This window comes from Poecile atricapillus, chromosome 3 (assembly GCF_030490865.1).
Source record: "Poecile atricapillus isolate bPoeAtr1 chromosome 3, bPoeAtr1.hap1, whole genome shotgun sequence".
Taxonomy (NCBI): Eukaryota; Metazoa; Chordata; class Aves; order Passeriformes; family Paridae; genus Poecile; species Poecile atricapillus.
This window is the reverse complement of record NC_081251.1, coordinates 103968767-104029801: the sequence shown is the minus strand read 5'-3', so window position 1 is coordinate 104029801 and position 61035 is coordinate 103968767. Positions and strand designations below refer to the sequence as shown.

Sequence of the window (61035 nt, the reverse complement as noted above, 5' to 3'; positions counted from 1 at the left end):
AACCCTTGGCCCGAGAGAGGAGCCGGCAACTGAAACAAAGCTGAAACTGTGTGAGGCTCGCTGTTTGTTTCTTCAAAAAGCGTCTCTGTGTTATTAGTGGAGTGTTACTCATAACCTCTTCCCTGGAAGTTCTATGTTCCCTGCTGAACACGACAGCGCGCTCCCAAGCAGCCGAACCCCTTGAGGGCAGAACTGCTTCCCTCATGCCATGCCATGCCCTCATGTCGTGCCATGCAGCACCGCATCTCACATTTAACAGGGACGCCCCGTCCATCGCCATTCCGACGCGGAACCTGCTGCACTCAGCCAAGAAGGGATCGCCGCCGCTCCGCCATGTTTGGTAGGGGCACGCCTCTCCCCTCCTTCTGAAAGGCGGCGTGCTGTGCCCTTAGCCAAGATGGCGGCGGCGGCGGCCCATCCGCCCCGCCCCCGCTGAGGCTCCGCCGCCATCTTGGCTGCGGGCAGCGCGGACCGCTGAGGTGGCCTTGCCGGGCGCGCGGGGCGTGCCGGGAGGGAGCGGCGCGAGCGGCGCGGGCAGGTGGGAGCGGCGGGATGGGAGTGGGAATGGGAATGGGAATCGGAATGCGGGTCAGTGTCGCCGGAGGGGAGGTGGTGTGAGGCGGTCAGTGACGGCCCCTGTGAGGGGGAAGGGGTCGGGGGAGGAGGGTCTGGGAGGTGCCCCTGAAGGGGTGTTGAGCGTGGTCAGTGGTGTCCCCTGATGCGGTGCTTTCCTGGGGGTCAGCAGTGCCCCACAGAGCGGCACGGGCTCGGCGGCGTTCGCTTTGGCCGGCTGGGGATCGGCAGTGTCGCCCAGGGCAGGGCTGGGGTCACTGTCCCCTGTGGAGGGTCAGCAGTGCCCCCTGCAGCAGTGCAGCGGGTCGGTGCTCTGCCCTGTGGCCGTGCTGGGGATCAGTGGTCTGGGGGGCAGAGGTGGCGCCTGTGGCTGCTCGGAGGATGGGGAGTGTCCCCTATAGCCGTGCCAAGCTCAGCAGCTGGGTGATGACACCTGTCCTCCCCCTGTCCTGACCCCAAAGTAGAGCTACAGCCCATGGCAAACCCAGCATGGCAATCGTGCAGTCGTGCCTCTGCCTGGGGCAGGGAAGTGGCGCTGGGCTGCAGCTGGGAGAAACATGGAATAAATTTGCCCTGTGGCTCTGCTGCATACTTGAGATGTCAAATGTTTGTATTGCTGTTCTGATGTGCAGGATCTTTTACAGGCAGACTCAGCTCTGACTTTCACCTTGATAGACCTATTTGTGGTGGGGATGTGTTGCAAACCCTTCTGTTTGTCCATCCAGTGCCGGGGGTGGAAACATGGGGCAATTCTCCCTAAGCTTGATTTACATCCTTAATAGCAAGGAAGAGGAGAATGTCAGTTACACCAACACTTCCCCTCCTCTGAAGGGAGGTGTTGCTTCTGATTTCTCATGTGTGTGGCCCTCCTGAATATCCCACCTGCACTGAGGACCAGGAGCAGGGTAATCTTAGGGCATCTGCAGCTGTAGGTGAATGTCTGAGTTTCCTTGTCTGAAGGAGGTTGTGGAGCTGCTGCTTTTAGGTCTGTGAGTTAATGCTAGTGCTGTGTGGTGTCTGTAGTCTGGATTTGACATGTAAGTGTTTTGGTAGACTTGTCCTTGCCTTTCTCGGAGAAATCAAAAGTAATGATGGCCTGGAAGCTCTTGTTTGTGTCTTATTTTGCAAAGTTTAGTAAGGAAACACAGAGAATGACTCCTCTGTTGTGATGGTGATATTCCTCCTTGATGTTTTCTGATGTCTTCTGGACTCTCAGTTCCTTCCTTACTGGCAGTGGAACAATGATGCTATGCAGAGTGGGTGTCCAAAAGACCTTTTTTGACATTTTGTCATGTACTCCTTTCCTGTTGTAAGCAGGTCAGACTGGCAGCTTGGTGATGTTTGTGATTGTTTTGGTCTCAGACTTGGCCTCCTTTTCTCACTGCAGTGTTTCAGCTGAAGGCTCCAGGATGTGTTGCAAATCTGGCCTCTTTTCCTTTACTGACCCAGTCAGGCAGGATTGCCTTGAGGCCCCCATGAGGCTGATTGGATTTTGAGATGTTAAATGTGAATCATAAGTAAAAAACAAACCTCTTGCATTCTGACTTTGATCGTCAGCTTCCCTAGTTTATTTGTTGGATTTGGTGGTGTTTTAATTGGCTGTAATATTGATGAGAGCACTGGAAAGAAGAGATTAATGGAGTCACATGGTTAATTTGATAATGGGATTAATTCGGTGTACTGTGTTGTCTTTGTCCTGCAGTCTGTTGTGCCCCCACCTGTAGTTGATCTGCTGAGCTCCTTTGTGGGTCTGTAGTCCAAATGGCTGCTGCCTGAACATGCCTTCTTCTGTCCTTCCAGAGCTTTTGCAGGGCCATGGCGACGTACCTGGAGTTCATCCAGCAGAATGAGGAGCGTGATGGAGTGCGCTTCAGCTGGAACGTGTGGCCCTCCAGCAGGCTGGAGGCCACAAGGATGGTTGTGCCCCTGGCCTGTCTCCTGACCCCGCTGAAGGAGCGTCTGGACCTGCCCCCTGTGCAGTACGAACCAGTGCTTTGCAGCAGGCCCACCTGCAAAGCTGTGCTCAACCCACTCTGGTAGGAATTGCTCGGCTGGGGATGATGGAAGAGGCTGGATAGTGCCTAATTTTCATCTAAACTTCACTACTTCCTTATTCCCCTTTTTCTCTGCCCAATGCCTGGCAGCCTGTTTCATTTAGATGTGGTGGGCTTGTTAAAATCCATACATCAACATGCCTGTTACTAGAGCTGGCAAGAGCAGAGGAGACAGGAGGGTCTTTGGGGAGGCTCTTAAGGCAGAGAGTCCTCTCACCATCCCAGAGAATTTTGTGGGAATGAGGAAACTCATAATAAACAAAGATGCCTATTATACTGATATTGTGCTCTGGACTGTGGTCACTTGTTTTCCTGCTTCCTACACACCCTGCTGCTTGTAGGTCAGTTCCAGTACAAGCATAATGAAATAGTTTTAGAGGAGTATCTCGGTCCCAAAATCACGTGATGATCATGCATACTCAGAGCATGGTGTTGGGCTGAGAAGAAGCAGGGAATGCCAGTAAGAGGAAGTGAAATGAGATCAAAGCCATGGAATGAGAACGTGGCGAGGCATCCTGCACTAGCAGGATGTAGTACTGGGCTGAGGAGAGTAAACTCTGTGGGACAGGGAATAACCTGTTCTGTGTTTGCACAAGATCTGGGTGGATGGTTCCTGCTGCTCTGAGACTGGAGCACTTCTGTGCTACAGCTGCACAAACAATAAGACAATGACAAGAGCCTAAGTGTAGTGAAAGAGTTATTAGGTCCAGGTCTGTCTCTGCCAGGGGCTGAGCTTCAGAGATTTGTCAGTGGTCCTTCTTGCTGACAAGCCTGGAAATGTCAGGGCTGGATTAGCTAATGAACTTCCTGGCAATAGAACAAGAGTCTGAGTTCCTAAAGCACTTACTGTTCAAGCTGGAGTGTCTGTTTCTTCCTCAGTGCTGTGAACCAGCATGGATTAATGAATTTATTGTGAAGCTGTGCTGTAAAATTGTTCCTGAAATCACACTAATGCCTCATTTTTCCCTTGCAGCCAAGTTGACTATCGGGCCAAGCTTTGGGCTTGTAACTTCTGTTTCCAGAGAAACCAGGTAAGTTGGGAAAAGTACTTCCACCTTTTCAGTGAACACTGAATGGCCTTCTCTGGACATTAGACATAAATTTTGCTTCTCTAGATCCCTTCCCTTGGCCCTCTTCTCTTGCTGAGCCCAGGCCAGAGTACAGTCTGCTTCACCTGACATCTTGTCAGTGATTTTACTGGCACGCAGAGCATAGTAAGGCGATAAAAATGCTGTTTTGTTCCATGTGTCCCAGTGTGGTTTTTTGCATTTGATATTTACTATTCCTGCAGAATTCATTTGAGTAGACTTTTGCCATCAGAAACTATGGCTGAAAGAATTTCAACTAATACATTGTGGTTGCTGTAACCTTACCTTTTATTTACACTGGACTGAGCAGCTGTCCATCCTCCTGGCCACTTGTCTGTGCTTAGGAAAGTCACTTTGGGTTTCTTGTCCTGAATTAATCAGGTTGATGCAGTGGCAGTAAAAAAAAGGTTGAATAACCACATCATCAGCAGGGCAGGCTGTGTGCTGCAGAGGAGAGCCCTACATTTTTGTCCTGCAACTTCCTTGTCCTAATTTTTTGTTCTCTTTTTCAGTTCCCCCCAGCATATGCGGGCATTTCTGAAGTCAATCAGCCAGCAGAACTTATGCCTCAGTTTTCAACAATTGAATATATAGTGCAGGTAAATAAACCACAGGCGAGTTTGAAGCTCTCAGAGTTGTCTTGGTTGTGACAAATGATATATATGTAAAATTTTCTTAGGATAATGCAAATAAATGCCATGTCTGCAAGGTGCTTAAGGAGGGGCTCATTTTATTCGTTGGCTGGAATCTTTATAAAATGTTGGTTCTTCCCACATCAGCGAGGTCCACAGACGCCGTTGATCTTCCTGTATGTTGTGGACACGTGTTTGGAAGAGGAGGATTTGCAGGCCCTGAAGGAGTCCCTGCAGATGTCCCTGAGCCTGCTGCCTCCTGATGCACTGGTGGGGCTCATCACTTTCGGCAGGATGGTCCAGGTTCATGAGCTGAGCTGTGAAGGGATTTCCAAGAGCTACGTGTTCCGGGGCACCAAGGACCTGGCAGCCAAGCAAATACAGGTGTGCTCTGCCATCCCTGGCTGTTCTGCCATCCCTCAGACCAGGGGCTTGTACCTCAGCTCTGTTGGACTCTCAAGCACTGGGCTCTCGGGGAGAAAGGAGAGCTTAGTGCTCTCAGCTGTGAGCCTTTTGCCCTCCCAGTATTTGTCCTGTCTTTTTGCCTTTGTAAATTTCTTGGAAGCTTGTTCAAGATTGAGTTTGTGTATTTCATATAATGGACCCATGATCCATTCCTAATGGCAGTGCAAAGATGAATAATTTTACAGATTTAAGTATATTTAATGCTGCAGTATTGCAGGCCTTAGGGTACATTAAATAATAATATAAACTATGTGTGTAGTGTTTGAATAGTACATCTCCTCTGCCTCCTCTTTACTGTTCTTAGGATATGCTTGGGCTTTCAAGACCAGCTGTCCCTATGCAACAGGGAAGACCTCTTCAAACTCCAGAGCAACCTGTTATTTCCAGCAGGTAAGCTTCACCATCACAGCACACAGCATGGCAGACATTTTATTCCCCTTTATGCCTGTAGGTCATGCTTCTAACCATGGGTTTCCTGAGCGGGGAAAGAAGATTTAAATGGTGTTGTCTTGTCATAGTTATTTACCTCCATTGAACACAGTTTTCTCTTTCTCAGCTTCTCAGGATGGATCAGTGGGAGCTCTCATGCCTTTCAGCAAACTCACCTTTGAACGTCTTTCCTGTTCTTTATGTGACTTTGCCTTCTTGTCAGTTATTGATGTCTTGCTTTGATCAAATTTTTTATTTTGCACAGGCTTGTTATCTTGGAAAGTTTGGATGTAAGACGACAACCTGCCGCGTGTCTCTTTACTTTTGATTACTGTTTCAGTGCAATTTATGTGTGCCAGGAACAAAGAGGCATGTTTTTCCTTCTCTGAACTTAGAAGCAGTAAAACACTGTATTTGAATTTTTGCAGGTTTCTACAGCCCGTGCATAAAATTGACATGAATTTAACAGATCTGCTTGGAGAGCTGCAAAGGGACCCATGGCCAGTGACCCAGGGAAAGAGACCCTTACGTTCTACTGGAGTGGCTCTTTCAATTGCAGTTGGCTTATTGGAGGTACTTCTAATGCTGTTGTTTGAGATGAGCAGGTCAAAGTGAGCACATGGCCATGCTTGCTGAGATGAGTGCAGGTGTCAGTGCAGCTGGGTTACAGTGGGGTGCAGAGGTGCAGTTTATCTCTACTGACATTTGAGCTGTGCTAGCGCCAGCTGATGTAGAGTGGGCTGGAAGGTCCCATTTAAATAGCAAAATTTGCAGTTGTTTGAAGGTCTCTGATCCTTGTGTGTGTTGCCACACAAGAGGTGATACTATGTACTGGATTTATCTGAATATAATCTAACATATAAGTAAAGAGAACAGAAACTGTCTGCTTACTGTTTTGAAGACATGAAGTTTGGCATGGTTTGAGTTTAAACTTTGTCTGAGTGCTGTGGCTGTCAGGAATTGTATCACAGTTTATCGAGGTTGCCTCTAGCAGGGACAGGTAGAAGCACCTGCAGACCGTTCTGTAAAGAAAGCATCGTTGTCATTTAATCAGTTTTCTATTTTTTTTCTTCCCCCCCCTCCTCTAAGTCTTTGTTTTTATTTTAGGGCACTTTTCCAAACACAGGGGCCAGGATTATGCTGTTCACAGGAGGGCCACCAACACAAGGGCCAGGCATGGTGGTAGGAGATGAACTGAAAACACCCATCCGTTCCTGGCATGACATAGAGAAGGATAATGCAAGGTTCATGAAGAAGGCCACCAAAGTAGGTCCTAGGGCTTGATGGGTGTGTTTAAAAGCTGAAACTGAATGTTGTGTTGGAACACTACATTCTGGGTTTTGTGGTTGTCCTTGAAATAATCCGAGTCTTTGTGTATGCTAAATTATGAGGACGGTTAAGGGAAGGGTAAAAAAGCTTCCTCCTTGTTCTCCATCATGGTCTTGTGCCTTCTCAGAGAATAAAGTATTTCAGTGTTGTTTCTTAGCTGGTGGTGGGTGGAGAGTTTGTTCATCCTCATCATTGTATCCTGTTTTGGAAAGAAAAAAATCTCCCAAGAACTGGTGATTTCCAGAAAGCCTCCTTTGTGTTCCTGACATAAAAAGCAACCATTAAAATAGTAAAAATGTCAGATATGAAATATGCCTGTCAGCTTAGAGAAAGCAGGATGACACCTGTTCTCTTAACTATCATCTGGATATCTTTGAGTTCCCATGAAGTCATCACAGACTAGATGATCCCATGCCATTTATGCACTCTTTGTATTTGAGACAATAAACTCAGGCTCATCCAAATGCATCCCTCATCCTAGAAGGGAGCAGTGTGCTGCAGCCAACATCTCTTTAGTTACCACAGCACTGGTGATTGCCCCATCTGTACTGTGTGCTGGCCTGAGGTGGGGAGCAGCAGAAATCAGACATTGCACTCCTAACCCCTGGGTGTGTGTTCCCAGCACTACGAGACTCTGGCCAACCGCTCTGCGGCCAATGGGCACTGCATCGACATCTACGCCTGTGCCCTGGACCAGACAGGGCTGCTGGAGATGAAGTGCTGTGCAAACCTCACTGGGTATGTTCACAGCAGGCCAGCAAACAACTGGTACCTGCTTTTTGGGGTTTTTTTTGGAGGGGGGAGAATGGTTCAGAAAGCAGTTAAGTGTGCTGTCAGGGCCGAAGGGTTTTATTGTTCTGTTCTAAACTGTGGTTTGAATTTGCCAGGAATTATATGGCAAGCCTCACCTGATCTCTGTCCACATTTCTGGAGTCTCAAAGCAGCATGTGAATTAGCACTGCTGTTAGAAAACTCAATGGTGGGTAGAAGCTTTCCTTGTGTGGGACAGATTTTCTCTGCTTAACAGCTCGCTTATGCTTTCTCTAGGGATTCTTGACTTCCCTGGGCCTAGTTTTAAGTGACATGCCTTAAGGGGTAAATGTCTGTGTTCCATACTGCTGGAAATTGTCTCTGTGAGGAAGGCTGTGTGTTAGCCCAGGCCTTTTGGAGACTTGGCATGTCTTACTGCAAGTGCAAGGTGTTTGTAAATAACCCCTCAGTGCTCAGCAGGGAGAAGAGAGCCTGTTTGACCCTGTGGATGTGTTACTGAGCTGAATCTGGTCAGGCCTGGATTTGCCAGGGCACTTAGGGGAGGCCCAGCACCTTCCTTGTGCTGCAGTGCTGCAGCCACCCCTGGTGTGGTGTGGGTGGTTCCAGCCCTGGTCATGGAAAGCAGGCCGAGCAAAGAGCTTTCCAGGGTTGAAACACAAACTTTTTGAAGGCTGAAGCAGTGGGAAGAAGTAGAGTTGAGAAAGGAAACAAAGGTGGAGCACTAACCTGTGTGGCTTTGTAGGAGGCACCCATGAATCTGCGCTCCCTGGTGTGAATCCTGCCTATGCAAAGGCATGCTCTAAAGCAGTAACTGCATGTGTTTGCACGTGTCAGAGGTTCAGGGATGTATCCTTTGTATTTCTGGTTCCAAATTGCTTCAGTTCCCTTGTTTTTTCTTTCCCAGAGGACACATGGTGATGGGAGACTCCTTCAACACTTCTCTCTTCAAGCAGACCTTCCAGCGGGTATTTAGCAAAGGCTACAATGGGGAATTTCGGATGGCTTTTGGCGCAAATCTGGATGTGAAGGTGAGAGATGAGTTTGATTGGATCACACTAATGAGGAAACACAAGTGCTGTGGATTAAAAAGTCAGTTTAAGTCTCTAGGATGTTTGAAGTGTAGGAATGTCTGCATGTTTGAGGTCAGATGTAGTGCTTCTTTGGGAGAAGCACTGTACTGGAGGGATTTTTATTTGGAAGCTTAGTAATTTTCTGGCTTATTTTTTTTTTTGTTGTTTGGGTTTTTTGTTTTGTTTGGTTGGTTTGTTTTTGTTTTATTTTAAAGCAGCCTCTCCTCACTCAACAAGGAACATTTCATACTGTTCCATCAAATATGGAACAGTATGAATATAAATATATAAATATGTCTTCATTATTAAAATGTGGCTCTGTAGATTCTCTTACCTTCACTAATTGTAGCAGTGGATGGTCTGGGAAAATACCATGAGCAACTCATTTAGACTCTGTGTATTCTGTTTGACTGACATCATGAAAAAAAAAAAAATATTTTTTTTTACCTTGTTCAAGACCTCCAGGGAGCTGAAAATTGCAGGAGCCATTGGACCATGTATATCCCTGAATGCTAAAGGGCCATGTGTCTCTGAAAATGTAAGTTTATGACATGGAAAAGTCTTTAATAAAAAAAATAAATATAAAATGCGAAGTTTCTGTCCAGACCTACAGTTGAACTAGAATGTCAGAGTTTTCCAGGAAACATCCTTAGGAAATTACAGCCTTTCCTAGACTAAATTCTCACTTCCTAAGGCTTTCTTTTAACTGTATGGCCTTCAGTAAGAATTCACACCCACAAGATAAGGAATCTAGAAGGCCTGCTATTATTTGTACCTCTGATCAGAATTTAACATAAGCTTGCCTTTCCTGCTGTTGGAGGAAAATTACTGCTTTCTTTTTGATTCTGTGCAGGAACTTGGAATTGGAGGGACATCTCAATGGAAAATCTGTAGTCTGGATCCCAGTACAACTCTGGCCATTTACTTTGAAGTGGTAAATCAGGTCAGTCCTGGCTTCTCCTTTTTTTTTTTTAATCATCTTTTTTAACTCATCAAACTACTTGATACAGATCCAGAAAATGCAATGGCACCCCCTGTGTTGCAGGTGGATGGTTCAAAGCAGCCACGTGTTTTATGATAAGGAAATAATTTCAGATTTTTTTTGCATGTGTCATTTTCTTTTATGTGCTGTGGGGGCTTGTTACAGCTGGGAAAAGTTATGGAAAAGCCATCATGTTTTGAAGGCTGACCTTGTTTCATTTGCAGCACAATGCACCCATCCCTCAGGGAGGCAGAGGGGCAGTACAGTTTGTCACTCAGTATCAACACTCCAGCACCCAGAGGCGCATTCGTGTCACCACCATAGCCAGAAAGTGAGTACCCTGTGCCAGTGCTCTGGCAGAGTGGCAGCAGCTTCAGCTCCAGTCTGTGCTGGGATTCCTGGCTTTTTGTTGCATGCATTGGCACACATGGATGCACGTGGCACTAACCCTTTGCTAACCCTGCAGCTGGGCAGATGCACAGACTCAGCTCCAGCACATCGAGGCTGCGTTTGACCAGGAGGCAGCTGCTGTGCTCATGGCACGGCTGGGAGTGTACAGGGCTGAGTCTGAGGAGGGACCTGATGTTCTGCGTTGGCTGGACAGGCAGCTCATCAGGCTGGTAAGCCCAACACACTGAGCTTGGGGGCATTCTTCATTTCAGTAAAAATGGAAGAGACAACAGCAATCTTTTTCCAGATTGACTTTGTTTGTGGTTTGATCATGGTTACATAGCTGTAGCATGGAATAACTCAGAACCCAGTGTGACTGGCAAATTTCAGATGGGATAGGTGAACATCCAGTCATGCTGAAAGGGTTAAACCTGAAATTGAAGAAGGGATAGTGAAACACAGAATAATGCAGGTGGGATGGTCACTGGTTCAACCCTCCTGCTTAAAGTAGGACCAATTTTGAAGTTAGAGCAGCTTGCTCCAAGTCTTGTTCAGCTGTGTTTTGAACATCTCCAAAGATGGAATTTCTTATGCTTCACAGCCTGTTCCAAGACTGATCACAGTCACTGTTTTGTTTTGGTTTATTTTTCTCTCCCCTGCCTCTATCTCTCAATCAGAATTTCCATTTCCCCAGTTACCAGACAGCAAATTGACTCCTTGATCCCACGCTTCACCAGGCTGAAAAAACCCAGCTTGTTCAGCTTCATTTTCTTCATAAGATGCTGCAAACCCTGACTAACTTGGTGGCCTCTGCCATACCAAATTCAGTATATCCATGTCTATCTTGCACTGGAGAGCCCGAAGCTGGACACAGCATTCAGATGTGGGCCAAGTGCAGGATAGTAATCTGAATTAATTCTGCAACCTCCTCCTGTCTCTTGCTTTGAATTCCACAAGCCCAAATTGTCTAAATCAGTGTTGGTCTTGTCCAAGCACCCATGTAGGGCTGGTACTAACACAACATGGCACATCAGACCCTAAAAAACCAGGGCCAGTCAAATAGAGATTGGAGCACAAGCACAGACTTGGGCAAGCTGTCTGCTGAAAGGACTGTGGGATCATTTGGAGTTTAATTTCTAAAACCACTGGTACTTATTTTCAGTGAAATGGTGCAATATTGGTCTGATGCTGTTCTGCAAGAAGTGTTCCATAGTGTACAGAACAGTTTAGGTGTAATAGCCCTGACTTAATGGAAAAAAGGGTAGTGCTGTACAGGCACCATTTCTTTCATTCTTGGATAATTTCAAATCTAGACTTTATTAATATATATATATTAAAATAGATTGAATCCTCATTGTCATTCCAGTAAGGCAGAGAAATCATTGACTTAAAGAAAAATAGCCTGTAAATGCTGTAGTACTTGTTCTTGTCAGGTTTATGCCTTGAATGTTTAAAAATTAACAGAAGAATACCTGTAGAAAAAGAGATGTAAATTCTATTAAAAAAAAAAGAAAAAAATAGAAAAAAAGAGAGATAACCAAAGTATCCATTTTGCTTCCAACAGTGTCAGAAATTTGGACAATACAACAAAGATGATCCCAACTCCTTTAGGCTGTCAGAATCATTTTCTTTGTATCCTCAGGTAAGAAAGTTACTTCCCACAGCCATGATAACAGTGTACAGGGTGAGTGGGAATGATGATGAAACATCTTGTACTATTGATCAGATTCAAGAGGGGAGGAACAGGTGCTTTTTTAATTTAATGGACTGGTCCTGTAGTTCAGCGCTGCAAGAGACTGATAAGTGAAGAAGTCTGAGGAGTTATTAAGGGGGGTAGACTTATTGCCAAAGAATTTGCTGTTCAAAAATACTGAACTTGAATCCAGAAGTTTTGGCAATTTTGGCTGACATTTCTTGTCTCACTTCTCGTTCTGGTGCAGTTCATCTTCCACCTGCGACGCTCCCCATTCCTGCAGGTCTTCAATAACAGTCCAGATGAATCTTCCTATTACCGGCACCACTTTGCCAGGCAGGATCTGACCCAGTCCCTCATTATGATCCAGCCCATCCTTTATGCTTATTCTTTCCATGGGCCTCCTGAGGTGAGTCTGTTTTCCAGGAAGAGGTGAATCAACGCAAAATAATGAGTATTCAGTAGGAGTAACACTATTTCAGCCAAAAGGCCCTTATTTTTTTATTAAAAAAAAAAAAAATTATGAAAGGACAAGATACTTTTGTTCAAGATTGTGTCAAATTACACTTGGATGGGCATAGAAATTGCTCTCTGGCATCCTGAGATCTGAGGGCTTAGGGGTGCCTGACTTTGTTTTTTATTTTCCCCAGCCAGTGCTTTTGGACAGCAGCAGCATTCTTCCTGACAGAATCCTGCTGATGGATACTTTCTTCCAGATAGTTATCTACCTTGGTGAGGTATGGTGAAACACCTTCTCTTTCTCTGTTTGTGCTCCTTTCCTCCTGCCACGCATGCAGACAGCTTTGCTGGTAGTATGAAATATTAACAAACTAATTTCCTGCAAAGCCCACACAGCATAATCACCATGTTATATACATGCTGCCTGTTGGAATACAATTCCAGCCACTGTCAGAGTCAAAATAATACTAGAATCACTAAGGATATGTTCTGCACCCAGTAGCAGCTCTTGTGTTGACTTGGCCATGGAAGTGGTCCCTTCATGTTTGGAAAAGGCCAGAGAAACTGAAATGAAGCATGGCAGAGTTACAAGATGATACATTTTTTAACAGAGTTGCAGGTATTTTCAGAGAAGGGACATGACTTTACTTGCAGGGTTCTCATACTTAGTACTCTGGTTCTTAAAGAAATCAGATAGGCAGTTTTCCAGTTTCTGTTTTTAAATACTGGATGTTTTTGGAAGCTGCTGCTATATTCCTTCCCTCATGACTGAGGGAAGTGCTTAGATACTGGCCTTTTCTAAAAATCTTCTGCAGTTACCTTAAAGAGTTTCTCTCTTTTGCTGCAGAGCAAAATATTTGGCAACTGAGTAAAATTCAGACAAGGGAAGTAGCTGAGTGTCTGACCTGTGTTTGTATAGAGGAGTTGCTCATACAAGTGCTACATGCAATGGATACCTTGAAAATACTGTAAGGCCAAGTCAGATTCCAAATTCATGTCAGTGATTTATAAATGCTTAATTTCTGTGTTGGCAGAAGCATATTGAAGATTTTCAACAAATTGCTCTGGCACAAATTGCTGCCAGCTTTTGTGTTGGCTGCCTGTGCTTCAGTTTGGGGACAGAAAGTAATGTTGTAGCCAGAGTAGTGAAAGTGTTTGCCCCCTACACATGTAGCATTCTGCTGCCTTGAGACATGCAGGGTAGAAAGGGGAGGCTCCTAGATGGCTCTGCTCCATTTTAACTTCCTCCCTGTCCCATCAATAGACTATTGCACAGTGGCAGAAAGCTGGATACCAAGACATGCCTGAATACGAAAACTTTAAGCACCTCCTGCAAGCCCCACTGGATGATGCCCAGGAAATCTTGCAGACCAGATTCCCAATGCCACGTTACATCCACACTGAGCATGGGGGCAGTCAGGTAAGGAAGTTTTGGGAGGAACTCTTGCTGTTGTTGCCTAGAGCAAATGGTTCATTCTGCTTTTCTGAAAGGATGGTTCTAGTAGTCAAACACAGTTTAGCTCTTCAAAATAGAGCTTGCATATTTTCTCATCAGCTTTTACGACAGCTCCGTCTTTTAATAAGCTGATCACTTGCTGGATATGCTTATGAAATCTGAGGGTGGAAAAAAAACTGGAAAAGCTGACTGGGGAAAAAAAAATGTTTTTATTCCCCAGTAAAAAGGTGTGAAATAAATGATTCAGGTATGTGCCTATAGTTGGCTTGGTAGGACAGTAATGCTGAATGATTGACCATCTGTTTTCTTCATTCTTAAACACTGAATGAGGATATAAAATAGTTCTTATTTTCGCTCTTCCTGGAGTTGCAGTGTGCTGTGCTTGTTTGTAGCAGTGAAGAGGCAGGAACTGATGGACCAAACCAAAGATATGGTGTTGATTTTTGATGTGACCCTGTTACACTTGTCTTACACTGAGCCCTTTTCAGAAGAGCCAGTGTGGTATGGGGAGAAGAATAGTGCTGGTGTTTCCTGTGCCATGGATTCCTGTCCCATGGAATCAGAACTACCCTGCCAGGCAAGCACAGCCTGCTAAAGCATGGCACTCATTGCCCCTGGGAGACAAATTGTCTTTGGAACAGGGATTTCTGGACTTGAAACCTGCTTAAGTTAAATTAGTACCTTGCAAAAGCAGAGAAACATAGCTGGTCATGCATCTAAGGTGAGATGAAGCCTGACAGGTCTCGTTGTATCAAACTCCTCCTCTTTTGTCTTTATAGGCCCGGTTCCTCTTGTCTAAAGTGAATCCTTCTCAAACCCACAATAACCTCTATGCCTGGGGCCAGGTAAGCAGTGGAAGAGCTGTTCATGTTTGGGAATGCAGTTAAATAGACATGGACATGTTTGTGTGTGCAGTAGCCATCCTGTCTCACCAAGTGGCCACAAACAGTGTTACATTTGTCTTTGGTTCCTTGTCATGCTTGTTAAGATAAACAGCGCTGGTGGGCAGCACTGGATGATCAGAATGGAGTTTTCAAGCTTGGATGTTATAGATTTCTAGTATTCTGGAAAAAGCAACTAGCATATGGATACATATAGATCTAATTTAGCTGAGAATACTGGACTTCTATATCCTCTTTGCTTACCTTGTTTGTTTAGAGCTTTGGACAGCAAAATTCCTAGTGCTTTAGGAAGAAGAGATTCCCCTGCAGCAATTCAGCTTGTACAAGAGGATAATGTCAGCGCTGTTGCCAAAGAGTAGCATCTGTCTTTTGCAGGAGAAAAAGGTGGTTGTTATAGCAGGCAATTGGTTCAGAGTGCTGACACTTGATTTGCTTTCACTTTATCCCCTGTGTTAGCAACAGTACTTTAGGCTCATTATCTCTTTATCTTTTCTGCAGGAATCAGGAGCTCCAATCCTGACAGATGATGTGAGTCTCCAGGTGTTCATGGACCACCTCAAAAAGCTGGCAGTTTCAAGTGCATCGTGACTTTTCGAACTGAGCAGCAGGAGCAGACAATTTACACGGATTGTGTTGATGACAGAAGTGGAGCAATTTACTTACATTTCCTTTTCTCTCTTTTAAACTAGGAATTTTAACTGTTACACAAAATAAACATTCAGGGAGAGTTTTTTACTTCTCCCTTCTAATTTATTTGTATTTCTGTTTGTCTATATTCTGCTTACTCGGCATTTTCCACACATCATAATTAGAGTTGAAAGGTATTTTAGCCAACAGAGATTTGGACAGCCTTTAGCTTAACTTTTAATGTTCTTAGAGGTGTCTCAGCAAGAAGAGGGCTGTATTAATGAAAAATAAAACCGGCTAGGAGCGCTGCTCCTTAGTGCTGTTCCCAAATCCCGCTGTTAGTGCCATCATGAGCAGACCTTGGCTCCCTCTTCCCTCACGGCCCGGCCCCGCCCCCCTGCGCTTGTCCCGCCCCCTGCGCGTGCCCGGTTGGGGGCGGGGCATCCCACGCGTGCGCACGGGCGGCGATGAAGCCGGAGCGCGCGGCCGCGTGGAACGCCAGGGCCGCGCTGCTCTACTCGCTGGGCGCCTGGACCACGCTGGGCGCCCTCATCTACTACAGGCGCCTGGAAAAATCCAGCACCGGTACCGGCAGCGGGGCCCGCGGTCACCTCCGGGGACTGGGGAGGGAGCGAGCCGACTGCGGTTTCGCTGAGGGAAAGTCCGGTCGGCGCGCGTCGTGTCCGGGGCGGGGTTTGATCGGGGGCGGGGCTTGCGTGAGGGGGAGCTCGGCCGCGGGCTTGGGCCTTCCTGGCTGCCAAGGATAGGCGGCGGGATGGCCCCTGTCCAGCTGCCACTGCTTTCCCCGGCCGGGGAAGGTAACGGGGTGTTGCCCGCCCGCCCGTCGGGGCACTTGGGGCTGTGCGGCTGCCAGAGCGCAGCCTCCGCTCGGACCGCCTGAGTGAGCCGGGTGTCCGCCCGGCCCGGCCCGGCCCAGCCCCGGCAGTCAGTCCCTCCTCCGGCAGTCCCTCCTGAAGGAGGAAGATAAATCCCATGTTGACTGGAAGAAGCTCGTGCTTTATCTCAATTTACAGGAACGGGGACTAGACTCTTGCCAACCCGTTGCTTTTATTTGCGCTGTGGGAATGGTTCAAAGCTGTGCTGGGGGAGCATTTACATTAGGAAGCATTTCTTTACTGGGAGGGTGGTCAGACAGTGGAATTAATAGGTGTTTGCACTGGGCTGCTTGGGCTGCTTTTATGTGGATAGCTTGGGAAGCCTATTGTTACTGCTACTGTAGTACTGATAATTGACCAGTACCAGTGCAGGTATCTGACCTATCCCAGTAAATCACTTTTTCTGGCTACACTTACCAGATCTTTGCTATCTGGTCCTCAGAATATATGAAAGATATAAGGATATGAAAGAAGAATACTGAATGCCCATGTGGCTGCCATGACAAATGGATAAAACATTTTTATTGCTGTGTTCTTTTTTTTATTGCTGTGGTCTTTTTTGTTTCCCCCTGCTTACCATCTTTTCTATTCCTTAGAGAGTGAAAATGATCCTGAGGCAAACCAAGGGGTCCGCAAGGAAGTGCACACTAAGGAATATCCTTTTGGATTGACAGTGACAACAGAAGTAACATACAAAGAGGACCAGCCGCCTCTTACTCGACTGTTGAGGCGTGTGGTATCATTCTTTGTTCCCAATGATGGCCCTCCTTCTGAAAAGTGAGCTGTTCAGAAGCTCAGAATGTTGTTCTGGAACATCATCCCAGTGCCTGGCACCAGACCACTGCTGGAAAACTGTCCCTTGCATTGCTGAAACAGCAGCTCTGCCCAGCTGGTGTGCAGGATGCACCCAGGTGATCCAGGATGTACCCGGAATGGCTGCTCAGCTGGGCAGCTCTAAAATGGATGCTATGGATTATAAATGGGAAGGAATGTAGTTTAATGTTTTGGCTATGAGAGTTCTTAATGGTCCTTCAAATAAAAGCTCACATGAGTTGAGTTACAAGTGCAGAAATGTTTCTGTAAGTTAAAAAACTTGCTAAATGTTCTGCTCCAGGCTCTTGTTTCTTTAGGGGTTTTCCTGATCCTTGCACATGCTATGTTCCCTTGTAGGGAACCTTGTCCCTCAGCTCTGTGGCCAGAACTAATGTTCATTCTTTGGGGTTTTCCCTAGTCCTTATGGACATCACCTTCCCTGTTTCTATTGGGGCTCTCCCTACTGCCCTTTTAGGACAGAGCTTGCTCTGCCCCACACAGCTCTCTAAGGTTTCCCATCTTGCTGTATGGAAAGGTCTCTCCATCTCCTCTGCCCACACACCTCAGCTTCCAGATCCTTCCAACTTCTGAAGGGGGCCCTGCAGGGATGCTGTAGGGAGAGGGACTCTGTCAGGAGCCGTGGTGATACGACAAGGGGGAATTGGTACAAATAAAAAGAGGGGAAATTCAGGTTAGATATTAGGAAGAAATTCTTGACTGTCAGAGTGGTGAGGCACTGGAACAGGCTGCCTGGAGAGGGTTTGGATGCCTCAGCTGTGGAAGTGTTCAAGGCCAGGTTTTGGATAAGACCTAGAGCAACCTGGCCTAGTGCAAGAGTCCCTGCCCTTCCAACCCACACCTTTGATTCTACAGGAGCTTTTACAACCCAAGCCCCACCCAACCCATGCACCTACAGACCCACCTTTCCACATGAAGTCCTCAGGTCCTTACAGCCACCACCTCCTTTTCCCGAGGGCTCTTCCCAGCCACTAATTTTTACGGGCACGCTGCTGTGTCCCTATAGCTGTTCCTGCAGCGGATGTCATTCTTCGTACGTGCATATTCTCCTTTTCGTAGGCACCCTCCCCAAATCCCTGCAGGCTATAAGAGGAAGGCCAAACAGCCGGGCACGCCTGTCCCGCGGGCTCCTGTATGGAGCCCATGGAATTCCCTGTGGCGGCGGTGCCGGGGCTGCGGCGGCACCTCCGGTGCGCCGGGGGGCGCTGCGTGCGGGGCGCGGAGGAGCGGCCGCCGCTGCCGGGCGCCGCCGCTGTCCCCGCTCGGCGCCGGCCGCGCTGCGCTGCGCCATGAAGGCGATCGTGCAGCGGGTGGCCCAGGCCAGCGTCACAGGTCAGTGTGTCCCGACCGCAGAGCTGCGGGGCCGGGGGCGGCCGTGTCTGTGTGTGTCTGTGTCGGTGTGTGCGGGTGTGTGCGGGCGTGTGCGGGCGCTCCCCTCCCCTTGTCCCCCCGCGTAGGTTTGGCGTGGGTTCGCTCCCTTGCGGCTCCCCCGGGGGCCCGGTCCCCGCGGGGTGCGAGTGTGTGGGGTGTGTGTGAGCTCTGTGTGCAGCCTCGCCTGGCAGGCGTGGGCTGGCACTCACGCTGCCATCGCCTCCTCGAGCGCCTTTGTGTTGGCAGCACAGTCGCAGTCATCTTGCTTCGCTTGTGTTCACGGAATCAGAGTATTCCGAGTTGGAAGGGACCCACAAGGATCACGGAGTCCAGCTCTCAGCCCTGCACAGGACATCGCCAAGAGTCCCACCGTGTTCCGGAGGGCATTGTCCAAAGGCTTCTGGGGCTCCGGCAGGCTCGGGGCTGTGACAGCGCCTCGGGGCTGTGACAGCGCCTTGGGGCTGCCCTGGTCACGGCCGTGCATTGCTGTGCGTGCGGTGGCAGTGCCATGCCACTGTCCCTCTCCCGCGGCTTGCATGCGCTGGCACTACAGCGACAGGCACCTCAGTGCACCGCAGGCATGTTGACAGTGCAGCCTGGATCATCTCTTTGCACTGCTTGTGGGTGTCGGTGATGCTGTCCCAGCTGCCAGCAGGCACTGCTCACCTGGGTCCAGCCCCGGTTCTGACAGAATTGGTGTGTCCTGATGGAATGTCCCTGCTATTGCACTGGTTTGGACTTTCTGTGCTCAGAAAATCTTCAGGAAGTTTGTGTGTGAGGCAGTGAGTGCCTGCTGTGGGAGTCTTTGGTGTGCAGCAGGGTGGCCTTCAAGTTTTGGAACAGCTTCTGCCTGCGTGTCTGCCTGGCAGAGGGTGTCTGTGAGGGCACAGCTTGGGTGCACAGCTGGGACTGTGGCCACGGCTGGTCACACCCTGCCAGCACTGGGGTTCTTGCCGGCCTCGTACCACTTTTCCGGGAGAATTTAAACTGTTGTTTCTGGCTGTTGAAGAGTCTGGGAGATGGTGCTGTACTTAGCAGAATAAATTTCTGGACTGGAGGGTTCGTACCCCGATCCAGTCACTAGTTCACAGACACTTTCAGCTTTCAATGGAGGCCTGATCTCCTTTCATTTTGTGGGATGTCTGGAGTTTTTTGTCCCAGTCATGAGCCTGGATACAGTTTTAACAGCTTAGTAGCTGGTGCCTATCTCAGTTTTAAGACCGCATTTATTCTTACTACAGTCATCTCAGGATCACCCACGTTAAGATAATTAAATTAAATTAATTTAGGACATTTCTTAGGAAAACACAATGGATCTATGATAGTTTGTGTTTTATTGTAAATGTCATTAAAAGGGTTGTTCTCCCAGTTAGGAGGGTGGAATTTGCAAGTTGTTGAAAGTCATGTTTCAGAAAATCCATGAGGACTCTTATCAGGTAGAAATCATGTGTTTGAAAGAAATGCAAAGTATGAAGGGAATGGTGGAGTAGAGAAATCGAGTGCACTTATTGCATCAACCAGGTGGATATTTTTTCAAGGACTGGGGAGAGTTTTACCACCTTTCTGTTTATGACAACTGATCCAATAGTAGTATAAAAATCTTTATGGAGTGTCTTTAAATGCTGGAGTAAGGAACCCAATCTCATAAAGAAGTGGTGACATTGGAAAACATTCAAAAGAATGCTTCCATGTGATCTTTCAAATCTACAAACTTAAGACAGAGGAAAAGGGTTTAGAATGCTGTTTTCTTTAGTGGTCAGACAGCTGAAACCAGTCCTAATTTGTGCCATAAAACAAGACAGTGGATTTAGCCTTACTTTTATTTTCCCTCTCTCCTTTCTCCAGTGGGTGGTGAACAAATCAGTTCAATAGGACGAGGCCTCTGTGTGCTGCTGGGCATTTCTTTGGAAGATACACAAAGAGAGCTGGAGCACATGTAAGTCACTCCCTTCTTTTTGCTTTGTACTCTTCCATTTGTGCATTGCTGATACCTGTGCAGTAGCCAAACAAATCAGCTATTCCTACTGGGAAATTCAGGTTTGCCTGTTAGTTCCTCTTCAGATTTTACCTTGAATACAGGTTCATTATGAAGTTTTCTCTTCATGTTCCATTGAGAAAAATCTGTTCCCATTTTCTGCTATGTGTTTTTTGTCAAGAACAGACTTTTTTAGGTGTCTGTCCTTTTTGAGTCCAAAAGATATCCTTCCTTCAAGGATGGGATTTATGAGAATCCTCAGACTCTCCTTTTAGCTTGCACATGAGTTTTGTTCTTCCTGAAGGCAGGATAGTCTTGTCAGTTGCTTCTCTGCAAACAGGAATCAGTTTTGGCAGCCTGGAGGACTGGCTCTGGCCATCTGTTCCATGGCCACAGAATAGTGGGATTCAGCCAGCAAACATATGCAAGAGAGAGCTCTCCAGGGGCTTCTTCTGTCTGTTTTGGACTGGTTGTTGCTCTAGGGCTGACCTCAGTCCTTGCAAAGGCAAAAAAGAAACAGGTAATGGAGCTGACTGATGTCAAGAAAAAGGGGTTTTTATTCTCACAGGCTCCACTGGTTTGCCTTGCTGTTTCCCTCCCTCAGTGTGTAACATCTGCTCTGCCATCGCTTCCCATCCCTACCTTGGTGGATGTGGAAGCTGCTTCTGAATTTGGCAGTCAGATCTGTAGCTACCATGCTCTCAGCACCAGGTGGTTGGGATGGCTGACACAGGAAGGGGGGCAGGAAGCCAGCATCTGGACAAAAGGAGTGAGAGAAAGCAGCTTAACCAGGCTTTTCAGGTCCTATTAAAGGAAACTTTAGTAATCCTGTAAATGAGACAACAAACATCTCTATGAAGAAAACAGAGCAGTGATGATGATGATTTCTGCTGGGGCCTTCCAGTGGATGCTTTCAACAGTCCACTTCATTCAGGAGTTAGTTCCATTTGCTCTTGACATGCACAAACTGGCAAGGATGTTCTTGTGACTGTGCCTTAGTGGTGGCAAAGCCCTGAAACTAGACCATAACATAGTCCCAGCATTGTCTTACACGGACTGCCTCACCTCTGGTGCAGTGCAAAATGCCTGGCTGATGACTGCAGTTGGAACCCTCTGCACTTCATAAGCTTCCATGATGCTGCAGGTGTGGAGAAGCCAGAAGAAGAAACCAAAGACAGGAGAGTGGCTTGGATGCAGTCCTGTTACCAGTCAAAGCCCTGACTTTGGACTGGGTTGCAACTGCCTGCTGCTTTTTAGGATCCACTTGTGAAGGTCGTCCCCTTGTTGTTTTGAGCCAGTTCTGTCTCCTATCTGTAGAAAATCAGCCCAAAATTCAAACCACTTTACTGCCAGCTGCAGTTCTGCCCTGTTCCTTGGATTCCTCCTCTCATCCTGATGAAGGAGTGTTGTCGTCATCTGGCTTGTGGGGCCTGGTCTGGGATTAGTGCTAGGAAGTGACAAAGCAGGAGGAGTATATGTGAATCATGATTGGAAACAAGACCCCACAGTTTTAAACACAGTTTAGGATGATCTCATTTCCTACTGAGTGCAATTTCCCGGTGCGGTGGGAGGATTAAAGTTCCCCAAGCTGTTCACACATTAAATAATGTTGTGACACATAAAAGCAGATAGTAAAGAGTGAGCTTTCTTACTTCCTGTGCCATCTTAATGTTGCTGCAGTTATTCTGTCCTGGTACCACACTCTGTAAAATGATGGTGTGGATTAATGATCTGACACTGTTGTGTAGCTGTGTAAGGGCTCTCTTGGTTAAGGCTCTGCCTAATGTGATCAGATTCCCATGGCTGGGAATGAAGGTGCAGAGGGATATCTTGTTATGTGGAGGCAGGCTGAATATCCATCTGTTGTCTCATTCTGTGTGGTACCTGTTGATCCTACATGGGACAATTTAGGAATTATCTTCTCCTCCTCCAAGGGTTCGAAAGATCTTGAACTTGCGAGTCTTCGAAGATGAAAGTGGGAAGCACTGGTCCAAAAGTGTGATGGATAAACAGTATGAAGTGTTGTGTGTGAGCCAGTTTACTCTCCAGTGCATCCTGAAGGGAAACAAGCCTGACTATCACATGGCAATGCCCACGGAGCAGGCGGAGTCTTTTTATAACAACTTCCTAGAGCAGCTAAGAAAAGCCTACAAACCAGAGCTTATTAAAGGTAAGGACAGAAGGTTGGTAAGATCCTTGCTGTGACCAGTGGACACTTCTTGTGTGTGTTTGTTCCAGATTGTTGCTTTCTTTATTCTGTGATTTTCTGTAGCTGAAGGGATGTTAACAATATTTTCACTGGTCAAGGTGATCACTCCAGTCTTCCTCTAGCCAAGCCATTTTCTGGCCTTCCCCTGGATGACACGTGGAGGTTCTTGTATTCCTTTTGGCTGCACAGCATGAGCAGCCCAGAGAGGCTGCAGCCATGAGAAAAAGCTCTGAGGTCAGGTTGCCTCAAAGGCTGGATATTTTGTTCTATATAGACAGATTAACCCAAGAGAAGCATTTTTTCTGAGAAGTGTTTTTAGTGAGGCTTGAAGGTGTCACCAGTTTGTGATGGACAGCACAGTTCCATCTGTCACTTCCACATCCTGTTAAATGGAATTGTGACAGTGGGAGGTGTAATGTGCTACTTGAGAACAGCTTTTCATTTAGACTCTCCTCAGCTCTGTGTCATGCATGGAACAATTTTCTCTTTACCAGAAAATGCCTGGCTTCCCTGTGCATTTGTGCTCTGTCCACACTCAATCTTTTCTGTTTGGTTTTCTGAGTGCTTTCTGTCTATTCTCATATTCAGATTTGACTTTTTGCTATGCTTGAAGATGACAAGTTTCCAGAAAAGACTGTTTTTTAAATGCTGTCTGTTAATAGATAATAGTTGGCCTTACTTTCCTTATGGGGAAAAAAGTAAAAAAGAAAGACAGAAAACTGATATCTGGGAAAAGATTTAGAGGCTAATTTTCATATTGACTTTAGGTTAGGGTAATTATTTCAGTGCTTTCCAAGGAGGCACAGTGAATTGCACACATGTCCAAAAATGCCCATTTTTCAAGCTTTTCTGGCTTCATATGTTCTTCCAACATTTGTTTTTGATAAGGAATGAATTTCTGATACCCCTTCAATAATTTTATATTTTGACAGCAGCTTTTTGAATTCCTTCTCTCAGTGAATAGCAGTTGTGTACCTGAAGTGAATATTAAGTGCCCATATTTTGGCACTTTTTTTGCTAGAGCTTTCTGCAAAACGAGCTTTCACTTCTGCATTTTTTCTGTGCTAAAAGCACAGATTTGGAAACCCAAGAGTGCTATTGTGTCAGATAACACATGCATTTAAAACTGCTGGCAGCACTGGAACTACCTGTCAGCTTATGATTTTGCTTTCTTATTAAGCTGTGCTTGTTATGGTGTGTTGCACCCAAGTCTGCTAAGATTCTTTTAGGCTGAAGTTTCTGCTGTGCCAATTGCTTTGCCAGTGGTTTTTTGGTTTTGGTTTTTTTTTTGGTTTTTTTCTTTTTTTTCTTCTTTGCTATCTGGAAAATCTGTAGTCACATTGCCCTTACATTCATACAGGTACACACATAACAGTTGAAGTTATTGGGAGATTATAGAGTTTGATTCTCTGGATTGCTGTAGGTGTCCTTCCCTTTTGATCCTACAAATTGCTTAAGGCATATTAGAGGAGTAATTTAATCACTGAAAGTGGAATTTGTGTAGCTGAGGCAAAGACAGATCAATAAAGGTCTTGTCCTATCTCCTAAGAGCCTTGTGTTTTCTGGTTCCTGTTTGTGTTCAGTAGAGAATTTGGCTGTTGGAAGTTGTAGGTGCTGTGCAGGCAGCTCCTCTCTGCTCCCTGATCTACCTGGAGCTTGCCAGCCAGGAGCTCAGAGTGGGAAGTGTTCCCCAAAGAGAGGCACAAACCGTTGTTTCACACCAAGAGCAGTGGCACACTTGACAAACAAAATCTTGGAGAAGGTTCAGAGCCATGGTTCCTAGTTCAGCACAGTTTAACACATGGGCACCCACATCTGGGAAATAAAAGGCTGCATCAGAAGTCCTTGCCTGTGCTTCAATGTTATCTCGTGTTCTTAAATGTCTGACTCCCTCCTGAGGTGCAGAGCTGGTGGCTGCAGGCCTGAGCACTCTCGTGCAAGCTAATATCCAAATATCAGACCTGCCAAGGCTCCTCCTCATGTTTCAGGGCCTTTGCTCTCTGTCTTGAATGTGGATTTCGTCTTCTGAGGTAGTAAAGATTAATATTGCAAGAAGTGTGAAATGTCTTACTCCCTCAGTAGTAATATCTAAGTAAATATGAGAGGATTGTTCTGTAAGGAAGTGTTTAACTCAGATTAAGGTTTGGTACAAGTTGAAAGCACAATTATTCTCCGTGATTAATTCCCTTTGTGAGTGTTGTCACTTTAGAATAAGTGCTCTTATCAGGAGCAACAGTATTCACATGAGGTTAATTAAGAATAACTTTCCAAGTAGGCAAGCTTAGAAGTATAAAACCAGTGTGAAATTTCTAGGTCATAAGGCTTGAACTATGTACAAAAATATTCTGGAAGTAAATTACACCTCTTTTTCAAGTCTTTATGGCTCAGACGTGGCTTCTCTGACTCATGTGAGGTGAAGATCTTCCATCTGAGGAAGGCATGTGTGCAGGGCTTTTAGAGGCAAGGAATTTGGAGAGATGGGTGTCCAGCAGAATAGACTTGTCACTTTAATAATACTTCTAGGGTCCTATTTTATTGCAGAAGATGTTGCAAGATGAATTGATCAGTCCAGAAATCTTAAAGTAGGGAAAGGTGAAGCACAGTAACTAGAAATTTAAATGTGTGAGGAGAATGGGATGGAGCTGTTACGGAAGGATGTTCCTTGACAGTAGTTCTGGTGCCAAAACAAGATAGAAAGTGCTTAAGATGACATGGGAGTATTTTGAGTGTTCTGCTGAAGGTGGGGGTTTATTTGACCGCTTTATCAGCCTCTGGAAAAAAGGGCTTGTGGAGTTTACTTTTTTTTTAGGTCCGTACATATGAATGGGAAATGGAAAAGACCAACCCTTTTTGTAAGTGAGGTACAGCAGAGGGATGGGATGATTGTAGAGAGCAATTTGAAAAGTTGTGCTCCCACTAATAAACTTTAAGATAATATTCTTTGTTTATTATTTTGTTAAAGAAAGATGCACTAGTTTTGACTGGGTTTTGTAGTCACAGGGTGTAGCTTACATCTACGTAACTCTTAAAGACCAGCCTAGGTTACAAGCAGGAATGTAGAGATGGCTGTAGCAGATTGGGGCTGAGCTGCACCCCAGGCTCCAGGTCTTACCTTTTGCCTAAAAATGAAGTTTCTTCAAAACATCAAGTAATCAATTGGACTGGATCCCTAGGCTGAGCTGTTACATCCTTTAAAATGTCATCTCCTGCCAGTGAGAGTACCCTATCTATCCTTCCTGAATTGTGGACACCCTGATTACCTGTAGACTTGGTTTGTTTTGTGTGTGTCTCTCTACTTAGCTGTGTATTTATCTTCTCTGAATGCCAAGCTACACACCTGGGTGCACATACACTGTTTTTTCCTTAGTAGCTTTCTGCAGTTCAATAGTTGGTTGCTCTTTTATGTATTTTTTATTTCTTTTTGTTATCACACTTGGTAGAAACTTGGGTGTGTGTTGTCCTCCCAAGGGCCCTGAGCACTTGTTGTCTCTTCCCTTTTCAGATGGGAAGTTTGGTGCCTACATGCAGGTCCACATCCAGAACGATGGTCCTGTAACAATAGAACTGGAGTCCCCCGCAGCCACTGTTGATCCTAAACAAGTAAGTGACTTTAAGGTCTGTCTGGAAAGGATGATGTGTATCCTCTGCAAATTTGTAGCATTCCTGTTTCAAAGCAGTACAGCTTTCCTCAGGTGCAAGGACCTTGTCCTTCCTGTGCAGCCTCTGAACGGTCAAATAATTGCATTGTTTTCTTCAGTTCCCTGGCCTGTTGATGGCTGCCTGCTGTCCTGGGAAAGGCTGTGTGTGTGTAATGCAGAACAGCTTTTCACAATTTATTCCTCCTCCTCATTAAAGCTGTTGTTTAATCATGACTCATTAACAGTGTTTTTAAAAAGTCTGGACCACCACCCCTGCCTTTAGTGAAGTTTCTTGCCATGTGGGAGCTTTTGCATGTGGATGACTGGATGGAAGTGGAGAGATGCCTCTGTCAGAAACAAGGGAGTAGCAAATTTCAATCCCCAGTTTAAGTCTGGAGTGGACAGGAGAGTGAGTTAGCTCTGCTGAGGAACAGAACAAGCTGTGCTGAAAACCAAATGCAGTGATGAGGCTTTCTCATCCTCTAAACACAGCAGTGGCCAGCTTTTCCAGGCTGAAAGAAAAGGGGGAGGGATTGTTGTACTTCAGCAAGGCCACACCAGCCTTATTTGTTAATGCTTCACTTAACCTTGATGAAATTGTTACTGCAGTTTATAAAAAGGGCATGAAGGAAGAGCCAAGCCTGTTAATCTAAGCTCAGTGCCTGGAAAAATGGTGGAGGAGATCATGCTGGGTGCTGCTGAAAGGCATTTGAAGGACAATGCACAGTCAACATGGATTCAAAAGGAAAAGTCCTGACTAACTGATTGAATACTCTTCTACAGTAAGGTCACCTGCCAAGTGAAGGAAGGGAAGGTGGTCGATTTAGTAAAGCTTTTGATACTGTTCCTCACATCCTTCTCAACAAGTCCTCCAACTATGAAATGAGCAGATACAAGTGCCCTGTGTTGCCTCAGATAGCTTGGTTTGAAGTCAGTTTTGTTCTTACCTTCAAATTCTGTTCTGGATTCTTGTGTCATGTTTTAGCCCCTGAAAAAATGTACTTTTGTTTCTAGTCTTTCATTCTGTACCCTCACAGTTTTAGCCCAGAGAGTTCTCAGGCCAAACCACGCATAACTAGCAGCAGCAGCAGCTCTGATTTCTGGAGTGAGAAATTTCTGCTGCCCTGTGTGTAAAATAACCAAGGAATTACCAAGGTGTGCAGGATTCTGCAAAGTTTCATTTCTTTCTTGGGAAATACTGGCTTGTTTAAGGGTTTTGCCTTCACAGTTCAAGGCTGCCTGCTTTACCCCTCTGACAACACCTTCCTGGTGGCCACAGCATGGGCTGAAGACAGGGAAAGATGCTGGTTTTTAAACTTTCTCTGGCAGTGTAAGGCCCAAAACTCCCTTGATGAGCCTCTTAAAAGGGCTTAGGGTTTTTCATGTTCCCTGAGTTAGACACAAGGGAGAAATTCCAACAGTATATTATCAAGAGGTCAAAACAACGAAAACTTCACTGGCAACTTTCAGAAAATCAGACATCTTTGGCAAAAATTTAGAGCAACATCAAATTAACACAAAACATTTCACAAAGCATTGACTTAACCCATTCAGCTTTGCAGACTCCAAACTTGTCAAGTTTTAAGTTGCTCAAAACTCGGAGGAGAGGGAATTAGAAGAAGAAAGAGACAGAAATGATATAGGAAAGAATGAATACAGCTCCCAGTCCTGGTCCCAGCAATGTTCAAGAGGAGGTGAGGTCAAGACATCCCTCATGCAAAGTGTGATGAGGAAAAGCCAATTTAAATTGTTGTTCTCTTTCCTCTTCCCTGCCTGTTGCATTCTTTTTTTACTGTCAAAAATCTGTTGATTTGTTTGTAGCATGGGAACTAAGGGTTAAGGATGGTGTGGTTTTTATATTTGTGCTTTCAGCTTTAGCAAGAAGAGATAACTGAACCATCCTGCAGTGTTTAATGAGATGTTAGCAGTAGGAGATTAGACAAATAATTGCTGATGAATAGCACTTTTATGTCATTGGATGTGACAGTGAAATATCTCATTTTGTCTGAGCAATTGTTTGTGTTTGTCATTGGTAATCTGAACTGTATAAGTCATTTGCAATGTGATTAGTAAAAATACATTTGGGTTAGTCAATCCAAATATATTTTTTGTATTCTTTGTTTTAGAGGGATATAAATAAATCACTTCCCTTTTATACTTGGGATGATCATGTCATCTTATGGTGATAATTTGTTATCTTTTCTAAATTTTTGAAAATCTCAGCCTTCAGCTTTTTTTTCCTTTCTTTTTTGTTTTGTTGATACATGTATAAGTTTTATACAAATGCTGACATTTACAGTTCTTCAGAAATAGACTTCTGAAATTGTTTTATTACATGATGTGTTTTTTCCTTGCTTTGTGAATAGCTGACAAAACTTGAAAAACAGCAACAAAGAAAAGAGAAGACCCGAACCAAGGTGCCCTCTGAGTCAAGTAGGGAAAGAAATGCCCCCCGAAGCAAGGATGACCCCAGTGCCAGCAGCGGAGCAGAAGGAGACGTGTCCTCAGAACGAGAGCCTTAGCTCATCCAAGGCAGCGCTCAGGTTTGGCTTCTTCTCTCCTCTCCTTGACCCCCTGCCTGTTTTACTGAAGCAGCACATGCAGAGAGTGGCATTAGAAGTGCTGGAAGGTGGAATTTCATGATCTTGCTGATTTCACAAATTTTACAACCTCTGCTCCCATCTGCAGAATTTTGGGGTGGGTAAAAACCTCTTCCCAGCTGTGTGCCTGGCTGGAGTTGTGGGTCTGGCCCAGTCATGACTCTTCCCATGTTGACTCAGGGAATCTGAAAGTTTGATCTGATAATACAGCAGTGATGTAACTGCCTTGTGTTCTTCAGACACACAGAGACACAGGGTTGTATTTCTGTCTGTCCCAGTGAGCTGGGAGCTCACTCTGGAGCAGCCCAAATACAGCACGGTCCCCAGCAGTGGCGGTGGAAAACAGCTCAGAAGCTGCAGACAGGGCAGAACTGCAGCTTCCTTTCATGGTTCTTACCTGCCCCTCCTCAGTTTGTTCTTTCCCAGGATGAATTAGTAACAGTCTGCCCCACAGACCTCCACCATCTAATAAGGACATTAGGACAGGCATTGAGAGCCAAACTTACCTCAGCAGCAGCAGCAGATCTTCTCTCCCTTCAGGCACTCGACCTACAGGACATGCCTACACATCAGTGAATGGAATTAGACTGAATATAGACCTGAATCCTTTGTCATGGATTATCTGCCTATGTAGATATGTGTTTATCATACTCTTCCAGTCAGGTTTAAGCCTTCAGGACACAGCTTTTATTACCTTCCCTCCCCCTTCCTGCCCCTGAAAAGCCAAATTGCTGATTTTGACTTTTCAAACGCTTCCAAGCTCTCAAGAAAGTGTTATTATCCTCATCTGCACACTGAAGCCCTGAGCTGGCTGTGCAGCTTAATTATGAACAACTTTACAAAGTTAAGGTTTAACCTTTCACTCATTTTCCTGTCCCTAGAGCTTAGTCTGGCTGTGATTTATACAATTCAGCATTGTTCATTCCTCACAAAGTTACTTACTTTTTTTTTTTCTTTTTTAAATCCATGAATTTCCCAGGTAGTGAGACATTGGGTGATGATTATTTGTGTTCTATACAAGGTTTCCTCCCCACTGTTTCTGGGTTGTGTGTTGAAATAAGAACATTTTAGAGGGTTTGCAGGTCTTCTGGAGTGCTTTAGTCAGTCCAATCTTTCCAATAACATTTGGATTTCTAAGGAGCTGAACGTCTCTAAAATATGATGTACAGATAACCTGGCATTAGTTTTCATGCTGTGACAATAAATAAATATTCTTTTCTCTATGGGATTTGAAGGAATCCTGTTGTATTTCTGCTCTACCTACAGTAATGTTGCTGTTTGTTTGCTTTCCACAGTTTCTTACACAAAAGCTACACTGAATTCTTGAAGAAAGACCCAACATCCGCCTCAACAACACTCTTCAACAACTTTGGGAAAGGATGGAAAATGGGAAAGCAGAGCTGAGACATTAGAAACCTATCATTCTGTATTGAGCCAACCAAAGCAATGCTATCAGATTCAGTTGTTAATGTGTAGTGTCAGTAGTGAAAAGGACTTGTGACATTTCTTTGTATGCGTTCTCACACGACTGCTGAGTAAAGGGTGACTGTAGGCAGATTGTAGCAGAACATTTCACTCTCAGTGCATAAGCTCCATTTAAAGAATAAATCAGGGTTTTTCCTTAAACTTACACTTGAATTCTGAAAATTCTCTGAGCAGGCTTGTGTATTGATTCTCACTCCGTGGTGTCATGTGCTACCTGTTTCCATTGCAGTGTGCAGAACTGTGCATATTTTGGTAAATTGTTAGCTGCTGCCTGACATCAGGTTAGGCAGCCCAGTCTTTCTGCATGGATTAAGTTATTACAAGGGACGATCTAGTTGTTTATCATGTGGAACACATCTGTCTTGTAAACTTTTTTAAAACCAGAAAAGACTTTATTAAACAAATGATGCCAGCTGAGTGCCTGTTGGTGTTTGTGTTTTGCATTCCCTGAGTCACTACTGGGTGTAAGAAAGCGGGTGAGGGAACACAGAGCTAAAGTTGTAGGCCAAGAAATGCCTACTGCTTCAACTCATCCACCTTTCCTGTGGAAGGCTGGAAGTCAGGCTGCTGACCTGAAATCTGCTGTTTCTAACACATCTTAGTCACTTATTTTGTGGTGGCTATCAAAATGCCACACAGCTGCTCCGCCTACTGCATCCAGGGCTGCTGACATTTCTGTCAGATCCATGGGAGGCAGAAGAGCATTTGGAAGCTGCCAACCAACAGCAAGAGCTGAGAAGAAGCTGCAAAACTGCCAAGGAAATGAAACACTGCAGGTTGTTACACTTTAACTTCTTTCAGAGATGATGGCAACTTTTATATTTGCTGTTCCCAGGTCTGCTTTGCCCTTCCTGTCTGGCCTGGGCAGCTGTTGTGACTGCCATCAGAGCCAGGATGCACAGCTCTCCCTGATTGTAGGGATAACTCACTGGTGAGAGTTGTTAATCCAAATGCACATCACAGTCACATGTGTAACCACTGTGGTTTTTCAGTTATGTGCGTTTTTTGGTTTGGTTTTTTTTTTTTTTCTTTTTTCTTTATTTTTTTTTAACTTGTAGGCTGCTTGTATTGTAAAATACCAGTGAAACCAAGATAGGAGAGTTACTGCACCCTGACATGACTTTTTAAAAACCATGAAGTTTAAGTAAAAATTTGGCAAGCTACACCTCTGGCATTTGAGCAGGAATGGTGAGTGGGCAGGATAGGTGGAAGTGTTACCCTTAGTCTTGCCTTTAAGAAGGACATAATTTTCCATCTGACCATTATATGCAATATAAGGAAAAGATGTGTGTTTGGGACAGTTGCTTCCTGTTGTCCTGTGCCCAGAGTATTTTTAAGCATCACAATTAGTTTAATAAAAAAACACCAACCAGCCAAGCCCACTTAATTTAAAAGTATTGTTTACTTTAACAAATGTTACTGCCTTTCCCTAGCAGCAAATCTTGGGCAAAAGGCCACTTTTCCAAGTGCAGTTACATTGCTTTGAAATTGGGTATTTATCCCATGGATTTTTCTGGTTGTAGAGAGCTGCAAGCAAAAACCAGGAGACATGAATTCCCGTTTCTTGTTCCTCTGCTTGATATTTCTTAGGAAAAAATGTTTCCTCAGCAGAAAACACCTCCAATGAAAATGTGCTGCTAATTGTTGTGGACTGCTAAAAACCAGAAAATACAATTATTATAACACTAAAAAAACTGCAGGTGTTTTTCCAACATCTCCATTCAGATGCTGGCTGTAGGGGCTATGATAGTTTGAAAAATAGGGTTCTAAGAATGGAACAGTCAGAATACATGATGTTTCTACAAAGATGTTTGGAAAAATGATCAGAGTAATTTATTTTGGGGTGTAAATACAGTAATTGAAGTCAAAATAACATGACTGTTTGATGTAAGTACCTAGTTGCTAAGCTCATAGTTTAGAAGCTAGTGTGGACAATTAAAAATGTTCTGATTTACAGAGCTGCTCATTCATGGAGCACCCCCACTCTGACTAGTGGAGTTTCTTCCTTTCAGTACCTGCCCAGCAAAGGGCAGACAGACCTCCCCAAGCAGGTTTTCAGCTGGTGTGAAGTGTCTACTCTTCTCTGGCTGCCAGTATGTCCTGAGCAGTCCCACAATGTTCTCAGAAATGCCCATTTTTGGTTGATTTTTCACCTGAGTGTTTAGAAATGGTTCTATATCAGCTCAGCTGCAGTGACTGTTGACTATGCAGACAGCAAAGCTTTGGTGAAAACTTAAAAAGATTCCTAAACTCTTTGCATGTATCTGTCTCTCAGTGGAAGTGAGACGGCAGGGCCCTGGCAGGAATCAGAGCAGGTGCTGTGAAAATATGATGGAGACTGGTCACCTTTCTGTATTCTGGAGTACACATTCATTCTCATACCAACCTCAATTTTATTGTAAATCATTCTATTCCCAATGCCTTAGGAGGAAGGCACCCTGTCTTCTCCCCAGTCCATGGTTTGCCAGGCCAAATCCCCTGGCCTCCTGTTCACCCTGGCATAAATGGCTCAAGGCTGAGCTCTTTCAAAGGGATGAGGAGCCAGGCTGTGACTTAAGGGATTTTTAACAACGGTCTTTGGAAAGAAACCATGGAAATGCTGAGCTGTGGTTGATCTTGGACTTGCTCCTCTCCTTTCTGAGAGCTCCTCTGATTTAATAAGCAGTTTAGTACTTGCAGCCAGCAGCATCTGAATATGTTTTTGTCTTTTGTGAACTTACCCTAATAGCCACAATATTTTAGAGCTGCTCCTATGTGAAAAAATTATTGTTTTAATACATTGATTTGGATGGGGAATGTGCCTCAGTTGTGACTTAAGGAGAGGAGATTTACACTTTGTGGAAGAGAGTACTTTACTATTCATGCAAAAGTGTTTTTTCCTCTTGTGTTTAGGTTATCTGGGGAATGTTGACCAGTGCCAGATGAGGTATGATGGTGACCTTTTTTCCTGGGACTCACTATGGCTCGATGGAACATACATGTGTCTTTTTTCTAATCCTTCTGCACTTACACAACTGTATGCAAAAGGCTGGAGTACCTGGGAGTGAACAGTTCATGTGGCAGATGTTATTAACCTGTAAAAGCCTTCCATGGCGTCTCTTCTAAAACTTTGAGTGTATTGGTTTTGTGGTAATAGAAATGGCAAATTTTGACTCAGAGAGGGTGAGGTGTGATTGGCTGCTGAAGCAGGACCAGAGATGTTTATTGCTTTGAGACTATTTTCATTTGTGCCACCTGGTGTCAGCAGAACCTAAGAAACTGAAAACCATTACAGTGGCTTAAGGTGGTTTTCATAAAAGTCTCCTTCCTTAAAGAAAAGTTATCATTTCAGTGATAATTGACACCGCTGTTTCTTCAGAGTGTCTTTGGTATAAGTATTTGCACTCTCCAGAGTTCAAAAACTGCAATATAATATTTTTTTCTGCATATTAACCCCGTGATCTTCATTACATTTGTGCAAAGCCCTGAGCCCTGCAGAGAAGCTGCGAGGCGAAGCAGCAGCCCTTTGTTACCACAGCTCACACAGCCCTGTGGTGGCACCAGCATTGTCTGTGCTGTCTTTTGGAAGCCTCAGGCTCTGAGCTGTCTTTGTTTCAGAGCATTTCTGTCAAGTTACACGACTGCAATTTTGGCAGCACCAATAGATGTGTTCTGGGTGTCAAGGCAGGAGGTGGATTTCCTGAGATGAGTCCAATGCTTACAAATCTCTCCTTAGGACTGACAAATATCTGCCTGTGGAAATAGGTGGGTGCCTTTTGAATCAAACTAGGGTGTGGTCCTACTCACATTTGTGTCTACAAGATCTCTTTTAGGGGAGGAAGTTGCCTTTGCTTGTGCAGTTTGAATCAGAATATGAATATGTCTTTCATTCTGTGATGAGTTTGTTTCTGTGGGGTGCTCTCACTTCTCGGAAGCCAGACACTGTTTGTTGTACAATGGAATTTTCTTTGTATCTCTTGATAACTCCAAACATTCTCAAACTGCTTTTCTTTGTGTGGGGTTAGGGGGACACAAGACAGGAATGTAAAGAGCAAACACAGTTGTTGTCAATCCTAAAATACTTTCACATTCTAAAAGCTATTGTTTCAGGGGAATGGTTCAAAAGGGCAGTCAGCTGGAATATTTCTCCCTATGGAGAGTTGGTTATTGTGTCATGGTCTCACAGTGCTGAGGTTTGCTGTCCCTGGAGCAGGCACAAACAGCAATCAGCCAGGCAGCATTCCCTGGGGTGCTTTAGGAAGTGGAACAGCATGGGCAACAACCCTGTGGTGCCCAGCCAGGGAACTCCTGGCCAGCATGGAAAATTTACAAGAGGTTGATAAATGTCCTTAGAAAAGAAACCTGAACAAACCCCCCTGAACCTGTTAGAATAGTTCATGGTATGCTAATACATAGTGAGGTCTTGATGAAATGGGCGGGAGGGTAGAGCAAGGGAGATTTTTCTTATGGACTGGAAGGAATAACAATCAAAACTTTAAGTTTTAGGAAATTTATTGGAACAGAGCCAGTGGGCTTCATAAGATGAAGTATCCACTGCAGCCATGAAGTTGTTGCATGCCTGCTGCAAAGCTGTGCTCTGTGTTTCAGGGGAGAAGAGGGAGGTGAGAAACTCTTTTATTCCAGTTAGTTTAACATATGTATATTTTTAACACATCTAACAAAACATTTTATGAATAAATTTCCATTTCCCCACCTGTGTTTTGGGGAAATCTGTGTTGTTCTCCTATAAAGCTGATTAGAAATATTTCTGATGGTAGGACAAATTGTATTTTTATTTTTTCCATTATGCTCCAGTGGTGATGTATACTGATCTAGCCAGAATGTTCCTTCAAATAATTACAGTGAAATATAATGTATTATGGATTAAAATCCATAAAGAAAATTGATCAGAGTATTTAGATTCAGAGTAATGTCTCTCACTAATAGGAGGTCTTGTTGAGAAGTCCATGGAGTCATATGTAGCCATGTGTTGATAAGAAAACCATTTTGAAGAGCAGCATAGTGCATTTTTGAGCAAGGATAAAAGTGCTGACAATTATATATATATATGTATTTCCTATATATATAGGAAAAAGAATTTCAAATTAGCCCAGAAGTTTTGGCTACAGCCCCTTAACTTCAAATCTTATTTGCTGTTGTCTGCTTTGGTGTTCGAACTGTGTTCTGTGTTATTGTGTTTTCACTTGGATTTTTATCTGTGCCAGCTCCAGGAATCTCTCAGGGTGAATAGGATCTCAGGCTGGGGGAAGCTGTGCTGCTCCTGATGTGGGTATCAGTGTTGGTGATCCCACAATCTGCACCAGACAAGGCAGAAAGATTTTTTGCATATCAGCAGCAGGTCAGTCACATTTTTTTTTCCAATTGTTTCCTACCTGAAATACATGTTTGTAAAGATAAGCACAGAATACACTTAATTCCTGTTTCTGCCTTGTACCTCCTAAGGAAAGTGCCAGATGTGCTGCTTTTGAGCACATTTTATCTTGCCTTCCATCATCCCTTCTTTCCCCATCATCAAGCTGATCAGCTCCTGCTCCTCTGTCCATTGTCCATGTATCCCCATGTTCAAAAGCGGTCTCGTCCCCCTGGGCCTCCTGCATAAGCTCCATTTCCAGAACAGCTTGCAAAGTGGGCTTTGTTTTGGTTTTGGAAATGTTTAGAAGCATGTAAAAATAAAAGACACTGAGAAGGAAAAAAACCTGTTTGCCTGTGCAGGCATAAATCCCACTGAGGTCCCAGTGGGGAAATGGGGAGTAAGGGAGAAGGGGAACTGCTGAAAGCTTGAGTTGTATCTGTGAGTTTTTTTTGTTGGAGCAAACCAAGTGGAGGAGAAGATGCCTCATGTATGAACTGGATGTTTGCACACTGATGGCAGCGTGCCCAGCATTACCAAGTGCAAATGCCATAGGAGATTAATTAAACACACCAGAATGGTGTTGTCATGCTGTTGTAAATAAAGTATAAAATACATTGACCTGTAATCTGAAGAGCTCTGAAGTGGAGCCTGTAGGCTGATCATCTCTTCCTCTCTAAATGTACATGAGGTAGGAATTTGGGGCATCATTTGATTGTATCTTTCTGGCCTGCTACATTGGTGTAACACAATATTTTCCAGCCATTTCCAGTAACTGTACATCTCTGAAGTGTGATGTCTGAGCTCTGAGGTTCATCCACTGTCCCCTTTCTGCTGCTCCTGTTAAGTCTGTTTCATACCAAACCACAGCCTTACTTTGGACCTGCTACAGGATGCTTCCTATGGAGGCCAAAAATCAGGGGGACTGGTGACTCCTTGGTACAGGAGGAGTGAGAAGAGCACAGACATCCTGACCTTTGTGCCACGCAGCCCCAGACAGATTCTGCTGCTGGTCCTCCATTCAGAATCTACAGAAGATGCTGAGGAAGACATTTTGGGCCATGGCATTATTTGTATAATGATGGTTTTCACCTCCAGCTCGCCAGTCTGGTCATCAGATTCCCTTAATTCAGTTCTCTTACATCACAAGCATCTGGGTAAAGGGGAGGTTTAGCTCATGAGTGTGGGCTGACAGAGGATTAATTTAAATATGTTGAAAATTATGTTTCTGATGGGGAAATCCAGAGGCACTGGGGAAACTGCAGCAGCTGTTTGTATTCAGGAAATTTGTCAAACCAGCTTGGATTACTGAATGTAGGTATTTTGTGTTCTCAAAGCAACAGGATCTCATACAGCATTTCTCTTTATGATTGGTTTGAGATTTGCCAGCTTTTCTTCTTCAAGACAGATCTTGTTGGAAAATGCATATATATATATATGTATGTATATATATATGTATATATGTATGCATGCATATATATACACTAAATAAAATTTGTAAAGTGGCACTATGAAAGTGCCACTTTAAAATTTATATTTTAAATAATTTATATGCACATGTCATCTATATAAATATATTTCATATATAAGATATATATGCATCTATGTCCTGCAGGGTCTTAAAGAGACAGTAATAATTTTGGACCAAAGAAATATGGAATACAGCAACATTTTGGGTTACCCTCAAAAATCTGTCATGTCCAACCAGGGATATTTGATATTTTCTTATTAAGATCAACCTTGAAATTACCTTAAACTTTAGACATGAGCAGGCCCAGCAGGTTTTTGCTTCACAGGGTATGCTAAATTCTATGTGGTTCTGTTTATCCAGACTGATTTGATTGTCAAAATCCTCAGTCAGAGACAATTTACACCCTTGCTGGAGTCTCTTGAGATGTGTTGCTTACCATGGGTATTTTCCTGAAGTGATACTGCTCATTTCTTGGGACCACTGGCTTCAGTTCACCTCATCCAATTCTCAAAAAGAACAAAAATATTTACTGTATAATAAAACACAGTGTAATAATACTTCATGAGATTTTGTACAGACCTGTGTTCTCACCCTAAAAACCTTGTTTTCAGAAATCTTGAACAGCCTTTTCAGTAACAAAGTGGAATATATGGAATATATTTAGGCCCTTTAGGGTGTTGCTGTAGACGCTTCACAATAAGTGAAGAGAGAGAGCCTGTGGGAACAGTTTTACTTCTTCCTTCACCCCAGATTTGTCTCCTTGAGGGGTGCAGGGCACATTGAAATTTGCAGTATCTCATTTCATGATATCATGGGATACCTTTTTATTGATCTCTCTGGGAAAGCCTGCAGTGTCTAGGACAGGTCTTACCAGATGGGAACGATCTCTTGCCTCAGCTGCAAGATTTTGCCTTTTTAATCTCTCCTAGTGGGTCCATGAGAGCTCAAATAGATGTGTGAAGTGGGGAGTCTGTCAACCATCCACAGCTGTTAATGTTCCTTGTGTTATACAAGGCACATGTTTGGACTGGGTAAAATGACATGGTTTCTTATTATTTTCATTTCCCCCCCACACCTCTTATTTGGTCCTCAGATTCTGAAGTGTTTGACAAGAGCCTGTGAGCTTTGCTCGAACACCTGCAGCGGCTCCAGCTGTCAGCAGGAGATGCTCCTGGAAGCAAACCTGAAGGAGGAGAAATGCTGCATCAGGAGCACTTAACTTCAGGTGATTTCTGGTTATGCATACACTTGTATTTTGTTTTAATTCTTTGTTGATCTTGCAGTGAAACCTAAGCCTTCTTTGGTACCTTAGAGACTTCTTGGAGTTACAAGACTTACTCCAAGCAGATGGTTTTTAACTTCCCTCACAGACTATTTCTGGTGAATTCCCTGCCTCTTGCTTTGGCTGCCAGTACTTTGAATTTTACTTTTTTTCTAATAGAAGCACCTTTAGTGGTAGGATTTTGGTTTTTTTTTATTTCTTCCAGACATGTGCTTATATAAATTCCAGAAATGCAACCCCCCAAACCAAAACTGCATCTAGATTTCTACTGTTTTAACAGGATGTTGAGATACTGGAGCGTGTCCAGAGTAGAGCAACAAAGTTAGTGAAGGATTTAGAGAGCAAGATCCTCCTCTATGAGGAGAGGCTGAGGGAGCTGGGGGTGTTTAACCTGGAGAAAAGGAGGCTCAGGGGAGATCTTATCGCTCTCTACAAATCCTTGGAAGGAGATTGTTGCCAGGTGTGGGCTGACCCCTTCTTCCAGACAACCAGGACAAGGGGACACAGCCTCAAGATGCACCAGGGGAGGGTCAGGTTGAACATCAGGAAGAATTTCCTCTTGGAAAGGGTTGTCAGGCATTGGAATGGGCTGCCCAGGGAGGCAGTGGAGTCACCATTGCTGGAAGTGTTCAATAAATGACTGGATGTGGCACTCAATTAAACCACAGCACTGGCAGGGTGGTGTTTGGTGTTGGACTCTATGATCTCAGAGGTCCTCTCCAGCTTTAATGCTTCTGTGATTCTAAGAGTTTCTCCTTCTTTTCAGTGATTGCTTTTTGGGACCTGACAACTTGCAGATGTTTTTTATATATTGATTTATATCTCAATATGTACCAGCAAGAACATTTTACACATCCTCTTTAAGGTGAAGGTGAATAAGGGATCTCTTCTATGATTCTGTGCTCACCACCTATGGTGTAAATCAGAACTAAACCCCCTTGTTAACCTGGAGTTTGCCTTGGCAAGATCTGTGTCACCTGAATTGTTACTCCCCACATAGACCATTACATCCCACTTCTAGGCCTGAAAAGTTCATAAAGCTTCAAATTACCTTTTAGACCCATCTGATGAAATTCTAATTAATAAGAAAACCAGCATTTTCTTATGAACACACAGAGAGAATAATGTTTTAAGTGCTTAACCACCATCAGATGGTAAGTTTAATGCTAATCCTGACTGCTTTGCACAAGTGATTGCCTCTTCTTATTTGCAGTAACTTCCACATTTCAGTGTGTGTGGTCATAGTGAGTGTATTTCAAATAAAGTGCCTTAATTCTGGGGGTAAGAAATCAGGTACTGATAAGTTTACCTGTGATTTCTACTGCTGTGCCTCCTGAAGGGAGGGGAATGTGCTTGTCTTTTGTCTAATCACTGGCTACACCTTTATTTTCATCTCAGAGCCTGAAATATTTTGTGCTGTCTCTAATCAATGCTGCAAATGATTTGTTTGACATGAGACACAGTAGAAGCCAGGGAGGGGATGTGTGTTTGATTTTTAGACCAGACCACAAACACAGCAACCAGCACTGTGTGATCATTTAGGACAAATTAATTTTGCCTGGGGGGAGAAGCAAAAAGAATAATGATTATTGTAGTAAAAATTTAGTGAAAAAGAAATTGAGTTGTGCACTGAATCCTTTAATTACATTTTCTTTATGAGAATGACTTCTTTTTTCCTGTTGGCCTTGAAGGTGCTGAAAATGAGCGCAGAGGCAATAGACATTGGCATTTTGGCCTGTTCCAACATGGATGTTGTATGAAATTCCATGCCCCAAGCTTTGTGTCAGGTAACCTCGGAGTCCACCACCTCATTTTCACATTATGCCACATTCTGAATGACATTTTGTATAGTTTTTCCATTGTTAGGTGATTTTCCTGCCCTATCCTGCCAGCTGTAAGGCAGGATGAGTGCTAATGGAATTGAAATGCACTAAAAGAATGCATAGAGGCTACACCAACAATAAGTCTTTAGGTATTATGAATATTGTGTCCATTTATGAGTTCATTGTTATGTTTGGGAAGGGAATCTGTTCAGAGAATTTTTTGAGAAAGGTTTCTATTTAATAACTCTTCATAAGTGAGACATACAGCCTATTTCCAGAACAGGAACATATTGGCTCAGTGGTTCTAATAAGCTAATTTGAGTTCCATTTCTGTTTATTGGGTAAATGAGAAAATGTGAAAAATAAAATTAAATTTATCTGTTTTGTTCCACCACCAAATTTTCAGGTTATATTTACAGTACTGAATATACTGTTTTTTTTTTTTTTCTGATTTCTGTTTGTAATGTGTGGGGAAAAAAATAGGCTATGTCAGTTCTCCAGCATTTTTTAAGGAAAAAATACTTATTTTAGGGATACACTGAGAAAATAAAAGCAATCCAGGATAAAGGAGCAGCTCAGGAGTGTGAGGATAATTTTGAATTACACATTTATTTGTTGCTGCTCAGTGTGCAAAGCCAGAGAACTTAAGAGCATTTTTAGCCCTTGGTAATGGTCATCATCCCTTTAGCCTGGGTTTTTAGACTTCCACTTATCTATCATCAGATACAGTTTTACAGATTTAGCTGTAGTTTTGGACATTGTAATGTCAAATTTCAGTATTTTCAATCTAATTTTAGTTGCAAGCAGATGTGCAAAACCATTTAGAATAGGAGTAGAAAAACACATGCAACACTAAAGTAGGACTGTAGATAGCAATGAGCATAGAATATGATTTATACTTCCACTTCTTACATATTTTTTTAATTATTAGCAGGCAATATGCCACTAATAATATGTGTCTATATGAACCCAACAGTCTGTCAGTTGAGGAAGATTATTGGCATGTAAATTAACCACTGTGTTCTCTACATGGAGGAAGCGATTCTCCTCTGTGTTATTTTAGTGCAGTTTTAATAACGCAGCAGAAATAATTAATTATTTATAATATTAATAGTATTAATATAATAATACCAAAGGATTATACTTTAAACATTTTGTTATTAACTTAATAACAGGGTGAGCAATATGGTGGGTCCCCAGCAGACTGTTGTGCTGGTCTGGAGAACTATGCAGTCCCAAATCTTTAAAATGCTATTTCTTGAAGATAGGGTGATCCTTCACTACATAGAAAAGAGTTGACCCATGTCACATGTGCAGATTTCAGGAAGGTCGATTGGGATGTTATTGCAGAGGTCACCCAGGAATCCCATGACTTGCACCTGACTGGCAGCATTTAGGAGCAAAGATATTTAATACAGATTTAAAAATGTTAAAACCTGGAAAATAATGGGGAGATTCTTGATCTTGACCCTTAGAAAAAAGGGGATCTTTGTCTGAGCTGTCATTGGAGATATGTGTCAGACTGAGGACTTTTACCAGACTTACCAGGTTTTCCTTAAACTCTTCATGAATGAAAGATGGGCTGGCAAAGTTGTTAGTACCAGAATCCAACAATATGAAGTTTGCAATCTTGAGCAGCATCAATAAATGAGTACCACAGTGTCTCTCCCCCAACCCTCGTTAGCTGGGGAGGATCCTGGTCACAGGGGCGAGTTATGGAATAAGATTATTTTTCTGCTTCAATATCTCAGTGTTCAGAAGAAGGAAATATTAAAAATTTTAGCTGCAGCTCACGTGCTCACCTCTAAACTCCAGGGAAGCCTGGGTCTAAATGCATAGCACAGGCACCCAGTATCACTGTAAAAGGGACTGCTGGGTCATATCAAGTATCTGTCTCTGGTTCCAATTAAAACACATTTATTGCTTGGCTACTCAGAATAATGGAAAACAGGGTGTTAGAGGCACCTGAGCCTCTGTGTGCAATGTAATTTACACAGCCAGTCAGAGATGTAAATCAGTGCTGAAACACACATTGTTAAGAGAATATTACTGAATAAGAAATGCTGCTCTTCAAAGCAGTCATGAGAAAAAAAAAAATTAAAATGTAGTTGTTCCATAATGTCTTGCAGATAATTAGTGACTCCAGGTATTTGAAGTAATCTGGAGTTGCTAATAGTGGTGGCAGAGCTACACCTTTAATACCTGGATGTTGTGTGGGGCTGGGGCCACCTGCAAGAGCCAAACCCCCTTGCTGAGACCTCCTCTGGGAAGCTCAGCTCTTTGAAGAGGAGCCTTGTAGAACATAATTGCAGTCTAGATTTTGTGCTTTCAAAAGGCCTTATCAGCCTCATCTCTGTCTTCTGGGAACTTGGCTTGACACTGTAATTGAATCAAATTGACTCTTAATTAGTTAGATTCTATTCAGGAAGGATAGGTTGTTGGAAAATACTGACTGACTTTCTCTGTGTGCCATGCTATGCACGAAGCCAAAGCTGCACAGCTGGATGTAAATCTTAAACCAGTTCCCAGAATTAGGATAGTCCCTGTATTTGAGATGCAGTGCTTTGTTATTTCACGTGGCACAGCTTGAAGGTGAAATCTAACCAGGTGGGCATGGTCTTGTCTGTCCCTAGGTTTCCAGGGCTTTGATTTAATAAATATACTCCTGAAACATGCAATCTCCCTACTTTGGATTAATTTAGGATACTCCTCCTAACACGAGGAGTTTATTTGGACGATTCTTCAGTAATGCAGTTGAAGCACAGGAGCAGCACTAGGATCAGCTGTCTTATCTGCTGTCAGGTGGCTTTAATCCAGTGAATTTACTGTACAGGGCACCTGGTAAGCAGATAATGCTGTGTTGCTTATTTAAATAAAGCCCACTAATCTCCAAACCTCTTGCCTGGCCAGTCCAACATGTGCTTTCAAGGGATGGGATGTGGTAATTAATTACTGTGATCAGGTTTAGTGAGGGTTACAGAAAATCTGAAATGAAGAAGTAAATGTGTGAAGGCTAAATTCAGTAAAACCAATTGCTTCCCCCTCTATAGGAAGAAAGCCATAAAGAGAAATTACTTATTACCACCCTGGAGAAAAGCATCTTTTCTCTATTCTTATGTCAAACATCCTGTATTAGACCCCAGATTTTGCTGAGCAACAAGAATAACTTCAAATGCATAGAAAGAGGGTTGAAGATACAGGAGATTAAAGTAGGGGTTAGGAGGGAAGGAAATAAGTTCGTTTAGAGATTTTGTGAGACAAAACAACAGGGCAAAAATATCAGTCTGATTTTGGTATTTTATCACAAAGAAGTAATTGTGTGGTAATGTGTAGCTCTTAACTAGACCCTACAGAATTAAGCTTGTATTTAAAATTATGGAGTATTTGTATTTTCTTCTGTTTTTTCTCATCCATGAAAAGATGCTTAGACTTTCATATTTATGAGCTTTTACCAAAATAATTTAGGCTTTATAATGTCATTATAATTATTACTCAGTTACATAAAAAGTGCAGGATTTCAGGATTTACTTGGTTTTAAATATTAGTTTATATTTCAGATACCATTGAGATGTCAACTGTATTTCAGTAAAACTTTTTTTAGCTGCATGTAACTTTTAAAAGTGTTTACTTTAAGAGTTTGATGTGTTCTTTGCAGTTTACAAGTTACCAGTTACAAAGCAAAATCACCATTTTCTTAAAGAGAGCTGGGCTTTTGCGTCGCTCCCCTCTATATTTTTTGGTCATCATTTAAAAAAAAAATTTTCTTCTGGTTGAAGTCAAACATGATGTCCCTTAACATGGAAAGAGAAAACCATTAAAAAAAAAAAACTACACTACAGTGTGTACAAGACAACCTTTGACACAAATCTCTTGGAAAAGAGAAAATTATTTCTCTTTTCCAAGAAAAAGATTTTTTTTCTTTTCCTTCACTTAGCACATTTAATTTCCCATTCAGCAGGAAATTCAGGAATGCTTGTAGATCTAGGCATGAATGACATGGCTTTTTATCCTACCTAACACAATAACAGTTGCTCGTACCCACAACATTCCCTGCTTACCCAATTAAGCCATCATTAAAAGTTCTTCACACACCAAAGATCTGAAATGTAAATTAGACCAATTCCTGAATATGTACGAATGCAATCTCTGGTGGAAGAAGAGTTTGAAACACTTGTTAATTCTGTATTAAAAAAAAACCAAAACCAAACAACAAAAAAACAACCCAAAAGCTAAATATACTTCATCTGAGGTTTTTTTTTTCTTTCCTCTTCCCCAAAAGTGCCTCCCTGGTAGCAGGAGAGCTTGGAATTAGAAGTGAGGAGTGTAGAGGAGGGTGTTGCCTGAGGCTGAGGCATTCCCCTTTGAAAGCAGGTACACTTTTCTTCCAGCCTAACCTCCTTTCAGAAAGAAAGAGAGGGATATCTGATTGCCTTAGCAAGGGCAATACTGTCAGATTGACTTTAGAATTGTCTTTGATGTTTTATTGTCCTTAGGATATAAATCAGATGAGGATTTGTTAAAAAATAGCTAAGCTGTCTGTGTATTGTTTCCTTTAATATTTCAGTGCTATTGTGTGCAAAATTTTGCATCAAAATTTTAGAGGAGTGTTTGGCTATGTAGGATTTACCCTGTGGATTAGGATGCCCTTAATTTCATTTTGGAGTTAATGAGCTGGGAGAGACTCCCTCCTGCTGCGGTGCAAAACCTTTCAGGCTAGGAAGAGGATGCTGCCTGGGCTGCCAGCAGTGCCTTTGGTGAGTGGTACAATTGGCAAAACCCCCTCTGTATGCCTCAATTTCCAGAACTGAAGTGGGAAACAGCTCTTTGCACTCCTACCCCATAGCAACAGAATGTCAAATAACCAACAGTAATTATCCAGAACGTGGGGAGGGGCAGAAACTGTTACCTTTGCGGAAAAAATGATAGTTGAATTAATTTTGCTGATTGGGATGTTTATTTCATACATGTCACATTTAAAGGAGGTATTTTTGATGTGTCCACTTCCAAGCAGTGTGTGTGCCTCGTGTGGAATGCTCTAGAAAGTCCCTGAGATGCTGTCACACCCAGCACAAGTGACAAGGTGATGCTGAGAGTACACACAGCAACCCGTGCTCCAACTCCAGGCTTAAATGAGGGAAAAAAACCTGGAAGATGGTGACATGGCCTTGCTTTTTGGATATTTGGTTATTGCTCTGATAACCAAAGGGAGCTGGGACTCACTCTGGGAACTTGGTACAGGAATTCACGTGGGAAAAGCCAGGTATGGGCAAGGAATGTAAATGAGCACTGTGCCTTCCTAACATGATTTGTTCAGCCTCTTGGAAAATTTGGGAGATGATAATGAGTACTATTTGATTACATTTTCTAGACAATATCCCACTGACTTTGTTTATTAGTTTTGGAATTTGATTTGTATTTATAGCGAAGTGTCTACCCTGCTATCTTAGCACTTGATAGCAACTAAAATGCAAACAGCAGAAATTATCATAATAAATGTTTACAGCTTTTTGTCAATTCTATAATCAAAACGAGGTCAGCCAAAAGAAAAAAAATTCAATGGCTTATTGTCTTCAAATACCACCCTCCAGTAAAGCAGATTTAGTATATGGAATTTATGATACAATATTTATATTGTTCTTGTAAACTTGTGTTCAAATGCCTTCGGTACTGACTCATATCTAACAAAATTCTTCTTTGAAGAGTGACAAAACTGTGTTAATGTTATTAGAATTTCTTTGGAATATTATGTTTAGTATTAATTGGCATAAGTTTTTTTGAATGACAAAGGGGGTTGCCTGGGGAAATTTAGTTACAGTTCTTTCTTTGTTTCCACTTCCATTTGAAACTTTACATATGAAAAGCATGATTACCTTCTTCCATTGTTTTTATGTGTATGCAAGTTGCCTACCTCTGGACAAAAGCTGTGACACTGAGCCATCATGAACATTTCTGAAGGAAAGTGTTTGAGGGGAAGCAAGGATGTGATGGGCAGCTGAATTGCCCAGGCTTTTGGGAAGCATCTTTGGTATTCTTACTGAAATTACAGCAGGTGAGCAGCTCTGTCCTTGCACGGCAGGCTCAGTTTCCAGTGACCAAACACAAAGAGAGGAAGCAGAGAGGGATGGGAAGAAAAAGTCACAAGATTTCCCTTTTTCATTCTCTCAACCAACAGCAGGTAGGGAGAACAGCTGCTCTGCTGAGATACAGCCTTTCCCACTCCAACAGGACTAAGAGCTTGAGCTGAGATAAACTCATCACATGGCTGAGCATGGGAAATTAAAAGTGGAGTGCTCATGCTGGCAAGTTCAAGAACTGGTGTTCACACACCTCCAGCTGACATCTGCCCCTGGCACATTGAATTTACTGCCCATTGTGTCTCCTTTATAACAGAAACCACCGTTTTTTTCATATATATTGGAGCAAAAAGTGACATAATGAAAGATTTTTTTAAAGCTTTTTTGAATGCCTGCAATATTGTAAAATTAAAAAATAAATGCTTCAAGAAGATGCTCTCTTCTGTTACTTTGCTCACCATCTTCCTTGTAAGAATGAGTTAATTTTTTTCTCAGCTTGGAGCTTTTTTTAGGAAGAGAAGGCTGTTTTCAGAGGAAAGACAAAAGGGTGTCCCTCTTACCTTTGTATTTAGTATAACTTTTGAGCTGCACAACACTTAACGTTTTATAACAAATCTAAAAGTTTCAGTGCAAGCCCCAGCTTTGTTTGTGCCTTTAAAGAACTGTTTAGGGACTTGATGTATATGCAGTTGTCTTCAAAGACATATTTCATATTATGATAGGAAATAGCAAGTGTGCAATAGAAGAGTTTCCCAAGAAGCTGAAGTCTGCTGCAGCCCAGAGTAAGACCTTCATTTCAGAACACCAAAGATACTGTAAAACATCTGAATGTTAGGATAGAACTGAGTGAAGCAAACATCACTTAAAAAAACCTTTATTCATGTTTTTTTGACTGCTGGTATGACTGAATGATGTTGTTTTGTAGAAGCAATGAATAAAGCTGAATGCGGGTCATTAGGAGAGTAGGCTGGAGCCAAGATTTATGTTTGTAGAGTAGGCTGGAGCTGAGATTTACATTTGGGAAGCTGCTGCCTTTTCTGTTTGAAAACAGCATCAAAACTACAGAAGTGCAATAGGTTTTAGTGCTTTTTGAGACTACCATAAGAAATCCCATTTTTATCAGTAAGAATGTGCTAAAACATTTGATGTCACTGCCTCTGTCATTAAGGAAGATATTATAATTGAAGATTAGGATAATCTTGTCCTAATGTCTCCAGTGAATTGAAGACATCTAGACATTTAGAGACATCTCTAAATCTTCCCCTTATACTTTTTCCCACTCCCTAATTGCTATTACACACTGATGACAGGAGCAGTTTTATTTCAAGGTTGAATTGGTGCAGTTTTGTTCATATTCCAGCCAGTCACTTTAAGCAATATCCCCTTCAAGGTATTTAAATACACCTTAAGATAGGGGGGAATTGTGCATTGTTCCAGTGCACATTTTGGATCTGCATCTCCTGGATTGACCTTCTCAGGTCGTCTAGCTTTTAGAAACTGAGTTTCCAACAAAATGCTTCCAGGCAGTAGCGCTGCAGAAAATAAGTGACATCAACAAGACACCCTACTACAGGCAACCAAAACTAACATCCATAACAGGAATTGGCAGGAGGTGTGAATAAAATTCCTAGCCCAATGTCACAAAGAATGATATCAGGCTTATGGAGCCAACAAAAAGCAAAATCTATTTCTAGTGAAACCCCTCTGAGCACCTCCACCTCTCCACCTGGGTCTGTTGTTAATGCTTGTGAGCATTTTGAGGGGTTTTTTTTCAGTCTTCAGCCCTCCTCCTGCAAAAGGTGGTTTATGTCAGCTAATTTGGGGCTAGACCAGTTTCAGAACTGAAGAGCAGTTTTCACTTTTTTCTTGTTTGCTGTCTCCAATGTCTTCATTGCTCCAAAGCTCAGTCCTGACAAGTGACAATGTCATATTCTCCAAAGAGAAAGGCTAGCAGGGCCCTCACCTGTGGCATTCAAACTGCTTCATGTAAAACAAAGTCAGATCTCATGGAAGAAGTCTGTGCAGACAGGGAGGGACTGAAGCAAGGAGTATGTCCAGTTCTGTGGAGGGCTCAGCTCAAGCCTCTGAATTCTGCAGAAGGTTTGCCATGCAGAAAGGTGACTTCTGAAGAGCCTGAGTGAAAACTCAGTCCTGTTAAAATCCAGGGATTGCCACTCATAAGGGGATCTCAGAGTTCATTCCAGGTCTCTCCACAGCAGGGCCCTGCCTATCCACAGGGGAAATGCAACAAAAGTGAACTCAGAGCTCAGGTGACTTTCATATCACCACAACCAGTGGTTCTGAAATAGATCAGAGGGGATTAAAAATCAACAGCATTAACTGCAGGTGACTTCAATGAGCTCTGATAATTCTAGAAACAGTGAGGGGCTCAGCATTGCTCCTTGCTGGGGTAGACAAAAGAACAGTATTTGCAGAAAAAATTAGCAGCTGTTCAGAGGGGAGGGTAAAAGTCTAAGGAGAGTGGCTGTACATCCTTTTCACTCTTCTTATTCATGAAATCTCAAATGGTTTTTATGTTCCTGCTATTTTTTTTTTTTTCCTTCATAAATGTCAGGGTTTTTTGTTTGGATTTTTTGCATCTCTTTCTTGACTTTTCATATTTTTAGAGAAGGAAGGCTTTTCAGCTCAGGGTGAAAACTGCTCACCTCCAGCACACACACCTGCATGAAGCTTTTGGAAAACAGGGTGGTTGTGCTGTGCCTGTGTGGCAGAGAGCACCTCAGAGCATTTGGGCCAGGGAACACGTCTGCTGGGGAAATAATTTCTCCCTTTTCTTTGCTCAGGCAGCTCTGTTGTGAAGGATCACTCCCAGGAAGGTAATCTGTCTTCCAGGCTCTGAGCTAAACACGGGCAGGATCCTATTGATTTTTGTGGGAGCTGGATAGGCTCATAAAGGCACATTTTTAGACATAATTTGCTACTCTCAGCTCTGGTCAGTGCTTTCAAATACTTGAATTTCATCAAATCAAGAATGTTTTTGAAGAGGAGCTAGTCTTCAGTAGTTCTGTGTGCGTGATCTTGAACAAATCATGGAGGCAGGAGCCTCCTATTTTATTCATTTGGTCCATTTTCAGGTGACATCAATAAACTATTTGATTTCTCAAGGTGTCAAATGCCCCCAGGGTAACTATCCCATGCTTTAAACCCAGGAGAGGATTTCTTCACTGAGCAGACACCGAGTTTGAAGGACTGTGCCCTGTGTTCCTTGTTGTGCACATCTTGAGGTTATAGTGATGAGCAAGGACATGCAAAACCAGAGCATCCTCTGCACAGGGAGCTTGAAGGAGCGTGGCAGCTGCTCACAGAAGAAAACTGTCCCTGCAAGGTGCCAAGAAGTGTTTCTATTTTAGCTTTTCTTAGAGAAAAATCTAACTGAGAGGTACTGCTCCTCCAGAACATGTAGCAGCACCTAGGAAGGTCCCTGGCTTCTAAAGCCTTGTAGCTGGTTTTTAGTCTTTCTTGTCATAGGGTGGTTAACAGACTTTATGCTCTTTACCATCAAAATCTCAGAAAACTTGTGTGAAAATTTCATGTATCATGTGTGTTACGTGCACTGAAAAATAACACACTGGGGATTTGGAATAAGGAAGGAATGGAAATGAGACCAAGCAAATGGAGAGTCTTTTTGAGCAGATACATTTGAAAATTCACATCTTTCCATGTGGAAAAAAACTTACCTGCTTTTAGTAAGAAAAAAGGAAACCCCAAACCAGGGTGAAACTCTTGCTGTGCTGCATGTTCTGGCTCTAATCACACAATTCCTTTGCAGGTGCCTTTCTTGGCTCCCCCTGATGTCAGCAGGGAAAAGCTGCAGCTCCCCACAGCTTGGGAGGGTCCATCCATGCCCATGTTTGACACTGTCTCGCTTCAGCCAGTGGATTTAGCGTCAAGCACGTGTTTAAAGTCCCACTGAGGCTTTGTATTGGCACAAATGTAAGTGGCATCTTAGTTTGTGCTAAATTTGGTGCTGGAGTGCCTGGCTAAATGTGTGTTTGAGTTGTGGCCTCTGAAAGAGCATGTTTGTATAATGCAATATCCTGATTTGTGCAAGGAGGGAACATTTACTGGGATACTGAAGGAGTCAGGTTAATCTTTGTGCATCCTGAAATCCTCCTATGAATCCCTGCAAGGCTTTGGGCTCAAAAACCCCCATGCTCAGAGTGAAGAATGCTAGGTGAAGCAAATCATCCATAAAGTATTTTTATTTATCAGAAGCAAGGAGCTCCCATCAGAAAAAGATGCATTTAGAAAAGTAACAGAAAACCTAAATTTATGCAGTGTAGCAGTTTTGAAGTAAGCAGGCAGTCTAGACACCTACAGCTGTTATATAAGCATGCATTGAGGACTCATTAATATTTCACTAAACAATAAAATGTTGTATATTAAAGTATTAAAATATAATGTTATCCATTTAGTTGCCTTGCAGTGGGAAACAAACCACAAGAAGGCGTCTCATAGGAAAAAACACCAGGGTAGACTTGAGAATTACTTTAGATGTAAAACTTTGTGGATTTTAAAAAGATGCTGGGTAGGAGAAGGGGAGCAATTTTTGGGGTCTGTTCTGGTTTTGCAGCCACACACATTCAAACTATACATTATGAGCTGGGATAAACCCACAACAGGTGATTTTTTTGTGTTCACACTGGTTATGGCAGTCAGGTTCAGGGGCTTGCTGCTGGCTTTGTGCAGAGGTTTGGGAAACCTTATCCTTTATATGGTACCAAATGTTATGTTTGTTTCCTGGTCAAATGAGTTTTTGAAAGTGCAGCTGTAAATTTGGACTGAGGCAGCTGCGGGCGTTGAAGGGGTGGTGCTTGAAGGAATTGGGTGCTTAGCTTGCTCTCCAATTGCTTTCTGTGTGCCTTGGAAAAGGGAAATATCCAGGGAGAGTTTCAGATTGTAGTGGGTTGACCCTGGCTGGATGTCAGACACGCCACTCCTGTACCCACCCCGCTACCAAAACCTGGCCACACAAACCCAGTTCACAAATACACAGGGTATGCTCATTTCCATTTACAAAAACCAAAGCAAAACAAAGCAAAAAAAACAGAGGAAAACCCCAACAAAACAAAACCAAACCAGCAGGAAATACAAATAAAAACCAACCTCTCTTTTTGGCTTTGGAATTACACTAAGCAGTTAAGAAGAACGGCAGCCTTTTAAATAGGGCTGTTCTCAGTAGGTCTTGAAATACTGTATGAAAAAAATAAAATCTGTGTCATCAACTTTTAGGCAGAAAAACGGAGGCAGTGCAAATTCTTCCCCTGCCAAGTCTCACCTCAGGCTGTGGGGGTGAGGGATAAGGTGACTGTGGCTGTATCTCATTTGGCTGTCAAGGGAGCCAGCCTGTGCCTCAGGCCCTACAAACAAGAGTGCTTGCTGTCAGGAAATCTTGATTTGTATTAGCAGTCCCAAATAAAATAAAGCCAAAATTTAAAGCTCTCAGTACAGAGAAATGGTGGGGTGGCCTAGCTGAACTAGAACCAGGGATATGGTTCTAGTTTTACAGGGGAATGGCTACACAAAAATCTTCTGGGTTACATATGTATGAATTTAGATCAATGAAGGGGAGTGTCAGTCCTTAAAATAAATTTTGGTGGGGTGAAAACCTTGCTTATATCTTAGGTTTTGACAATTAATTTCTTTGAAAGGGTGGAAGCATTATTATTATTATTATTATTATTGCTTTTGTAGGATTCTTTTCATCAGTGTTTCAGAGTAAAAGTGTTTTGTAAAGTGCTTACACAGACAACTAATATTGATTACAATTCAAGTCTCTCTTTTGAATTTGAATTTAAGACATGCCAAATATGACAAGAGGCTGTGACTTTGTTATTGACACCTGTTTTTCTATGGCTGATATCAGCCTATAGCTGTTTAAGAAATTGATCTCCCAGAGTACATAGATATTTTATATGACTCACAGCCACATTCTGGATAATGTAGTATTAATTTATTTTTGGTTTAATTTTGTAGTAATGGACATAAATTTGTGTTTGGTTTAATGTACAAACAACTTAAGTAAACATGACTGTTGTTTAGTTGTATGAGGTATTGGTATATTTTTAATTTAAATTTTTAACTAATGCCCTGTGTATGTATGTGCATTTAAAGGCCAACGTTGGTTGTGTTTAAATCTGCAATGAAGGCAAATGACGATTTCAACATTTAATTCTGTATGAGATGTCCCTCAAAAGTAATTAAATCTGATCTCACTTACTAGCAGACAAATGAATAATTCATGGAGTTTAGGCATAATCAGGTTATGAACTTTCTTAAAATTTCAGATGATGTGCAAAGGTTAATCTTTATATTAAAAGAAGAAAAGCTGGGATGGTTTTATCCCCAGCATGAAAATCCAGGTTGCCTAGGATACCATATTAAAGAGACAGAAAGTTCAGGATATAGATACATCCTCTTTACACAGAGTCAAACACGACCTGGTATTTATTTAATCCAGAAGATGTATAGATTTTTGCGTCTGAATAGCTCATTATTTTGTCTTGAAAAACACAACATCCAGGGAGGGAGAAAGGGATGGGGCTGGGGGAGCTGAAGGGGGAAGGGAGAGGGCTGGGGGATTGGATCCGAAGAGCAGAAATGGCAAACATCCAGGAAAGCAGAAGGGGAGAGGGGATGGTGAGGCTGGGAGGAGCAGCAGACGCCTGGCAGGTTTAAAGAAGCCTGATGCAGAGAAAGAGAAGTGGAATTGCTCAGGAGGTGTCCCTGAAGCCGGTGCCTTCAGCGGGGACCACAGGTGCTGGCAGAGCTGTCCCTCTCCCCGGGCGCTGCCAGGGGTCCCAGCGCTGGCATCCCGGAGCCCGCCGCAGCCTGGGGGAGCTCTTCCCACGTCGGAAAAACAGAGCCCGGGATGGGGGGGGATCAGTCACCTCTCAGGAGAGAGGGATGGGGTGTTCCCGGTCATTATCGGCTGTTACCGCAGTGCCCGTGCTGGGATGTCCGCGGGTGAAACCAGAGACGGCTCCTTCCAGCCCCGGGCACCTTATCCGGGGTCTGTGCTGTGCCTCTTCACCCAGCATCTCCTTGCGCTCTCCTCCCTGCTGCTCTCAGACACCATTCGCCGTGGAAACATCTTTCCACCATGAACTGGGTTGAATATATCCAATCAAGTCCCCAGTGAAAAAGATATCAGGGTTTGCTCAGCTAAGCAACAAACAGATCTTTCACTAGAAATGCGAAATAGACATGAGAGGAGTAATATGCGCTGGAACAAAAAGTATTATCTTTGGGATACTTGCCTGAAATAGCAGCATGCTTAGTGTCTTAACAGAGGGGGAAAATGGGCTTTGCAACAGTGAATCTCAGCTCTGACAGCTCTTGCTCGCGCTGTGCTTTACAGAAATTCCCCTTCTTCTTTAGCATGCCGTGTAAATTTGCGGGAGCTGTGCCATGAGGAACACCAGTGCAGCCCTGTCTGGGATCTCCAGTTGTGGTTGGAGGCCTTAGCCTGGAATTTATCTGGCCTTGTTTGTCTGTATTTTTGCAGGAATATGAGGACAATAATCCTTGGAGAGGGTGATGCTCAGACTTTCCCAACAAACCAGCTTTAGAGGGTTCTCTGCTCTGCATGCAGATGTTAGGAGTGCCAACATGACATCCTGCCTTCCTCATGTCATCCAACAACCCAGGAGCCCAGCTGAGAATGATTTTAACCATCCAGTCACCAGTGTGGTTTTATATAAAAAAATTATTTTTGTTGACTTTATTGATATGCTGAGCGTGTCCACCACCATCCTATTTTTTTTTCCCCCTGCATATTTTTAGGCCAGCCATTATTTCTGCCTGCAGACTGTTGCTGACTGAAGCTGGCAGCACTCAGCACGGGCTGCTCACAGTGCTCAGAGCTGCATTTTCACTGGACATGCTTGCCCAAGTCAGCTGAGAACCACAGTGAGAAGTGCTGCCACCCAGGGGCTTCCTCCCATTTCTCCCATTTCCCACTTATTGAAACGGGCTTTGTCTGCACCTGTGTCAGCACCAGGGCCCCGTGATTTCAAGGCTCCTGGGCTCTGCTGGCTGAGCTCTGCTGCCTCTGCAGATGGGGGCAAAGCTGATGTTTTTCAAGCAGGGGTGAGGTAGTTGTGATACTCTGCTCAAAAAGCAACATGTAAGAGTCCTGCACCACTGGTCTGGAACTTCACTTCTGAACAAGATCCTGCTGCAGCAATGGGATGTTTGGAAATAATAACAAGAAAAAGGCTGTGTCCACTCCAAAGAAACACAACTTATGGCACTATGCTGGGCCTTGGCTACTCCTCTGCAGTTTTAGAGCAAAAGCCAGTCATTTGCTGCTGAAAGTAATAAAAAGAAGGTGCTCTGACATTGTAATGTTGGTCATTTGCTGCAGACTGTACTTGGCTAACTGCACTATCCAATTTCTTGCTGAGGTAGCTGAAAAGGCAGGTGACACCAGTGAAATGTGCCCTGGCATGCCTGGAAAGGAATTTGGGTGAAACATTTAAAGCCATTTATCTCTGAGCCCAGAAAGCTGAGGTTCTCAGGTCAGCTAAGCCACCAAGTGATGAGACAGTTTAGCGCCAAATCCCTGTGCTCTAATTTAATGTGGAGCCTTATCTCAGTATGAAGCCTGGTACCCACTCCTTTTTCAAGGAGCACAGGGTTATTACTCAGGATGGTACCTGGGGGGATGGAGAACAGCTTCACCAGGCAGGGGCAGTGTGAGCAAATGAGCTCCTCTCGCTGTTTCCTCTCTTCTCTCTGAGGGTGCTGCTGCCATGGGCTGAACCTGTTGTTCATGTTGTCATGGATTAGTGATTGACTGATTAATTAAAAGCCTTATTGACCAGTGATTGGTGAACCCCAGGAGTTCACCAAAAGCCACAGTCCTATTTCTGAAATACTTGCTCAAATACCAATTTAAGGAATAAGGTTTATTTTCTTAGCATTTTCTGCTACAGAAGGCTGGGGAAGGAGGGGTGCAGGGCATGGGGAAGAAACCTCTCCAGAGATTTAGGATGGAAACAGAATGAAGAATAATCTCTGAAGACACCTTTATAGGAGAGTTGTGCAACAAAATTTCTCAGGCATGTTAGCAAATGCACCTGTGTTCTGTACCTTGTATAGGGAAGATGTATTTTGGGGCCTGTAGCTTCTTCTTCAAGATTTTATTGTTTTTTTTCTGCTTAACCATCCTTGCTTTGGAAACTGCTGTGCAGTTAGCCCTCAGTCCAGAGCAGCCTTAGCACAGGACAGACATCCTGTTGTTTGTCTGGCTTTCAGACGTAACAGTTTCTGTAAAGTGCCTGTTGGCATTTTATCCTCTGACTTCAGCACTCAACAAGAAAATTTTAATTCGAATCATTTCCAAATCCCAAATAATAGGAAGAGAAAGCTGTATCAGGGCTGTATTTGCTTTCTGAAGCTCATTGCTCTATGTCTTGGACTGAATTTTAAATCTGTAGAAATCAGGGATGCTGGTGGTGCCTTACACTGACCATTTGTCTGAAGTGCAGTGTGGAGCTGTCTCTGGGGAACACAACTCCATGTGAGAGCGGCCAGGAGCAGCCATGAGTACATGCTTGGATGTGTTAGTGGACTAAAATGTTTACTGTATAATGACAGATATATTCTATATAATGACATTCTGATATTCTATTCTAATGACATTCTATACAGAAAAAGAGTACGCAGTAAATAATTTTGAAGTACAAGCACTTCAAACCCAGCTGTTGTGCTGATTCTTAAAAGTACAAATATGCTCTCTTGTTTGTACTGGCTTATCTTCTTCGAACCTTAGACATTTATGAAGTGACCATCTGTGGCAAGATACATGTTTCTCATCTTGTCAATTCTTTTCTTCCTGGCCTCTCAGAACTAGGATTTCAGAACCCTTGTGCTTGGCAGGTTCTTGAATTTGTTATGCTTCTTTCTGTGCCTGGAATTGCATTTTTAATATCTCGGCAGATGGTGTCCAAACAAGTGTGAGTTTCGCACTCACAGTTCCCCTGGTGCCTGTTGGAGCATTTATTCCGAGGAGCATTTCTGTCCCAAATTACACCATGGTGCAGGGGTCTTTTTCCCCTTCTCCCCAGCAATAGTGAATTTTGCAGTTTTAGGTATGTTGCACACTTTGCAGGAAGGCGGAAAGGACTTCCACTGACCTTCAAAATTGTGCCTGTGCATTTACATTTCTTTTCCTCCTCTGAGGAAGGAGCACTTGTTCCTCATTGTTTGCAAGTTCAGGACTTAGAGTAATTGAGTCTGACCAATTTGCATTTACAAATTAGTAGTAGCAACAATAATGAGCAACCTTATGTAATTGTATTACAAGTCTGAGGATGGTGGAGGAAATAAAGTGAGGTCTGAATAACTCTTGGTCTGGTGTGGGTACAGCTGAACTGCTGATCTCCATTGCCCACAGGAAAGGACAGCTGGCCTAAAAAGCAGTGACTTCTATGAACCAGAGTCAGATTTGGCAATGCCTAGAAGTGGGCAGCATTCAAATGCAACTTTTGAATTGCTGGATTGTCACAAAGGGAGATATTGATTATTGGATGATTATGCTGGATCAGAACAATGTCGACTAATATAAGAATTCATGTGTTAGCTGTTAGTAAATGCTGGATTGTACTTGAAGTGAGCATTTATGGTGATTTAACACTTATTTTTAGCAGCTTTTCCCCACAGCAGCCAGAAATATCTCAGCTTTTTTTGTTTGATTTTTTTTTCCTCCTTATATTATGTCAGGTGAACTGTTTGGGGTATTTAACAGCATTTGCCTCTTCTCCATGAGTTATTCCAAGACTTGAAATGTCTAGAGATCAAAAGATTAAAATATCTGGACCTGCCATTTCACCTGCAGCCCACTCTCCAAAGTGGGTCTTTGGAGGTCTGTTAGACCTGTCAGGTCCCATGCATCCTGGCAGCTGCAGTGCAGTAACTCCTGCTCCCAGTGATGGTGGACACTGCCCTGGAAGTTCAGCAGCATTCTGTCCTCAGCTGCTGCTTTTCCTCAAGTATATTTAGAGTGCCAGCACAAGGAGAATGAGCCTCTAGAGCCATATTTGCAGGCCCAAATTAATCTGCAAAAGAAGTCAGGAAATTTACAGAAAAGTTCCAATGCTCTGAGGGAAGGTGAAGAAAATCCACAATTCCATAATGTTAAACCAAGCTGCAGTCCTTTCCAAGGGGAAAGGGATTTTTACAATGCCTATGTATGCATTGTGTAAAAGTCAAATACAATTAGTAGAAAGTGGTCTTTAAAACCTCACCAGTATTTTAGTCTTTTGAATTACTTCTCTCCAACCTCTATTACTTTCAGTACTGCCAGGGCTGGGATTAAGTCCTTGGGACTCTGAGCATGCAACAATGATCAGGACGGTTGTAGGGAGGCTTAGTGGATAGAAGGAGCTGGTGTAAAGCTATGGAATGAAATTCCCTTATTCCTGAGAGACTTGAGTGTGCATAAATGGCCAGTTCAGAAGGCTTTGTGCAGGCTAAGGAAAGAGGATGAGCAAGAGCAAATATGACTTGGACTCTTTTGACAGCATGTTCCTTTTTATGAATTCTTGACATCCAGTTGGTGTGTGATTACTGTGGTTGTGTTGTCCTTACCAGCCTCTGGCCGTGCAGCTCTGCCTTCTCTTCCTGGGGGAAAAGCTTGCTCCTATCATCCCTCTCCACTCCCTGAGCTCATCATGAAACACAGGGAGAAATTCATCCCATTTTCCTTTGAGTATCCTTTTGAATGCTGGAAGGCTCTTTCACAGCTCTCTTCTACCTGCCTGACATTAAAACCAAGTCCATTAATCCTCTGATTAATCCTATGAGACCGTGTTTCCTAAAATCTTGATCTCTTAGTTGGAGTCTCTGGATGCTTTCTCATTAGTGTGTATCTTTTGTGAAGGGAGATCCTCAGAAACAGACATTATTTGAGATGTGAATTGGCAGGAGACCCCAGGCTTGATCCTCAGAGCAGTTTTTCCACCAGCCATCAGTAATTTGGTGGCGACTCCCCTCTGTTGATAGGCACTTCAGGTGAGAGGCTGTGGGGACTGTCTTGGAGTGGGAATTGAAATTGAACCCTTCAGTTAGAATAATATTTCATTTTTAAATTAAGTGAATTAATTTTTATTTATTTCAGTTTATTCTAAGTTTACTCCATGATGTTTTAGTTCAAGGGATGTTTTGATGTGTGTTTGCTGTGTGTACTGGGGAGGAAAAGATAAAATTGAGTGAGTAGTCAGCATTTCTGCAAATCTCTTCACCTGTGAAAAGCCATTGCTAAAAATGCTTTTCAGTGCTCCCTTTGTAATCTTGCAAAGAGCAAGCTGATACAGCAATATCTGCATCTCCAGGAGGCATGATGATTTTCTTATGAGGGAGTAAATCAGAAGAAATGCAATTTGTCAGCTTGCCCCCTGAAGCTGGAGTGGGGTAATTTATTATCAGGTGGCTTGGCACTCTGTGCTCTTAAAATGTACAGGAAACAGAACTGCCTTCCCTCTAGTTTTCCCGGTTCTGGTTGTTTTCCATGGATGTGCTCCCCATTTGTGTTAGGGCAGGAGCAGACCAGGTCCTTGTCTGAAAGTGCAAGGTGAACGCTGCCTGCCAGTGCCTACATTCCTTGTTTTCACGTCAAGTCACATGCCAGCCTCATTCTGGCAGGGAGGAGGGGGGTGCTTTTCCGAAAATGACATTTAATTGTGTGTATCCATTCCCTTTGCTATAAAGACTGAAGTGCTCTATTTACCAGTGACTTCACACAGCAGCCTGATGTGGAGTTACCTGTGATTCTGTGGCGCTGTACTTGTTCCTGCTATGAAATCCATTATATCCACCTCATTTTAATGTACAGAGATTGCTGTGGCATTCAGCCTTCCACAGAATTAGCTCTTTTTTTAGCTCAGAAATGACTTCTATCACTGAGTGCAAAGCTGCCTTACACAGCCTTATCCACTGTATCTGAATAATAGCCCAGAGACTGCTGTGCTTCAGATCTTCAGAAATTCTTGCTGAGCAGCAAAGCATCATTCTTGCACTTAGCATATTTTCCCACTGTCATTAGTTTATGGCCTATTGAAATGAGGTATCAGAATGCTGGAAGTTATTATGTGTCTGCCCTGATAGCTCCTGCAGGTTTCCAGCATCTGGGAGATTTCTTGGCATAGGCACTGCTTTACTCTGTGCACTTATTTTCATTTGTAAACAGAGAGCTGACTTTTATGGCTGATCCATTCCAGGTTTAACTGGAAAACTTGATAGTAGTATTCATAATAAGGGGTAGATATGCTTCCCAGATGGATTTTTGAAGTTCTCTTTTTACCTTTTCTTTCCTTACACAAAATGGCTTAATGGGACCCCCCTCTATTACTGCTCAGCAGCCAAATCTTCAAGTGAGAACTCTCAGATTCTCATTGTAACAGTTTGTCTGCTCAGCCCAGCTCTGAGAATTCATTACCCTGTGGTAAACAAATTCCTTCTTTTTCTGTTGCTGGCTTCTATTTTCTTTTTTTTTTTTTTTTTTTTTCCCTCCAGAGAGTGCACTTACTCAGTCTGTTTGCTGTCACTTTGGTCATTACTTTGCAGGAAAACAATGACAGGTGAAGAAAAACCCACAGGTTCTAAAGAAGCAGAGCCCTGGTACAGCCCAGTGTTTCTCAATATCTAAATGACATCAGGTACCAAGTGAGACAAGGATATAAATTTCACAGTAACAAAGAGGAAATGGGTGAGCTAGATTGTGCTGTGCCACCTCACCCATTTCAAGTTGTTTTTTTTAAATTCTCCATTTAGATTGAAAGACAATTCATGGCAAGAATATTAACTATTGTCAGTAAATCAGAATCTCTGACAGTTATTACTGTAAATGTCTACTTCTGCTTTTTGATTAGGATACACCCCTAACCTGAATGGGCTAATGAACATATAATTGGTGCAATCCTAAAAGAGATTCATAAAATGGGTAGGGTTGGAAGGGACCTTAAAGATCATCTAGTTCCAACCCCTCTGCCATGGGCAGGGTGGGTGTTCCTGTCATTTCTTTTTAGTTCTATCAAATACCTTTGAAAGTATTTCAGTGTTTTAAACCCTTTTCTTTTTAACGAAGGACTAAAGTAGGGAGTGAGTGCCACTAGGAAATGAGAGTACAGATAGGGAGCAATTACATACATGAGCTGCTTCAAGAAGTGGGTGGGTGTAACTTGAGGTGTGTGAAGAGTTTGAAGTCTGTTTTGTCTCTGGCCAGGTGTGGACAGGTCACTGCACGGTGCTAACAGCAAAGCACAGCCTGGGATTTAAAGAGAGGATGTGTTTGCTTGCCTGGCCCCACGCCTTCTGCTTGCAGGAAAATCACTTTTATAGAAAAGGAAAAACTGAGTTGCTTGAGAGCAGAAGAGACTTTTTACATGGGGCAAAGAAGGGAAGGGTGTTTGACAGCTTTTGATGTTCTAGTTTGATAGATGGTTATGTGTGACCTTTGTCTGCAGAAGCACTGAGAAGAAAGTGAACCAGTAGCTAAAATCTCAGGAGAAACCAGTGGGAGAAGAGTGAGAGAAAGGAGCTTCTGTCCAGGGCTGTTGGCAGCCTCCCCAAGGCATTGCAGCAGTGCTGATGTGCCAGAGGCACAGCTCCAGCCTGTCCCTGAGACCATCACAGGCTTTCCCAGCCAGGACAAGAAATCCAGTGCTGGTCAGCCCAGCTACTCTTTGAAGTTTAAGAGAGGGAAACAGGGGAAGAAGCAAGAAAGAATTGCTGGAGAGCTGCAGAGTCTGCATGAATGTGTGTCTCCTATGGGAAGTTGTGCTGGAGTCTGGAGGCAGCCAGTGGAGGTGGGAGGGTTTCAGGTCAGTCTGTGGCCTGACTATGCTGGAACAAACGACTGGGATGAGAGGATGCCGTAGCAAATCTTTGATTTGTGTGGCAAACAGTGATTAAAAACTACTCCTCTAAATCTGTCTGATCTCCTGAGTGATTTGCCACAGCCCTTTCCCTCAAGTGTTTCATTTTGTTTCCCAAAAGCTCCCTCAAAAGTGGGATGGGGTCAGAAGTTGCTTTTAGTTAACAATGAGATCAAATATCTGATTCCCAAATTGTAGTTTCTGAATTTT

The 61035-nt window shown here is 43.4% G+C and overlaps 3 protein-coding genes across 3 annotated transcripts; all 3 read left to right on the top strand.

The window, feature by feature from the left end:
* The first annotated feature begins 432 nt into the window (after window positions 1-432).
* SEC23B (SEC23 homolog B, COPII coat complex component) lies at window positions 433-15050 on the top strand. Its single transcript, XM_058835994.1, has 20 exons — window positions 433-538; window positions 2374-2609; window positions 3601-3658; window positions 4228-4314; window positions 4495-4731; window positions 5117-5202; window positions 5670-5814; window positions 6349-6507; window positions 7193-7308; window positions 8246-8369; window positions 8869-8949; window positions 9265-9354; window positions 9618-9724; window positions 9860-10013; window positions 11348-11425; window positions 11724-11885; window positions 12127-12213; window positions 13200-13355; window positions 14171-14236; window positions 14792-15050. Exons 2-20 carry the CDS (start codon window positions 2389-2391, stop codon window positions 14879-14881), a joined length of 2304 nt encoding a protein of 767 aa, XP_058691977.1. The 5' UTR covers window positions 433-538; window positions 2374-2388; the 3' UTR covers window positions 14882-15050.
* A 301-nt stretch (window positions 15051-15351) lies between these two features.
* Window positions 15352-16879, top strand: SMIM26 (small integral membrane protein 26). The gene is made up of 2 exons (XM_058835234.1): window positions 15352-15505; window positions 16413-16879. Exons 1-2 carry the CDS (start codon window positions 15388-15390, stop codon window positions 16595-16597), a joined length of 303 nt encoding a protein of 100 aa, XP_058691217.1. The 5' UTR covers window positions 15352-15387; the 3' UTR covers window positions 16598-16879.
* A 947-nt stretch (window positions 16880-17826) lies between these two features.
* Window positions 17827-30342, top strand: DTD1 (D-aminoacyl-tRNA deacylase 1). Its single transcript, XM_058836261.1, has 6 exons — window positions 17827-17979; window positions 19864-19954; window positions 21928-22163; window positions 25705-25802; window positions 28207-28383; window positions 29736-30342. Exons 1-5 carry the CDS (start codon window positions 17937-17939, stop codon window positions 28360-28362), a joined length of 624 nt encoding a protein of 207 aa, XP_058692244.1. The 5' UTR covers window positions 17827-17936; the 3' UTR covers window positions 28363-28383; window positions 29736-30342.
* Window positions 30343-61035: the final 30693 nt, after the last annotated feature.

Coding starts and splice junctions, on each gene's coding strand:
- SEC23B (XM_058835994.1), top strand. CDS start 2,389: ATGGCGACGTACCTGGAGTTCATCCAGCAGAATGAGGAGCGTGATGGA. Junction 5,203..5,669: donor CAACCTGTTATTTCCAGCAG/GTAAGCTTCACC, acceptor GAATTTTTGCAG/GTTTCTACAGCCCGTGCATA. Junction 8,950..9,264: donor GGCCATGTGTCTCTGAAAAT/GTAAGTTTATGA, acceptor GATTCTGTGCAG/GAACTTGGAATTGGAGGGAC.
- SMIM26 (XM_058835234.1), top strand. CDS start 15,388: ATGAAGCCGGAGCGCGCGGCCGCGTGGAACGCCAGGGCCGCGCTGCTC. Junction 15,506..16,412: donor CCTGGAAAAATCCAGCACCG/GTACCGGCAGCG, acceptor TCTATTCCTTAG/AGAGTGAAAATGATCCTGAG.
- DTD1 (XM_058836261.1), top strand. CDS start 17,937: ATGAAGGCGATCGTGCAGCGGGTGGCCCAGGCCAGCGTCACAG. Junction 19,955..21,927: donor CAAAGAGAGCTGGAGCACAT/GTAAGTCACTCC, acceptor TCCTCCTCCAAG/GGTTCGAAAGATCTTGAACT. Junction 22,164..25,704: donor CAAACCAGAGCTTATTAAAG/GTAAGGACAGAA, acceptor TTCCCTTTTCAG/ATGGGAAGTTTGGTGCCTAC.